The sequence below is a fragment of the Choloepus didactylus genome, chromosome 27, assembly GCF_015220235.1.
Source record: "Choloepus didactylus isolate mChoDid1 chromosome 27, mChoDid1.pri, whole genome shotgun sequence".
Classification (NCBI taxonomy): Eukaryota; Metazoa; Chordata; class Mammalia; order Pilosa; family Megalonychidae; genus Choloepus; species Choloepus didactylus.
The window spans coordinates 2,592,256-2,656,517 of record NC_051333.1 but is presented as its reverse complement, the minus strand read 5'-3'; the positions used below and the strand labels follow the sequence as shown (position 1 = coordinate 2,656,517).

The following is a 64,262-nucleotide window of genomic DNA, read 5'->3' as shown; positions in this document are numbered from 1 at the left end:
ACATCCTTGAGGGGGCCATACCACACTGGTTAATGTCACTGATCTAAACCAAAAATACATATTCTCTCTATATAAATGATAAATTCCTTTAAAGCTTTAGATTCTATATTTCAGCTCAATAAACATGGGTTTACTGTTTGCTTTTATAGAGAGATACGCTAGTAAGCACAAGAAAGATTTATTGAATAAAACAGAACAGGAGAAAACAATGTCTGTAGATTAGATTTTTTTAGTTTTTTTTAATAATTAAATTTGGTTTTATTGAGATATATTCACATACCACACAATCATCCATGGTGGACAATCAACTGTTCATAGTACCATCATATTGTGGATTAGATTTTAATGTAATGTTGAATAGCTTTTCAAAAGTGTAACCATATCTAATCTGCTCAGATAAGTCATTGCTAAAATATGCTCGTGATCATTGTATGTGCTAAACAGTTGACTATGCAGCATTTTGAAAGATGTTGGATAAATCCATAAAAATTGTCACACTTATTGAGGTGTAGTCTTTAAATAGGACTCTTTTTTTCATTGAGGCATTTTGTTCGCATGTATGTGTTGCACCCCAGAAAAAGAATCCCAGGATTCTCCCTCCTGTGGATTTTCGTCTTGCTCCCTCATGTCTCTGATGTCAGCTGAGGTCATCAGTGCAATGAAACCAAACCGATGGGACAGGAGCAGACTCTTCCTGCCACTTTTCTAGGTCTTTGAGTTGCACAGCGAGTCTGGAACTAATCCCTCCACCCATGTTTAACCTGCCTGTGAGGTTCACCCCAATTTCCGCAGCCTTTGTGACCCTCTGTCGCCGGCCTCACATCTCAGTTCAGAACTGGACGTGGGCTTCGGAGCTCAGCAGGATAAGAACCTCCTTCCCAGTGATGTTGATGCTCTTGAGAAACTTGGCCAGGACACTCATGTGCAGCGTCGCGGAGGCATAGAAAGATGGCCAAGGGCGCTAAAATAAGGGCTTCACAGAGTCTATTTATAATGACAAGGAGGGAAAGTTCCAGAATGTCTATTTTCATGTACAAATTGATATTTATACTCAGTTACATTTCAAAGCCTTAAGACCTGGTGCTCATACAGACATTTCAAATTGAATGGGAAACAAATGTTCCGTTAATAAAAAAAAGAAAGAAAGAAAGGTGGCACCCCGTCTCATTTCCATGAAAGTTTTACTTTGGCATCTGGCTCCAAATTGTAACTACCTGTCACAGATATATGAGAAGTTTTATTATTCCTTTGATGAGGGGCCATTAACAAACACACACAAAAAAGGCCACCCCGATTACCAGGTAATTGAAGTAAAATAATATACTTTTTTTCCTCATGCATGCCATTTTAATAATTTTAAACAAAATTATATTATAGCTCCTAATAGAATGTTCAAGTAGCTCATGTATTGTTAGGGAAAGTTGTTCTCGTGTTCACTGTGTCACTGATCCTTGCCCCTGGGAATTGTTTCTGAATTTATGTATTTACCTAAATACTTATGTACTTACGTATTTTGAGGTAAAAGTGAGCAATGGTTGGTTATTTTCACTTTGGTATTACCATGTGGCTTTTCTCACAAAACATTTAGCCAAATGTGTTTAATTTTGCCCCTAATAAGATCCTCCAGAGAGCCCTTGCCTGGATTAGTGTCTATGCTAGTGCCCTGGTTTAGGATTTCGTCCTTCAAAGGGAGGAGAACATGAGGTCTCCCAGCCAATTTGAGGGGTGACTTTGGCTCTAAATGCCTAACTTTTTTTTGGCTGTCCTCCAGGACACCATGTGTTGCTTGCCTCCTCCCCTTGCCCGCTCTCGTGAAGATCCTCGGGATCTCCTGTGAATGGAGGAATCCAGCTCACTTCCTCCTCTGACCTATAGACCCGTCTGAAACCCATGAGAGCGTCAACTTGAAAAATGAATTCCATTTTCCATGCTTTTGATATTTCCGAAAACAAAGGCTTGTGATAATTGGGGAAATGATTCTTAAATACTTGAGGGTTTACAGAACAGAGTGGTAGAAAACCCCTCATATTTCACCGTGGGGACAGCCAGGAGAGTGGCCAAAGCATCCTGTCCTCCAAGGTGACCACGATGGGCTGGTGCGTCCTGAGCTCTGCACCTCCCGGGGCCCCTTTCGCCCAGGGTGGACGCAGTGGGGAGCAGACAAGCAGTGTCCCACATACCTGCAGTGACTCCATGATTATCTTTATCATCAGAAACCACTACTGTCCCCCGTGGGAAAGGGCCTCTGCGGCAGCACTGCCGGAAAACGGCCCGTGCTGGACGTGTTTCGGGACTGTCTCAAGCAGGGTGCGGTGGCCTGGCTGCACTCAGAGGAGGCTCAGCTCAGCACACACAGCTCGCCGTGACCATCCTGCAGCATCCGGAAGGTCAGAGAAGTCGGAAAGAAGGCTTCGTCCCTGCCCGAGCAGCAGAGGCGCTAGTTTCCAGGCAGAGGCGGCCATTGGGTCCAGGGAATCGTGTTCCAATATTTGGGGAAGTGTTTGCTCCTGGGAGAAGCCACATTTGGCCACAGGTTATTCCTGGAGAACAGAGAGTCGGGTCTGAGCACATGGCCAGATGGGGTCACTCCTGGGAGGCTGGAATTGGAATGAGAGACGTCCACGGCTTGCTTGGTGCCAGGCACAGGACAGAGCCCTCCATGCACCTCAGGACTGGGGACGTGGGCAGTGCCCGCCATGAGCTCAGGGGCCAGCGCTGGGGCTGCAGCTCAAGTGTTTGGGAAAACAGACCATTCACACACCCAGTGCAACACGCACAGGTTATCACTGCTCTACAGGACGTCACGGGTGGGCATTTGTGGGTGTCACGTCTGCCTGGGTTGCCTGGGCTATGCTGCCTGTAGAGCATGTATTTACAGTTTATTATGAGATTCTTAACCATCAATGTCTTCTTTAAAATTTTTTCATAGCAACCTTTTTAAAAATTTTATCGTGGTAACATTTATCTAACACAAAATTCCTCATTTTAGCCACTTTTAAGCTCAGAGGTGTAAATCACATTCACAATGTCTCTGCCATCACCGCCATCCATTACCAAGACTGTTTCATGGCCCCAAACAGGAACTCCGCGCTCCATTCTCCTCCCCTCAGCCCCTGGTAGCCTCTGGTCTACCTTCTGTCTCTAGGAATTTGCTTATTCTAGATATTTCATGTGAGTGGAATCTTATAATATTCATCTTTTCGTGTCTGGCTTACTTCAGTCGGCACGATGTCTTCAAGGTTCACCCATGCCCTAGAGTCAGAACTTCGTTCCTCTGTGGGTGTAATGTATGTGCAGACCACGTTCTGTTCACCCATTCCTCTGATGACAAACATTTCCATGGCCCCCACCTTTTGGTTTTTGCAAATAATGCTGTGAACATTTGTGTCAAAAGCCTGTTTGAGTCCCTCTTTCCAGTTCTTTTGGGTGTACACCTAGGAGTGGGATTGCTGGATTCCGTGGTAATTCTAGGTTTAACTTTTGAGGAACAGCCCAGCTGTTTTCACAGTGGCTACACCATTTACAACCCGTCAATGTCTTTTGACTAATCTTCCACAGAACCAATGCAGTTGGTTTTTGCTGTGTTGGAGCCTATCCGGTTTTTATTACAACAATTTTTGAGAATGGCTTCAGTGTCTGTTATAAAATGTCTGTTAACATGTTCACTACCTGGGCTATGAGCCAATTGTTGACACTTCCCCAGCAAAGACGAACTAGTTTCATGCTTTGTACTTCTCAAGTAATATTTCACATTATTTAAATTATGTGTAGCACACTGTATATAAAGATTATGACTAAAACCTACCCTGACAATAGAGAAAATTACATTTCAGTGTGAGTCCACTAGTGTCTAAAGAGATTATAAGTAAGTATAATTCATGAACTATCTTTAGGTTACATCTGTCTGTATTGCTTTCAATAACTGTTTAATATATGTTTCCACATTCTTAGCTGATGTATTGATTTACATTTAAATTTACATTAATATTCCAAGAGCTCTCTTGACAATAAAACTGAAGAGGAAAATCTAGCTCTCAAAAATAGGCAATAGCGCATTTCCAAATTCAGTTTTATCCCCTCATTTTGGCCCACTGCTCACTATGATTGATCAACAGACATATTACCTGATGCTCTATTTGTCCCCACCTATTCAATTTAGACAATGGCAGCAAGAGGAGAGCACTGAGTGTGGATGGAATGACTGACCCTGTCAAATGCTATCGTGGGTAAAATGGTTAATGTCTGATACATAAACTATTGTTGAGCTAGATAAGAGGTCCGGTGAAATGTCAGGGCCATTTTCCATATTGTAGTGATGATAAAAAGTTGTCTTTCTGACTTCAGGAATTATCCATGCATGAAGAATTTCATCTCCACCAAGCACATGTGTGACAAATTTTATATTCCTCTATTGGACATAAAATGTGGTTTCTGTTTTGCTAGAGGTCTTCTAACATTTTGATTAATCACACAATTCGCTGGATAAAGTCAATGCATTTTTGTTTAGTTCAGGGATTCAGTAACACATGTGCCCTATAGGAAATAAAAAGAAAAAATGCTGTAAGTTGACTTGGAAATTCAGGAAAGAGGTCAAGGAAGGGGAATTTTAAGTCTCAAGGAAGTCTTTTGCACAAATATTTGATAGTCAACATGTAATATATATTTTTTAAAAGTGTTGATTATTTAAATTCATACTTCTGGTCTAAAAGAGCATCTCTTTTTTTTTCTCCTTTTACTTTTCATGATATGTGAACAAGAAAGGAATCTTATATTCTTAAGAACATTTTATTTCCACATAGATTCATATTTTGAGAACAACAATGTTTGCCTTCTCTAGGTTATTCTGGAGGAATTGCAGTGCCTGAATTTTTCACAGGACAGATACACAAGGAGCCTTGAGCACATTTTTCTGATTTTGATTTTGAAGGACCAAAGAATGGACGTAGCGGCTCAGAAGCAGGAATTTTGGTGAACGTGAATATATGGGATGCATCGCTCACGTTGTAAAAGGAAATGCTCCCGCGTCCACATCCAGGAAAATCCCCACTCGGGGGGCTCGGGTTCCAGCCAGAGGGCGGCCCGGGAGCAGCGCCGGCCGAGGAGCAGCGCGCATCGCTCGGACCGCGGCCCAGAGCTCCGCAGCCAGGCGGACCCTCCCCCGCGGCTGACAGACCCCTGCGGACGCCCGGAGCCCGCTCCCTGCTCGGCCCCGCGTCCCTCCCGCTGGTGGCGGCCGGAGGAGCCGCGCGAGGAGCCCGGGACGCACGGGGCGGGTGGAGCCCTGAGCGCGCCGCCGTGTCCGCGTGGGGAGCCCGCTGTGCACGCGCCTCGGGGCGGCGGGGACGGCGAGGAAGCCCTTGGCTGTGTCGGCATCCGCGGGCACGTCCACCGGGAGCGACACGAGCAATTCTTCAAATGCAAGGACCGGCCGTCGTGGCCTGCACTTCTGTGCGACGGACCCAGTATCTATTGCTTTCTCCTCGCTTTATAGGACTTTTCCAGTGAAGTCTCTCCTGTCTCCCTGACTGGGTCAAATTACCCAAATCTGATTTGTGGCAGTGCATGCATCTCATGGATCACATTTGTTTTCATTTTTCCTTTGGGTTGTGTCATTTTTTGATTAAACCTGTCCCTTTCCTTCGTCAGGCTGACTGTGTGGGGTCAGTGAAGGTGCCTGCATTTTTTTCTCAGTTTATTACCCATTTCAGTACAGGTCCCACCACAAGGCAAATAACTAGTAGTTTTTAACACATATGCATGAGGAAGGTATATGACACGTGGCAGTGAATTTTTTGAAATGTATGATTTTTTTTAACTGTGTGCCCATTTTTTCCTTCCAAAATTAACCATTTAGCCACACCTCTGCAATATAGACTTTTTACCTTGTCTCTGAGCAAATGACAAGATTTTGCCAGGTGTCTCGAGGGTCTAGAGAATGACTTGAAGGAAATTAAAATAGAGAGGGAGGCACCTCCCCCTGTCACAGGAGCAGTTCTTAGACCCGGGCTTGGGAAGGGAGAACTTTGGCTATGGCAGACATTTGGACCCACACCTGATCCACAGAGCCTGGGGCAGGTGGGAGGATGTTGCAGGTGCAGCTCCACGGGCCAGCAGTGCGGCCGAATGATGGGGGCCTGGGAGGAAGCCGGTCTGCTGGTGGCCGACTCTGCCAGGGGCTCCCTGATTCCCAGGGCGGAACGCAGACCTCGGTCATTGGACAGACCCCCGTGAGTCTCCTCAGCAGGCGGGAGGGGCACAGACGGGCACACGTCAACATTTGGGTAATTCCACCTTTGTGCAGAGCCAGTGCCAGCGACCCCTGGGTTCTTGTGGGGAAGGAAGCAGGGAAGATGGGTTCCTCACCTTGGAACCTCAGCATCCTCGGGTTTATCTGGAGGATCCCTCTCGTTTGGGGCTCCAGATCCTTGACCTTGGCAACCAGCCTCCTGAGGTTCCAATTGGACTTGACCTCATTCTCCCGAGAGATCACAGAGCGTTAGGGGCACATGACAATACCCTCATACAGGTTTTTCTGCAGCAAATGGACGCATCAGAAACATCACGTGTGTCCACATTGTAAGACTTTGGGTTTCTCAAGATAAGACAGGCAGATAAAACATCTGCTCACTATTCGAAATAGTTCAGCCATGGCCACTGTCTGGAGGAAAATATCATACAGGTAAAACAAATGCTGTTGTTCCCCGAGAGTCTTTCACCGTTACATGCAAATAAAATGCCGTCATTAGGTGTCATCCCTAGTTCTCAGCAAGGAGCCTGCAAATATGAAGGGCACACGATTCAACTCGAGAGACATTTGAAATGCAAGTTGGAATCATTATTTGGCTTTGAGCTGGAGCAGAAGCAGGATCCACACCAATCAGGGCCTCCAGCCCCCCTGCACGTCTTGCTTAAGAGCAGCCCAGAAGTTGAAAGAGTCAAGGGAGTTAATTCATTTGAACACCTCAAAAAATTAAAAAAAAAAAAGAGTTGAGGGAGGCTCACAGTACAAAAGCTTTCCAGTGGGAATGAAAAAGGCACATGTATAATTTTAAATTTTGATGTAGCTACACAAAAAAGTTTTAAACGGTGAAATTCATTTTAATTGTGTTTTTTAACCCAATATATCCCAATTATTATCATTTCTACATGTGGCACTTGCCACATTTTCAGTTCTCGATAGCCACATGTGGCTGCTGGATACTGTATTAGTTAGGGTTCGCTAGGGAAACCGAATCACTGAGAGGGATCTCTGACTATCAAACTGTAAAAGTGACTCACGCAACTGTGGGTATGCACGAGTCCAAATTCTGTAGAGCAGTCAGCCAACTGTCAACTCCAAGGAAGATGTCTGATGAACTCCTCAGGAAAGGCTTCACTGGGCAGCTGAAGAAGAAGTGAAGGTCCTCCATCTGTTTGGCTTAGAAGTCTTCAACTGATTAATTGGATTAAATCCAGCCAATTGCATTCTCTCATTGAGGAAGACACGCCCTTTGGTGAGTCATCAGTCACAGCTGCAGCCAACTGACTGATAATTTAATAAACCAGCCTGTTGGTTTATTAACCAGCCACAAATATCCTCACAGCAATTGCTAGGCCAGTGCTTGCTTGACCAGACTGCTGGGTACCATCACCTGGCCAAGTTGACACATGACCCTAACCATCACAGACACCATATTTGAAAGCACAGATACAGAACATTTCCATCGTAGATTTCTACTGGAAACCTTTCTTCTGGAGCAGGAGTTGGAAAACTGAGGCCAAAGGGCCAACTCTTGCCTGCTGCCTTTTTGATGAATGCAGTGTTATTGGAACACAGCCACAGCCACTCATTTTTGTACAGTCTACAGCTGCTTTTGAGTTATATAACTGCAGCATTTTATAACCCACAAAGCCAAAAACAGTTTCTATTTGGCCCTTACATTTATTGACCCCTATTCCAGAGTATCCCGGGACAATACTTTGATTTATAAAAATCATGAATTGATTCATTGCCTCAGCATGGGTATTGAAAATCAAATCTATGCCCACTCCTCCTAAAAGGGAGGGCCAACTTGTGAAAAACTTGTGTACATATTGCTTGGTGAAGTTCAACCAGTTTAAAGGAGGAATTTCTCCTCATCTAGCTGTCTCACAGCTGCCCTTTATCCCACTCTGAGAAATTCAAGATGTTATTTGATTTTTCACTTACCTTTCCTGCCCGTGGATTCTCCTCTGAGCTCCGACAGCTGCACAGGTCTCTGGTTCTGACGTGAAATGCGCAAACATCTGGGCCTTTATCGCAGTTCCTTTCCTCCCTCCTTGTTCACCCCCTGCCACACCTCTTCAATCCCAGGTGATTTTAATCTCATTCTGGCAGAGAAAGGAATTCCCCGCCCTGAGAGAATATTGGTTAGCCCATGCCTAGTAAGTCTATGGGGAAGAGCTGGAAATTATGTCCCATCCAACAGTGAATAAAATATGCAGTTATAGACCCTTTTGCTGGCCAAAGGGAAACAAGAATGTCTTCTAATATTTAGATAAAGAAAATTAATAAGACCTCCTCAGAAGTATTCCCTAAAAGTTCACTCACTGGACAAAATCATGTCATCAAATATATTTTTCTCCATTATTGCAGAGATGGATTTTCAGAACTTTGTTAAACAGACTAGAAACTCCTGAGATGACCTGTAGCCTCAAAAAAATAAAGCATTTCTTTAAAATTATTTTTTCCCAGAAATAGTAATGAAACAAAAGATATATAAATTTCTAATGAACACCATGTATGTTGTAACAAACCTAAAACTAATGGTGTATACAATTGTTCTTTCATAAATTACTTTGGAAATTATTTTCACCATTTGGTACTAAGAAATACAATACAGGAATATGGTGTTGCTTATGATCCTAAAACAGTACGTGACTTGATTCTTTTTTTTTTTTTTTTTGCTTTATAAAACTGTAAAACCCCCTTTCTATAATAGACTCAAATAATATACATCAAAGACAAATGTTTCTTGATTTCCTTTTTGCTTGATGATATTATGCATGTTTCATATTTTCTTTATTTATCTCTGGTTTGGAACTTTTTGCAAATGCACATATATAATTTATATAAAGAAAAAATATCCATTGAAAGATAAAATAATAAGAGCGTCTTTGTTTTCATGGAGTTTAGTTTCTCATTCAAAATTCATTGCATATCATCAACATTGTATTAACTGCAGCTTGTCGCATCCCTGAATCTGGTTTATTCAGAGCCCTTCCTCTTCCTTTAGATCTGAGAAGTAGCACAAATAATTTGCATGTGGTCCTGTCATTTCTTTTTTTAACATGGCTTGTCACAATTCAGAGAAATTTCCCTTGCTTTTATGTATGATTTAAAAAAACAATTTTTCCTCTAGTCCTTTATGGTATAAGTTTTGGTTCATATGTCCCCGGGTGATCAGGGATTGTTTCTGGAGAAGGAAATATCAGGAGAAAACATGCAAGAGATTAGATTAACTTTGAAATTAAATTTAGTCATTATTTAAACCCTAGGTGATTAAGATTAAATGATTAGACTGAAGTTAAATTAAATTTTACTTCATTTTCAATAATGTGATGTGCCAGATACTCTTTAGATTTAATGTCCGATATCAAGGACAGAGTTCAAGCTCTGAAGTAGAATACGTATGATTGATTCATTAAGGAAAATTTGAGCAACACAAAACTCTATAGCATCCAATTCTATTACAAGTGTTTACAAATGTCCCAGGATAAAGAGACGGAGAAATCATTTGCTTTGGGGATGAAAGGAAAGGATCCTACAGGAAGGAACAATTGAACGGAACCTTGAGCTTAGTGGAGTGATGCCGAGGAAGCGAGGTTTAAAGCTCTCCTGGTGGCAGGAAGGGCTGAGCTTTCACCTAGAATTTAAACTTCTGAAATAATTTCATGGGAAGCAGGGAGTTAAGAGGCCCCTAGTTTCCAGGAGACGGAAGAGTTCGTTCAATTGAGCATTAACGGGACAGGTGAGTCCAGACCCCCTGGTGGGCTTTTCAGGTGGAGAACGGAGGTGGGGAGCCCGGCTCAGGCCTGGAGGAGGGTCCCCTGCAAACGCCCACATGGCACCACTGGGTGGTTGCTGTGAGGTGAGCAGACGCATGCGTTATTGTTGCTCCATTAGACAAACGTTGTGAAAGTGCCTGCAATTGTCAGTCACAAACTCAATCCTGTCCATGCCTTTTATATTTGGAGAATAGGGGGAAAATATTTAACAAAACCAGAATTCTTCAAATTTCCTTGGAGGTTCGCTAGTATGTTGCCCCCGATATGTGTATGTATATTGCATATATATGAATATGTAACGACACAAATACAGTATTTTGATCACTTAAAATTAATCTGGCTTCTTCCACCCTGTCCTCTGAGTCTGCATTCTCCTTCCCCAAGCACAGAATCACTGGGCGTCATCTAATCCCATAGAAATATTTGAAGAGGAAAAATTCTTTTAAAAATTGTGCAAAGAAATGACAAACATTCATTTAATATGTGATAAGTTTGAGGTGGTGTGATAGCAAAATTATATTCAAATTATAGGACATTTGAAAACAAAGCTGTAAAGATACCAATTAATGAATAGAAGAGGGAGAAGCATGAAAGAGATATTATAACAAAAAAATGCAGGGATGAGACAAAAAGAAGAAAGTGCAACTTTCCTGCCCGTCACCATCTCTTTTGAGGACAGTCTCTATTCTTTCCCCCTGGCTGGTGTCCTGGTGCTAATGAAGGGTCTGTTGTGGATGAGGAGTTTAATGGCTCATTTCTCACTTTTACCAATTACTGCTAAGAATTATCATATTTTCCAAACCAAATATACATAAGTGAAGGTGAAGACGCTACCTGAAGTCTCATAAGTGGCCATAAGCACTGAGCCTTTGGTTCTAACGTATATAAAATGAGTTTGTACCATTGAGTAAAAAAGCAAATGCAATGATAGGGAATAATCCATTTTAGGAAAGTGTTAAGTGTATAAAACATAAAGAACCATCACAACTGTCAATTGATAGGCACAAAAATCTCTGAAATAAGCTTCTGAAAATAGTTAGGTCTAATCTAATTTTAACTGATAGCAATGTAATCTTATGTTTATATTAAAATAAATATATGCTCAAGATTAAAGGTTTCCTAAGTTATTATTAACTCTAAATATATCACTGGTGAAAATCTCCTTCTATGCTACTATTGATAATAGTCTGATTAGGTTAAGGAGGAGTAGCAGGTGTGAATAGGGAGGAAGGAGGAAACCTCCCCAATAAAGGGCTCTGGTATGTAAATTTCTCACAAATCCTAAACTACTCCTGGGAGCAGCTGGGGGCCAGAGGAGAGATTTAGAATGGGGGAAATAAGCCCAATGTTAAGTATTTTCTTCCTAGGTCTCAAGTGTCTAGAGATGACAGTTAAGAATGGGAAGATAAGAGGAATTAATTAATTTGACAAATGTTGTCCAAGTGTTGGTTCAGTCACACTGGCTCCTGCTACTCTAGGAGTCATAGGCACTGAATTTGGTCTCAGTTCCCAGGCTACACAAATGGCATATATCTAATCTTTGTAAATCCAATAGTTAGTTGCATGGGTTACTCTAGGATATAGTCAGTTGCAAGCCTCTTTAACTGTTTCTAGCAGAGATGGTGCCAGGTAACATATCCAGATGGACCCATTAGAAGGGCTGGGGGGGTCCCCATAAGCATGGACTCTTCCTCTACCTTAGCTCAAAGAATTATGGTTTCTGCTTTAATCCCAATTAGAACTTCAAACCTCTGAAGATATGGACCATGTGCTTTCATATTTGCACTTTCATTGCTTTGTTCTAAGGATGGAAAGAATTGGGACATAACTCTATGCAAGTCAGTGTTGTCAGATGTCAGAATTAATGGTCATTAAATTCTTGGAAATTCATTTTCAAGTATGTTTTCCTCCTTGTAGAAGACATGTCTGAACTCCTGCAAGAAGCACAGTAATGTGTGATCTGACCAGCCTATACTGAGAAACCCATGTATCTGAAATGTGAACATTTCTTCCATCTCCACTGCATTTCCAACTTGGAAATAAAGTTAAGGGAGCCCTTGACACATGTTCAAGTGGCCTTTCACACTCAATTACAATTTTGGTTCTGAACTTAGCTACAAAATAAAGTTTCTCTGTCAGTTTTTCAGTCGCTTATTAAGAACTTCTCATTAATTGCTAAAAGTTGTCATTAATCACAAGAATTAGTTGATGGTGTTTTGCACTGGAGGTAAAATTTGCTCCTCATTGGAGATTCCCCTATTCTCTGTGCAGACATAGTCACTGATAACAGCTGATATGCTATTAGGATCTCTCTCTCTCTCTCTCTCTCTCTCTTTGTATTATATATATATCTACAATTTTACAACAACAGGGTGAGCCCCTTGGATCTGGTCTGTGTCTACTGTATGGGTCCCTGGTCCTGTTTTGCCCAGGAAATACTGATAAACCAAGTGTCGAAGAGAAGCCTTAACACAAACACAATCGACAAAAAACCCTAGAGAAGACGGAGAAACCAACCTTCAGAATTAACCCATCAAGATAATCAGATGCCCAGATATCAGCAAAAAATCACAAGCCATGCAAAGACTCAGGAAGATATGGCCCAGTCAAACAAACAAATGAAAAAGCCATTGGAGATACAGGGTTTGGAACAACTAATCAAAGATGTTCAAACAAATCTCCTAAATCAGTTCAAGGGGATGGCTAAAGAGATAAAGGATGTTAAAAAGACACTGGTGAGCATAAAAAGAGGAATTTTAACACATATTAGGAAAACTAACAGATCTTACAGGAATAAAAGGCACAATGGATGAAATTAAAAATACAATAGAGGCATATAACAACAGAGTTGAAGAGGCAGAAGAAGGGATCAGTAAGCTAGAAGACAGAGAAACCAAATTTGAACACAATAAAGAACAGATAGAGAAAACAATGGGAAAAATTTGAGCAGGGTCTCTGGGAAATTATTGGAAACATGAAATGAACAAACATATGCACAGTGGGTGTCCCAGAAGGAGATGAGAATGAAAAGGGGGCAGAAAGAATATTTAAGGAAAGAATGGTTGAAAATTTCCCAAGTGTTATAAAAGAAGTAAATATGCATATCCAAGAAAGACAATATACTCCAAATGGAATATATTTGAATAGACCCACTCCACAACACATACAAATCAGAATACCAAAATGCCAAAGATAAACAGAGAACTCTGAAAGCAGCAAGAGAAAAGCAACTCACCACATAAAAGGGAAGCCAAATAAGACTAAGTTCCAATTTCTCATCAGAAACCACGGAGGCAAGAAGGCAGCGGTAAGATATATTGAAGACATGGAGAGAAAAATTTCCAGTCAAGAATTCTTTACCCAGCAAATCTGTCCTTCAAAAATGAGGGAGAGTTTAAAATATTCACAGATAAACAGAAGCTGAGAGAATTTGTTAACAAGGACCTGCTGTATAAGAAATACTAAAGTGAATTCTGCAGGCTGAAAAGAAAAGATAGGAGAGAAAGGTTTGGAGGAGAAGGTAGAAATGTAGATTATCAGTAAGGGTAACCAAAAGGATGAAAAAGAGACAGGAAAAAATAAGATAAGACAAATAAAAGCCAAAGGATAAAATGGTTGAAGTACATACTGCCTTTACAGTAATAATGTTGAATGTTAAGGGATTAAGCTCCCCAATTAAAAGACATAGATTGGCAGAATGGATGAAAAATAGGTTCCTCTATATACTGTTTGCAAGATAGGTTTTCAATTCAAACTACATTATTATAAACTTAGGATGTTAATAGTAATCATCATGGTAACCACTAAGAAAATAACTAAAAGGTGTACCGAAAAGAAAGTGAAGAAGGATTTAAAAACATACACTAGAAAAAACATCAATCAAAAATCAAAAGGCAGTATTGGAGGTAATGAAGACCATAAAAGATAGAAGTATAGAAAAAAAATGGCAAAATGGCAGAAATAAGTTCTTCCATATCAGTAATCAACTTAGATGTAAATGAATTAAACTCACTGTTTGGTTTGCTAATGCTGCCATAATGCAAAATACCAGAAATGGATTGGCTTTTATAAAGGGGGTTTATTTGGTTACAAATTCACAGTCGGTAGGCCATGAAAATGTCCAAATAAAGGCATCAACACAAGTATGCCTTCACTGAAGGAAGGCCATGGGCATCCAGAAAACCTCTGCTAGCTGGGAAGGCACATGGCTGGCATCTGCATGCTCCCAGATTGCATTTCAAAATGGCATTCTCCAAAATGTCAGCATCAGCTTTCAATGGCCTTCTTCAAAATGTCTCTGTAAGCTGCAGCACCAGGGTCTTTCTGTCTGAGCTCTTAAAGGGCTCCAGTGATTTAAGCAAGATGCACGAGGAATGAGCGGGGCCACACCTCCATGGAAATAATCCAATCAGAGTTATCAACTATAGTTGGGGGGGGTCACAATTTAATGGAAAAAACGTAATCCAAATATTCCAACCTAATGAAGACCAATACCTCTATTCCCACAAGACTGCATTAAAGAGCATGGCATTTTGGGGGACATAATACATCCAAACCGGCACATTCACCAATCAAAAGACAGAGGCTGAATATTAGTAACACTGAAAGTTTGGGATTTTTGAAAGTTATCACAGTTAAATTAAAATGGAGTTTTTATTATACATGATTGAATTGATTACAGATCAAGCATGAGTTGTATCAAATATATATATATATAATTAAGCAGAATATCCAGATTTAATGCTGTATATTAAATAAACCTCCTCCCACAGGTCAAAGCCAAATTGATAAGCAGTGGCCACAAGCAAGGCTTTGTGAGATTTGCAAATGCTTAGAACATGGAAAACTAGGGATAAATCCTCCATGAGCACGGGTCAATGAAACTACAAACATGAGAATAAGTATCCAAAAGTATGAAATATTGTAAAATGAGTTATAAAATAATTTAAACCTAATAAAATATTAGGATAAGAATTGAAGACTATATTTATAGAAGGGTGGACAGTGTGGTAGGTCGAAATTAATCGGTCACAATTTTAGTTGGAGTTATTTGATTTTCAGTTGCCTTAATCAGTTCTTGAGATAAGCCTTTGTTTTGCATTTGAAATATAAGATTATCCAGGAAAAATCAGTAATAAAGCACTATTTCATTTAATCATCTAAAAGTAATATATCCCACATGCTCACCCTTCTCCCATAATTCCCAGTTTTTCATTCTCACTCTTACACCCTGATCACTTATGAATCATCTAAAACCAAATATATTTGTTTTAACAAAGAAAATCTGCACGATTTTTAAAAATAACATTTGAGGTAAAGGAACTAGTAAGATTTTAAAACAGCAGCTCCTCTTGATTCTATAACTGAATACAAAAACAGGACCTTGGAGACTTCACACAAGATATCAAAGTAGGCAAATTCTTGGTGAATTTTACCAAATAGTTAAAGAAGAATTAACACCTATCTTTCACAGATTCTTCCAAAAAATTGAAGAGGAGGGATTACTACCTCACTCAGTTTATGAGGACAGCATTACTGTGACACCAAAGCCACAAAAGGACAGCACAGGAAAGAAAGAGAAAGAAATGGAGGAAGGAAGAAAGGAAGGAAGGAAGGAAGGAGGGAAGGAAAAGAGAAATGAGGCATCCAAATTGCAAAGAAAGAAATAAGACTATGTCTTATCACAGATGACGTAATCCTATATCCTGAAAACCTCCAAGAATTCATAAAAATGATACCAGAACTAATAAACCAATTTAGGAAAGCAGCAGGGTACAAAATCAACATGCAAAAATCCATTCTACACACCACCAATGGACAATCCTAAAAGAAAATTAAGAAAACAATTCTGTTTGCCACAGAATCTCAACAGATACAATGTAAGATACAAGATACAAGATATTGTACTTGGAATTAATTTCACTCAAAAGGTGAAAGTCTTGAACACTGAAGACTACAAAATGCTGCTGAAAGAAATTAAAGAAATTAAAAGTGACCTAAATAAATGACAAGACATCCCTTGTTCATGGTTGGGAATAATTAATATTGCTAAGATGTGAATACTACTTGCTCCGGTTTGAGAAAGCCCCTGGTATGCAAAATACCAGAAATGGATGGGCTTTTATGATAGGGATTTATTAGGTTACAAATTTTCACGACCTTGGATTTTGCAGATTGTTAGATATGACACCAAAAGCAAGAGCAACAAAAGAAAAAAAAAGATAAATCCAACATCATCAAAATTTTAAAATTCTATCCATTAAAGGACATTATCAAGAAAATGATAATTTACAGTTCTAAGGCCATAGGTGTCCAGAGTAAGGCATCAGCAAGAGGAAACCCTCACTGAAGAAAGGCTGATGGCATCCAGAACACCTCTTTTTGCTGGGAAAGCACATGGCTGTCATCTGCTGGTCCTTTGCTCCTGGGTTCTGGTTTCAAAATGGCGTTCTCCAAATTGTCTCTGGGTTTCTGTCTCTCTTAGCTTCTCTAAGCTCTCTGCTTAGTCTTCCTGAGGCATTTCTCTCTAAGCCTGTGGGAGACTTCTCTTAGCTTCATGGGGGCAAACTCTGGGCCTTATCTCTTAGCTAAGCATCTCCAAATGTCTTTCATTTTGCATCTCCAAGCATCTGGGTCTGTATCTGTCTTAGCTTCTCCCAGGGCCATATCTGGATGACATATCTTAGCTTCTGTCCAAAATGTCTCTCAGCTTCTAAGGATTCCAGTAATCTAATCAAGACACACCCTGAATGGGTGGGGCCACACCTCCATGGAAATAATCTAATCAAAAGGTCTCACCCACAGCTGGGTGGGTCACATCTCCTTGGAAACACCCTAATCAAAAGGTCACACCCATAATAAGCCTGCCCCCGCAAGACTGCATCAAGGAACATGGTCTTTTCTGGGGCACATAACAGCTTCAAACCTGCATGGATGTATTATATGGTTAATAAGTATATCTCAATAAAACTGCATAAAAAAAATTCCAGCAGTCTTTTTTTGCAGGAATGGGAAAGCTGTCTCCAAAGTTCTGTGGCATCACAAGGGGCCCCAAACAGCCAGAGCAATCATGAAAAAGAAGAACAAATTTGGAGGACACAATCTTCCTGATGTCAAAATTTACTACAAATAGAGAATATCAAAATAATGCACTACCATCAAAAGGATAGATATATAGACCAATGGAATAAAATTGAGACTCCAAAAAAAAGCACCCACATATCTATCGCCAGTTTGATTGTCCACAAGAGTGAAAAGTCTATTCAATGAGTAAAGAATAGTCACTTCAACAAATGGTGAAAGGAAAACTTGCCACCAACACAGAAAAGAATGAAGTTGGATGCCTACATCATAACATACACAAAAATTAATTCAAAATGTATCAGTGACCTAAATATAAGAGCTAAAACCATACAATTCTTAGAAGATAACAGAAGGTCAAATTTTCATGACCTTGGATTTAACAGATTGTTAGATATGACACCAAAAGCAAGAGTGACAAAAGAAAAAATAGATAAATCCAACTTCATCAAAATTTTAAAGTTCTATCCATTAAAGAACATTACCAAGGAAGTGAAAATTCTTTCTATATAGTGGGAGAAAATAGTTAACACATCATGTATCTGATAAGGGTTAAATATCCAGATTATAGGAAGAACTGCTACTACTCAACAATCAAAGACAAATAACCCTACTGTAAAATGGGCAAGGACTTGAATATTAATCCAAAGATGATATCCAAATAGCCAATAAGCACATGAAAAATTATACACCATTAGTCATCAAAGATACGCAAATCAAAACCACAATGAGATACCACTTCAATGCATTATGATGGCTGTTATTAAATACAGCAAAAAATGGAAAATAAGTGTTGATGAGGATGCAGAGACAATGGAAACTTAAGGCATTATTTGTGGGAATGTGGAAAACAATTTAGTAGTTCCTCAAAAAGTTAAACATAGAAGTACCATATGACACAGCAATTGCACTTCTTGGTATATATGCAAAGGAATTGAAAACAAGGACTCAAACAGATACTCTTATGCCAATTGTTACAGTAGCATTATTAACAAGAGCCAAAAGGTAGAAACATCTCAAGTTGCCATCAGCAGATGAATGGATAAATAGAATCCAGTATATCCATACGATGGAATGTTGTTCAGCAATAAAAAGAATGATATTCTGATGTGTTACAGCATGGATGAACCTTGAAGACATTATGCTGAGTGAAATTACCCAAACACATAAAGACAAATGTGGTAAGATTCCACTTACATAAAATACCTGAAATAAGCAAATTACTAGAGGCAAAAAGAAGACTGCAGGGTAGCAGGAGCTATGGAGGGTCAGGAGTGGGGAGTTATTGATTAATGGATACAGAGTTTCTGTTGGGGGAGAGAAAAGTTTTGGGAATGGATGGTGGTAATAGTACAACATTGTAAAGGTAATTAATTTCACAGAAATGCACACTTAAAAACGGGTAAAATGGCAACAATTATGTTTTGTTGACACATTTTTAAAAATAAGAATTATTTTTTAAATAAGAAGTAATAATGATGTCTAATATGTTGTTTAAAATTTTTCTGTAATAATTCCAAATGTTCTCATCAACAGAAATAAAAGTTAGATGTCATCTATAATGACAATATGATATTTTGTCCATATTAAGAAGAAAACATTCTCAGGATACAATGTTCTTTGTTTGTCCTAACCTTTGTAAGTCATTAGTAGAACATTCATTTCTGCCAAATTAAATAAAAATCTGATTGAATTAAAGAGGAGGGAGTGGCAGGATGTGATGAGGAGGGAGGAGGGGCCTCTGTATAAAAGCCCCTGATCTGTGGCTCTCACTCCAGAACTGAGCTGTCAGTGGAACCAGCTAGAGGCCAGAGGAGACTCTCGTGGAGGAGAGGTGAGTCCAGTCTTGTCACATATATTTCTTTAGTTATCAGATTTCTACAAATGGAAGATATGATCGAGCAAGGTCCAAATACCTGAGAAAAATATTAATGCTGCAAATACTTTCTGGGGCCAATTCAATGTCACACAATATGTCCATTTAGGGACTCTTGAGATCTCTGTTCTACAAGGAGTCAGAGAACCTGGATTTTCAAGATCCAGGCTGAAGAAACCACAGGATCTTTCATCATTAATCAAAGCATAGCTTGGCCAACTCTACCAGATGGTGAACTGAGGTTCTCCATTGACTTGTTCAACCTCACAGCTGCTCCAGAGGCTTTTCCCACACTCGGTTGGATTATCAGGGGGAGTTGGAAGATCTCTGCATCTAGACAAGCAATGTCCAAGAGAAACATCATAAGACTCACTTATATAATTATATTTATTCTAGTATCCACATTAAAGAAAATAAAAAGAAATAGGGCAAATTAGTTTTAATCAGCAAAATATTAGTATTTCAACATGTAATCAAATTTTAAAGTACTTAATGAAATAGTTCACATTCTCTTTCTCACTATGTCTTTAAAATTGGTGTGCATTTTGTACTCACACCACATCTCAGTTCAGAATTGCCCCATTTGGGTGCTCAAGAGCCACAGTGTCTCTTGACTACCCTATTGGACAGCCCAGGTAGAGACTTCTCAACACCTAAACTTTTATTTTCTAATTTTAGTTTCTTTTATTTATTTTTTATTTTAGTTTCAATTTTTTAAAAACTTTTTCTTCGCCACCTAAATTTATGGAGTGAATTTGAACCAGCGTTTCAAATTTCAGAAGTTCAGGACCATGACTCTTTCTATTTGTATTTATATATTATCTTCATTACCTAGTACTAGGGATTGCGCAGAGAAGGTAAAAAATTTCTCTAGGCATGTAGGAAGAATGATGTCCAAGGTATATTAGGCAAATTATCATTTAACTCTTGGAAACTCCATTATCATGCTTGTTTTCCTCCCCAGATAGTGGCCATGGCTGAATACTTTAAAGAAGCAAGTAGATGTCTCGTGTGTCTGGACTATCTTGAAAAACCAATGTATCTGAAGTGTGGATTTGTCTGCTGCTTCCGCTGCATCACCTCCCTGCACAGGGAGCCCCATGGGAAGGGCTTGCTCTGCTCCTTCTGCTCCGTGGTCTCTCAGAGGAATCACCTCAGGCCCAATCGGCGGTTGGGGGGGCTGGTTTCCAGGGTCAAGGACCTGGACCCCCACCTGAGAGCTGCTCTACAGATGAACCCGAGGATGCTGAAGTTCCAAGGTAAGGCCTCTGCACAACTTTTCCCCAACCCATAAAGGGCCCTTGAATGAGCAAATGTTCAAGACGATCTCTATTGAATATGGGCATGAGCTGAATTCTGGCACCTCAAATTTTTATTTCCTGCAATCAACAGTTGTTCTTACCTCTGAGAATACATTAGATCCACCTGGAGATATAGAAATAAATATAATATTTATTTCATGCCTAGACCTGTGCTGTCCAATATGGTTGTCACTGCTGGCTACTGAGTATTTTAAATGCAGCTAATGTGAGATACAGAAATTATAATCTTTTTCTATATATTTGGTTAAGTAAATTATGCTTTAAAATAATTTTCATATGCCTTCTGATTTTTTAACATCCCTAAAGAAATGTTAAACTTCCACATGTGGTTCACATTATGCTTTTATTGGGCAGCAAAAAGTCTTTTCCTGGTTTCTCAATTTGAAAATGCATTAAATCACCTGGGAGCCTTCTTAATATGTGGATACTGTTTATGTGGTGCTTGTCTGCCCTGAGAATCTGGATTTCTGCCCGAGCTGAGTTGTTGCTGAGGCTTCTGGTTCCCAGAGCACACTTACCTGCCCCCCTCCTTGGCTCCACGTCCCAGGAGTCTGCAATGTTCAAATCACCCAGGTGACTCTAATCCACAGTGAGCGAGGGTAACCGCTGTGATGAACGCATCTATCCCCGAGCTCAGGCTTCCTAGCACCACCTGGAAAAGTTCTACGTGGCTGTTGGTTCTGTAGACCTGGGTCCAGTTGCAGACAATAGACGGCAGCTCATCCTTCCTACACTGATCAGGAGCTGGAGAAAATAATCCTGAATTGGATGTCACGATTGTGAGTTGTGGTAGAACCTGGAGGAAGTTATGCAGTTACACGGAATAATCACAGCTCAGCTGCATGTGTATTGGTTCTAACGTCAGGGTCCCAGGCCAGACCTACCACATTCCCAAAACCAGGCTCCTCTGAATGTGCCAGGTACTTGCTCATTCTCTCTCTCTATGAACAATATCTGTTAAACTGTGTCATATAATAACAGTGTCTTGGGTGTCCACAGGATGAGTATATTTTGGTAGATATCCCAGCCCACAGAATCAATTGGGAAAATGAATTACTTGTGTTTTCTGAGTTACTGTGCTTTTGGGTCCATGCAAACCTGCATTTGTAATGGGCAGAAATAACCCAGTTATACTACATCCTTGAGAACACCTCTGCAGGTGCCAGAAATGTCCCAGTGCCCTCCACCAAGCCAAGTCATGAGGGAGCCACATGAAATAATTGGTCATGGTCCAAAAGGCTCACTTCTGATTCTCATATTGGCTCTGTCCACACTGTTGCATCAGTACAAGCAGTTCTGCACCCAGATCCTATGAATTTGAGCTGGTTTAGATCCTGGAAATCCACAGAGCCACTCCTCTCCAAGATTACCAGCCCCTCTGAGCACTGCACCCTGCAGGTTCTGGGTCTAAGTTGCTGCATAGACCCAAAGCCAACTCTCCTCACACCCAGGGAATCCCTTCCTCTGTCTTCACTCCCACAGAGATGACCTTTCTTGTCTCAGGACTCCTCGCATTACCTCTTCATTTCTGTTATAACTCTGGGAAAACAAAAGCCTGGAATGCAATCACATAGTCAACAAGATTCAACAGGGGAGCCTAATTGCAAAGAAAAACAATTTTTAATATTTGAACATTATTCTACAATAATTCAAATTTTTTCCATTATTCCAAATAACTATTAAATACCTATATTTTCATAGGATGTGTGAAAATTTGTATAAAATTTTAGAACAGACAAGCATCTCTACTTTCATGTATCTCACACATTAAGGTAAGAAAAATATTGAAACAAATAATGTATAAACAATACCTACCATGACTTAGAGGACTGGTTACAATTATATCCCTCCATTCTAGATATAAAATTTGATTAAGGAGGACAGGGAAGTTTCCCAAGGAAAATTTTGACTTAGTGATATAGACATAAAGAAGTGAAATTGAAGTGGACATTTGGGCTGTGGCAGTAGAAGTAAAGAGGGGGGACTCTATTTGCTGAGCTCCTTATATTTTTTCCACAGTGGCTATGACCTTGGATGTTGACACGGCAAACAACTTCCTCATCATTTCTGATGACCTGAGGACTGTCCGATGTGGGAATTTCAATCAGAATCGGAGAAGACGTGCTGGGAGATTCAAGTCTTCAATCTGTGTCTTGGGCTCCCATCAGTTCACCTCTGGCCGCCATTACTGGGAGGTGGATGTTGGCGCAAGCAAAGAGTGGGACCTGGGTGTTTGCACAGAATCTGTTAATCGAAAAGGGAAAATCCATCTGTCTTCAGAACTTGGATTCTGGACTGTCGGTTTGAGAAACGGAGAGTCCTACTCAGCCAGCACGACTCCCGTGACAACCCTGGGTGTGAACCTCCGGTTACACCGAGTAGGGATTTTCCTGGATATGGATATTGGCAACATTTCCTTTTGTGATGTCAGTGATGGATCCCATATATTTACATTCACCAAGATTTCTGCTATGGAGCCACTGCGTGCATTTTTCGCTCCTTCAATCCCAAGTAATGACGAGCAAGGCGTCTTGCGTGTCCTGTGACAAGTCTAAGCACTGCTATGCCTCCACTTTATCCTGGGAAAGACAAATGAACTTTTGACCACAAAAAACATACATGGAAAATTACTTTGTATTCAGAGCTAAAACATTTTCTGTTGGGTACACATGGTATAAATTTACAGCAGATATGGAATATTGTATGAATTGTGAACATAAGTAAATGAATTCGGGGAAATTACATTTCAAATGTTTAGTTTCTGTATGGTTTTCTTCTTGGAGTTTTATATTTATATATCATATAAACATACATTGAATTTCAGATCTATTTCCAAATATGTTCCTTTTTATTTTCTATAAGATCAACTGTGTTATAGTTTTAAACTATGTAAACATTTGGGTGTGAACCAACAGATTACATAATTTTCTAAATGATAAGGAAACAAAGCCTGATGTAAACTAAAAAAATGTGTGTGTTTCAAGTTGAGAAATGGATCAATGCCTCTACAATATCCAGAATTGAGAAGACAGATTTTCCACCTCACAGCAAAGCTCATCTAAAGTGTTTTTTTTATATCTGTGCATGTCTAAGCCTGTACTTGTGGTTGTATAAAGATGGAATGGTTTAGTTTCCAATTTAGGCTCTACTCCTAGTACCATCTGACCTGCACACTCATCATTTCCTCCTACGGTACCATTTAAATTCATGGAGGAACAAGGCACGGGTAATTCTTTCCATTATTAACCTTTTCAAAAGATAAATTAGAGTGACATGTTCAACTTGACAAAGGGTAACTAAAAAGGCTCTACACCAATCATACTAAATCATGATAGCCTGGATGATTTTTCCCCAAGTGTGGAACAAAACAAGGATATCTCTCTTATTCAACATTGTACCCGTGATTTCAGCCAGTGCAATCAGGCAGGAAAATGCATAATGGGTGTATGGTTTCTGACTTTGGAGATAGAAAGGTTTTAATATTGGAAGATGGTGAGAGTACTAGAACATTGTGAATGTCATTAATCACAATGAATGGTGTACTTGTGAGTGGTTGAGATGAGAAAGTTTATGTTGGATATAAGTTTCCACAACTTAAAAAACAGAGCAACTAAAGAGACAATGACAATTGAATGCAATACCTGATCCTGAATGGAATCTAATAAAGGAAGAGAAAAGGTTCAAATGGACATTACTGTGACATGTAAAAAATTGGAATGTAAACTATAATCTTTTTATAAATGTTAAATTTCTTGAGTTTGACAGCTGCATTTAGGTTGATTGTGTATGAATATTCTTGTTCTTAGGAAACATACATGGTTGTACCAAGAAGCATGATGTATACAGCTACATTCAAATGTTCAGAAAATAGATTGCTAGGTAGAGAAGGAAGGAAGGATGGAAGGAAAAGAGGGAGGGAAGGAGGGAGGAAAGAAGGAACAAATGAAGGAAGGATGGAACGAAAGAAAAACAATACATGTGCAAAAATGCTAAAATTGGTGGACTGGGTACCTAGGGAATGGGGATATGTTGGAGTTCTCAGTATGGAATTTGTATTATTTTTTCCATGTCCTGGAAGTTTGAAATTACTACTTAAAAAATGTTTTTAACCCTCTAAACTGCCCCCAGGAATGTAAACACATGTTGATGTCAAATGATTGGCTCTATCTCCCCTCCTATCCGTTGAGCCCACTTCTTTCACCAGGTGCTTCTCAAGCTCAGAAACGTGCTCATTCAATGGCCGTTCGTGAAAGGTCCTTGTGCGTGGCTGGATGCAGGTCCAGGGGACTCAGCCTCAGGCAGAATGAAAGTTTTTCTCTCATGGAGGCTACGTTCAGGTGGGAACACACATCATCAGCTCAAAGCACATTTCAGCCAGCTACAGAGGTGCATAGAGGACAGGGGCGATCGTTCTGAAGGGGAGGGGTAAGGACGGTTGGTAGATTTCCCAGAAGATGCTGTTTGAGTAGAGGCATCTTGTACCATGGATGAGCTGGCCAGCTGGGCATTTAGACGTCTCAGAAGAGGGCACCAAATACTGCCAACATTCCTAGTTTTGTTTAGGATGAGCTTTCAGGAGGGACTTGCATTTTTATCTGTTTAATAGGGTTCCACAGAATGTACAGTAGGCAATTCTGGTGAGCCGTGGTCCAAGTGGAACTCTATCAGCTTAGAAAACCCAGTGCATTATGAACACTACTGAACTGTATACCTGAAAGTGGCTAAATGGGAAATTTTGTGTGGTCTATATGTTACCACAATAAAAAAAATTTAAATTCCTGCCCAGAATTTTTGTTTTAAAAAGGTAGGAAAAGAAAAGCAAAGGTATGCAGATTGGAAAGAAAGATAAAAAAAACTTTCTCCATTTTCAGATGGCAGGGCTGAAAACCCCATAAAATCAATTTTATAAACCACTAGAACATATTCTAGATTTTTCATGTAAGTGTATTCATACAGTGTTTGTCAATTTGTGTCTGGCATATTTCATTCAACACAATGTTTTCAAGGATCATCAGTGTGGTAGCATGTATCAGAAATTCATTCCTTTTTAGGCCTGAATAATGCTCTATTGTATGTATATGCCATGGAGACAGAAATCAGACAGTTGGCCATTTCTTCAAAAAGCTAAGTATAGAACTATCATATGAGCTTGCAATCACACTGCAAGGTATATACCAAAAAAATATTTTTTTGAAAGTAAGGATTCAAGCAGATATTTGCACACCAATGTTCATAGCGGTGTTATTCAGAGTTGCCAAAAGATGGAAGCAACCCAAGTGTCCACTAACAAATGAATGGATAAATAAAATGTGGTATATTCATACAATGGAAGGTTATTCAGCCATAAAAATGAATGAAGTCCTGATACTTGCAACAACATGAATTCATTTTGAGTGAAATAAACCAGACACAAAAGGAAAATATTGTAGGATCTCACTGATTTGAAACAATTAGAATAAGCACACTCATAGAGTCAGAATATAGAATATAGGTTACCAGAGGATAGGGAATGGGACATTAAGGCTTAAAATGTACATGGTTCTTATTTGGACTGGTGGAAATATTTTGGTAATGGTTGACAGTAGCACAACAGTGTGAACACAATTATGCACACTGAAATATATATCTGAATATGATTAAAAGGGGAAATGTAGGTAGTATATATGGTAGCAATAAAAAAAATTTTAAATCCATGCACTACACAGTGAACTCCAGGTTAAAAACCATGGCCTGTAATTTATAATACAATTATAAAGATGTGCTATTATCAATTTTAACAAATGCTCAACACCAATGCAATGTGTTGGTGATGGGTTGTATATAGGAATCCTGTATTTTATGCATGATTGTTCTGTAAACCCACAACTTCTCTAAGAAAACTGGAAAAACCCAAAACAAAACAAAACGTGAGGGCTCTCATGGTCTCTTCTCATATCATAGAAACCCATGAAGAAGATATTACTCTGCTAGAGACAGCTGTAAATGGATCATGGAAAATACCACTAGCCCAAGCCAAAATTATGGGTGTTCTGTTCTGGGACCTTAACAAGGGGTAGACAAAACAGCCTTATTTTGGAAGAAGTTGCCATCTAGGACTTTCACAGCTAAAGAGAGGAAGTCAATGTCTGGCTTGAAAACATTGGCCCCCTGTCTTGTTTGGGGTACTGCAGCTCATGAGTTTAAGTTGAAGCTGGTGCTCATTTTCCATTCTGAAAATCCTAGAAATTAAGAATCCTTAAGAATTATGCTAAATCTACGCTGACTGTGCTCTATAAATGGAACAGCAAAGCCTGGATGATGGTTTGTCGGTTTACAACATGATTTACTGAATATTTTCAGCCCATTTGTTGAGACCTACTGCTCAGGAAGAAAAAGATTCCATTAAGAATATTACTGTTCATTAACGATTCACCTGGACACCCAAGAGCTCTGATGGAGCTGTAAATGAGAATAACGTTTTCATGCTGCTAACACAACATCCGTTCTGCAGCCCATGGATCAAGGAGTAATTTCAACTTTCAAGTCTTATTTAAGGAAAACATTTTGTAAGGCTCTATGGTCTAGCTGCCATGGATAGTGATTCCTCTGATGGATCTGGGCAAAGTAAACTGAAAACCTTCTGGAAAGGATTTGCCATTCTAGAGGCCATTAAGAACATTCATGATTCATGGGAGGAGGTCAAAATATCAACAGTAATAGGAGTTTGGGAGATGATTCCAACCCTCATGGATGACTTCGAGAGTCTCAATACTTCAGTGCAGGAACGTGCTGCAGAAGTCGTGGAAAAAGCAAGAGAACTAGAATTGAAGTGGAGCCTGTAGATGTGACTGAATTGCTACAATCTCATGATAAAACTCCAGTGAATTAGGAATTGATTCTTATGGATAAGTGCATTAGGGTTCTCTAGGGAAACAGAATCAACAAGAGATATCTGTAAATATAAGATTCTATAAAAGTGTCTCACGCAACTGTGGGGATGCACGAGTCCAAATTCCATAGGGCAGGCAATGAACTGGCAACTCTGATGAAGGTGTTCAATGAACTCCTCAGGAAACGCTTTGCTGACTAGCAGAAAAAGAAGTGAAGGTTCTTTCTCTCTCTCTCCCTTAGAAGTCTTTAACTGATTGTATTAAATCCAGCTGATTGAATTCTCTCATTGTGGAAGACATACCCTTTGTTGATGTAATCAGTCAGTTGCAGTCAGTTGACTGATGATTTAATAAACCAGAAGGCTGATGATTTAATTAACCAGACACAAATGTCCTTGCAGTAATGGTTAGGCCAGTGCTTGCTTGACCAGACACCTGGACACCATCACCTGGCCAAGTTGACACCTGAACACAACCATCACACATAAGCAAAGAATGTGGTCTCTTGAGATAGAATCTACTCCTGGTGAAGATGCTGTGAACATTCTCAAAATGACAACAAATGATTTAGAATATTACGTCAACTTCATCGATAAAGCAGCAGCAGGGTTAGAGAGGACCGACTCCAATTTTGAAAGTAGTTCTACTGTAGGTAAAATGCAATCAAACAGCATCACATGCTACAGAGAAATCTATTGTTAAAGGAAGTGTCAGTCAAATCAGGACTTCTTGTCTTTTTTTTTCAAGAAATTGCCACAGGCACCCCAACCTTCAGCAACCACCACCCTGATCAGTCAGCACACATCAAGATGGGGACAAGACCCTCCATCAGTAAAAAGATTACAACTTGCTGAAGGCTCAGATGAGCGTCAGCAATTTTTAGCAATAAAGTATTTTTAATTAAGGCATATACATTGTTTTTAAGAAATAAATAATGTTTATTTGTTTTTGTATACTTCATAGTGTTTTATACACTTCATAGAATACTTAGTGTGGTCATAACTTACATAGGTACCAGGATATAAAAAAAATTCATGTGATTCACTTCACTGTGATTTTCACTTTATTGCAGTGATCTGTAACTGAATCTGCACTATCTCCAAACATGACTTTTTTGATGGCTGACAAGCCCACTGGATTTTTAATTAGTTTCTAATAAACAGGCATAGTTAGAGGAACTGTGTCTTGAGGAGCCAGGCTCATTTCATGGCCATAGAGAAATAAAGGTGGGGCCGTTCACACTTCTTTTATCTATTGGTGTTGATTTAACTGGGTGTTCACTTTTGTTTTCTTCTGAGTTATGGTTTGGAATATGGCAATCGTATTCAACTTCTGGTTTAGATAAGTCTCAGCAGAAATACAAATCCACTCTTTGCTTGGAAAATTTGTCAATGTGGGCACCTGACAAGAAAAATGGGATGCTCTGAGAAACTTTTCAAAGCACCAGAGTTCCCTCCATTCTGACAAACTGCACACCACTCCTCGTTGGGGTCACCCTCTTTCCTCATTGCTCCAACGTGAAGCAGAGATTCCTGGGAGGCATCAGTCACTCAGCCTTTCTGTTTGAGGAATTTTCCTGGTGAAGTCCTGACTGATCTGTGCTATCGAAGCCTCTAGGTTAGCACAGACTCCTCGGAGGAGCCCTGACTGCTATTTAAGAGTAGGGATGAGAGTGCACTCCTTGAATAGTCGGTATTTTGATGTCTAGAGTCTTCATCTGTTTATTGTTTCTCTATAACAGGAAAATCATAATTTTTGGTGGTGCCCTGTCCACTTCTTTTATTCCGATCAGCTCTACCATGACCACTGGGACTTTGCGTGTAGGATCAGCTCCTGTTGGTTTCCTAGAAGAGCCCGAGCATCCTCAACTCCCAGAGCTGGAGGCACTGGTGCACATCTCAGCATATACACTAGTCACAGCAACAGGTCCTGCACGGCCTGGAGATGGCACTGGATAATCTGGAGACTGGACGGTTCTGCTTGAGGGAGGTCTTGGCTGGCCATGATCTATGCTAGTATCTTCCATCCTGATATCATCCAGAATAATAGATCTTGAACAGTCAGTATCTGGAAGAGAAGGAAGATTACAAGCACCTCCCACTGGTGAGCTCAAACTGATCCTAGGGGAACCCAAAGCCTGTCCACGGTATCCTGCAGTATTGGTAGTGGTGGCACTGGAAGTTGTACGGGATGTGCCGTTGGCAGTCGATGGGGCAGCCGTCCACCGCTGATCTGCAACTCTTTATGGCTCACTGAGTCAAGAAAGGGGTCGGGAGCTATTGCTTGCCGTGGTATATTCTGGTACAGTAACTTTAATATCCTGTTCCACCAGCGTTTGATTTTTATTTACTTCAATTATTGTGTTTTGGATCCGATTTCCTCTGAACTGTATGTATTTTGTCTTTCCATCCGTTTTATGATCAGTGTATCCATGATCAATTTCTGACTCTGAAAAGCTTCTTCTATAAATTGATGTCTTTGTTTTTATCGTCTAATAATTGGCAGTCCCGATTGGTGAGTTTGTCACATGTCTCACGGTAAAGCTTCCGCTGTTCCTTTTCACGAAAAGGACAATACACTGGTCGCTGATGCTCACAGCAGCTGCCCCTGGAGACACTACCCTCTGCTGAGCTCTCAGGCAAGTCTCCCACTCGCTCTGCCCTGTCCTCACAGCGTGTCCACAGCTGCCGAGACTTCTCTGCTGTATGCTGGAACCTCATAGTGTCCTTCACAAAGAAACCGTCTATGAAGGGGCTTTCTGCGGCGAATGACTCCAACCCGGGTGGGGAACCGTGAGGAGCTGCCCCTGGAGAGCCGGGCGCGGGGACCCGCGGGGGGACTGTGGGGAACCAGCATCCAGGCGGAGCAGACGCGGCGCTGGGGCTGGGGCTGGGGGTGCGCCGGGAGGTGCCGGGGGGCCAGGGAGCTCCAGGGGCGCGGGCAGCTCGAGGGCGCTGGGGCGCGCGCGGGCAGGCAGCGGCCTGGGCGCGGGCTCTGGAAGTCTGGGGGCCCCTCGCAAGGCTCCCACAGGCCGAGCCGGCCGCCTCGCACTCGCGCTCCGCGTGGGGACCTGCGGGGTCTCGGCCTGGTTCTCCCCGCTCAGCGCTGCGGAGCCCCCGACCCCTTCTCCAAAACCACCTCCCCGTGCTGCCCCCGATGGCCCCTCCTGCTCCTCCTCGGGCCGCGCTGCTGACCCCGGTGGGGGGGGACGAGGGAGCCTCCAGGCCCCGGGGATCTGCGTCCCCGATGGCGCGCGCGGAGGAGGGGCTGTGTCCAACTTTCCAGCGCACTGCCAGACTCCCTCCATCCTAGACATTTCTTTTGACAGCGCTTTTCAGCAAACCCGAGGCGATAATGTGATTCATGACAATCGTAAAATAAACCCTTCAGCTTGGTTATTGAAAATCAAATCTACACCCACAGCTCCTGAAGGGCAGAGTCAACGGGCGACAAATTGCACACACAGTAGTTTCTCGGCAGAAATAGCTTCACTGAGGATGCAGAAAATGTCCATTTGCTGTCTCCTGCCACGGTTTTCAGGTCTCTGATTAAATTTATTAAATAAAGTCATTTAGGACCCACCGCTCCTGAATCCTCCTCTGACTCCAACGTGCTTATTCACCGAGCTCAGTTCTGCTGTGAAACGGACCCATGTGCGTTGTTCTTTATTGGAAAGTTCTCTCCTCTCATCTTACTCACACTCTGCCAAGCTTCCCTAAGTCCATCTCATTTTGATTTAAAGAAGTCACCAATCGAACGTTATGTCCTAAAAAGAACATTATCTAGTTAAATGGGAAACATTATCTTGACTTCCAGTGGTTCTCCCCTAGGGATGATTTTGCCGCTTAGGGGACTTTGAGAAATGTCTGGTGAGATCGTTGGTTTCCACAACTGCGGGAGGGGGCACTGCTGGCATCTGGTGGATAGAGGCCAGGGGGCTGCAGAACATCCGGCAGTGCCCGCCCCCCACCACCACCAAGAAATCATCCAGCCTTAGGTGCCAACACCCCAGGTGGGGAGACCCTGGCTCAGGCTGTGCCCAGTGAGGGTGTCCAGGACAACAGGATTCCTGCTGGGTTCTTTTCACAGGTAGTAAGGAGGTAATATCCATCCACATAGAATGAGGTCGCTTATCCAGCTGCTGAGAAAGGAATAACACTATTCTCATATTTAGATGAAGAGAAGTCATGAAACCTTGTCAGAAGTGTGCTCTAAAATCTCACTCAGTGGCCACAATCATTTCTACCAAATGTTTCTCTCATTGATTGCAAAAATGTATTATCAGAAGTTTTTTAAGAAAAAAGACTAGAAATTGCCCCAAGACTCTGTGTAGCTGGACAATCACCTACCTTTAAAACAAAAATATGCCAGGAAGTATAACGCAAATAAAAGACATCATCTAAAGACCAACAAATCATATAATCTGTGTTTTAACCAAGCCTAAAACTCAGATCCACATAAAAAATTGTGACCCATCAGCTTATTCCAAAGATATTTTCATCCCTGGTTAACCCTAATTGTACATGCATTTCAATTCTGTTAGTGGCTTGAGAAAAGCACAAACCTTTACATTTGTAGTAGTTTGGAGTGACATACCTCAATCTCACGTGTAACCATAGTTTCTCCTTTCTGGTATTAAATAATTATCATATGTTTTCATTTGTTTATCAGAGATTTGGAAATGTTTGATAATGCACAAGTATTTACAAAAAAAATCATAATCTGAGATATTAAATTGCAAAAAAATTTAATATAATGAAATATTTTCCCTTCTGAATTCTATATTAAAGTTCAGAAGAACTCCATTTTTTTTTCTTTTTGATGTATAATCAATTTTGTGCTCTTCAATTATAGTATATTAGTGTTTTACCTGACCCACAGAGGATCCAGGATTATGTAGAAAGGATGAAATATCACAGAAAATTATCAAGAAGCCAGCTGATTTCAAATCATAGGATGGAGGTAGGAAGCCTGGCTCAGAGCGGGGAAGGAGGACGCTGTGCAAACATCGACACAGCGCCTGGGAGGTTGCTGGAGACACCAGATGTGTGTGTTATTATAACTTCATGGACCAAATGCTGTTAAAAATGACTACATTGTCACACAGGAAAAAAATCTGTGTGGGATCATTATACTGAAATAATAAAGGCCAAAAAAATGTTTAACATCAAAATTTCAAACTGCATTGAGGGTTCTGTAATATGGATATTTAAAATATGTACAATTTGTGAAGGGTCATTTTGACCTTCTCATCTTTTGAATGTGAAAAAAAAAGTTTTAATGGCATCATGATTTTTGGCTCAATTTTATTTTTACGTCTAAATGAGCTGTAAAACAAGAGGACACTAAGGTTTCTGCTCTCTAGGCATTGGTTGGAAGTAAAATCAAAATCAGAAATGCCTATCCTGTAGAATGATTATAGCATGGCCAAATTCCATCCCACTATGCCTTCATACAGCATGGTGACTGTGATGGTTAGGTTCATGTGTCAACCTGGCCGGCTGATGGTACCTAGCTGTCTGGTCAAGCAAGCACTGGCCTAAGCATTGCTGTGAGGACATTTGTTGCTGGTTAATAAACCAACAGGCTGGTTTATCAAATCATCAGTCAATTGGCTGCAGCTGTGACTGATGACTCAAGGAAGGGCGTGTCTTCCTCAGTGAGAGAATGCAATTGGCTGGATTTAATGCAATCAGTTTAAGTGAGACAGATAGAGGACCTTCACTTCTTCCGCTAACCAGCGAAGCGTTTCCTGAGGAGTTCGTTGAAGTTGCCAGTTCATTTCATCGAACATCTTCATTGGAGTTGCCAGTTTGCTGACTGCCCTACGGAATTTGGACTCGTGCATACCCACAGTTGTGTGAGTTACTTTTATAAATCTTATATTCATAGATATCTCTCATTGATTCTGTTTCCCTAGAGAACCCTAACTAATACAGTTACTTAGAAAGATGCTTAGAAATAAGGGGAATGAGACTATATATCATGCATTAATGTATGGTGAATGTTAACAAGACAAGGCTGAAAGTTTTAGATCTTAACAAGGTAAAAGGCAAAAATAAATGTACAGATCTAATTTTTTCTTCAAGTCAGGAAAAAAAATTGTGAATATTTACCAAGAAAATCCTCTTGAGACTTATAAACACTCAATATGAAATTTCTGAACATGCAATTCATTTTGAAATTTAATTACAATGTGGTATGAAACAATTTATGGTTTTCTTTGTCATTGGTAAAGATCCTATGACTGCCACAATTAAATCAACATAGGATTGGATTAAAGACGCGTGGTCTGATGTCAATGAGAAGAGAGGAAGGGACCTCAGTACAAAAGGCCCTTGACAGCTGATTTCACTCAAGAACCTTGGGAAGCAGCTGGAGGCCAGAGGAGAATCTCCTGGAGAACAGTGAGTCCAATTTTATGTGATTTCTTTTTCACTTCTCAGATTCCTATGAAGGGCAGGTGTGAGTGAGCAAGGTCTGGGGAATTAATACTCCATGAATGGAGCAAGGGTTGTGTGAAGCCAACTCAGTGCCACACACGGTGTGAGCTCCCAGGGCCACTCGGGCCCCAACTCCAGGAGCAGTAGGCAGAGCCTGGGGTTTCCATATCAGCCAGAAGAAATGAATATTCCTCATTTTCCTTAGTCCAGTAATAGCTTGGGCTAGCCTAACAGAGATGAATTGACTTTCCACAGAAACTTCAATCTCTCAGAGGCTGTTGTGGGTTCTTTCCTAGTCAGGTCACACCAGCTGGAAGGATTGGAGGGTCCACCAGCACAGACCAGTGTTGTCCAGTAGAAAGATGATGTGGCCACACATGGGATTCTACATTTTCTAGGAGCCATGTTAAAGAAAGTAAAAGAAACAAATATAGTTTTAATAGTCTAAATATTATCACTTCAACATATAATCAATTTGAAACAGTTGTCAACTGAGAAATAACAAATGAAGCTTCAAGGCAACAAAGGCATTTAATTGGGGTCTTAGAACAACAATTTGGGGGCCCAGATTCAGGTAGCAACCCAAATTGTGCTCCATCTTGGCATTTCCAGACAAGGTTTTTTAAAGGAGAAGATTAGACAAGTTGTTTGTGGTTGGTAGATATTTGGGGTACTCTCGTTATCCTTCAGGTTATACAGTTAACTGGGTTCTTCATCTTGTGGTTTGTTTTATGGTTTGGATGTCCTTGGGGTTTTGAGGAACTTGTTCCTTGAGGCTTTGCATGCTGTGGCAGCCTGTGATCCATGGTTGAGCCCTGCACAAGAGTCACCTCCAGAATGACCTCCTGCTCCATGTTAAATCTTTTAGACATAGTGTGCCAGTTGGAATGTATTATGTCCCCCAAAACACCATTATCTTTGATGTGATCTTTTGTGGGCAGACGTATCAGTGTTGATTAGATTGTAATTCTTTGAGTGTTTCTGTGGAGATGTGTCCCACCCAACTGCAGGTGATGACTCTGATTGGATAATTTCCATGGAGCTGTTATCCCACCCATTCGGGGTGGGTCTGAATTAAATCACTGGAGCCATATAAATGAGCTGACAAACAGAAGGAACTCAGTGCAGCTGACAGTGACATTTTGAAGAGGAGCTACACCCAAGAGGGACACTTTGAAGAACGCACAGGAGCTGAGAGAGGAACTACAGCTTACAGACATTTTGGAGACGGCCATTGAAAGCAGACTTTTGCTCCTGAGAATCTAAGGGAGGACAAACACCCCAAGAGCAACTGAGAGTGACATTTTGAAGAGAAGCTGCTTCCTAGAGAGGAACGTTCTGGTAGAAAGCCATTTTGAAACCAGAACTTGGGAGCAGACGCCAGCCATGTGCCTTCCCGGCTAATAGGTTTTCCAGATGCCATTGGCCATCCTCCAGTGAAGGTACCCGATTGTTGATGCCTTACCTTTGACACTTTATGGCCTTTAGACTATAACTCTGTAACCTAATAAACCCCCTTTATAAAAGCCAATCCATTTCTGGTGTTTTGCATTCCAGCTGCATAGCAAACTAGAACACAGAGTAACACCAGTTTGTTTTATTTCTTTTAACACAGTAATCAGTGAGACAGCTTACATTCCCTTTTTCTCAGGATGTCTTTGAACTCAGTGTGTACTTGATGCTCACAGCACATCTCAATTCAGACAAGTCCCATTGCAGGGGATCAGTAGCCCCCATGGAGAGTTCAGCTCTAGACCCTTTCACCACTTCAAATCAAGCTTGAATGGTAAATTGTGTTCCTCGTTCCACCTGGCATTTCAGGGCCATGAGTCTTCATATTTGCAAGCTTACTGCCTAGTACCAGGGACAATAGCTTTATGCACGTAGATGTGAAAGAGCCCTAGTTCATTCATCTCATGGAATCTCCATTCTATAAATCATGACATTATATGACACAATTAATATCCTCATTCTTTCTCCTGCAGGAGACATGGCAGAGCACTTTCGAGAAGCCAGCAGATGTCCTGTGTGTGAGGCCTATTTTGAGAAACCCATGTACTTAAAGTGTAGATACATCTGCTGCCACCACTGCATCACTTCCCTGCAGGTGGACGCCCATGGGGAGAGTTTTTTGTGTCCTTTTTGCTCTTTGGTCTCTCAGAAGGATGAGGTTAGGACAAATTGTCAGCTGGGGAAGCTGGTTTCCAAAATCAAGGACCAAGAACCTCACCTGAGAGCTGCTCTGCAGATGACCCCGAGGATGCTGAAGTTCCAAGGTAAGGCCTCTGCACAGCCTACTCCCTTCCCATCAAGTGTGCTGGAATAAGCAACCAGGCAAACCATCTCCATTAAATATCAGCAGAATTCAGGCACCTAAAATGTCCATGGTCCCTGAGCACATCCGAGTATTGATTAGAATCACTGAGAGATTCTTAAGGAACTAAAATGTCAGTGTGCCTAATTTCAGCTGTGAAAATAAAGGGTTTATTTATTTCCAAGAGTTTTTCTTTTTACTCCATACAAACTGATGCTTCAGTTGGTGAAAACTCTCTCAGATGTTTTTCTTTTCACGGGAAATTTTTATTTAGGGGAAAAGCAAAATTAAGAAAATAAGATGGGTGATTAAATTGGACCCTTGCACTAAAAGTGAACTGTGGGTGTGATTCATTGTTTTGCTGAGCTCCGTATTTTTCCTCCACAGTGGATATGACCTTCGATGTTGACACAGCCCACAACCGCCTTCTCATTTCCGAAGACGGGAGGCAGGTCCGATGTGGACACAGCATCCAGAATCGGGAAGAGCGTGCTGAGAGATTCAGCTATGGCATCTGCGTCCTGGGCTCCTCTCGGTTCACCTCTGGCCGCCATTACTGGGAGGTGGACGTGGGAACGAGCGAAGAGTGGGATCTGGGCGTCTGCAGGGAATCTGTTCCACGAGAAGGGAAGGCCATGTTGTCTTCAGAACTCGGATTCTGGACACTGAATTTGAGAAAAGGAAAACACTTCTCTGCCAGCACTAATCCAAAGACTGCTCTTTGGGTGAACCCCCGGTTACACAGAGTGGGAATTTTCCTGGACATGGATATTGGAAACATTACTTTTTGTGACATTAGCGATGGATCCCATATCTATACATTTACGAAAATTTCTGCTTCTGAGCCACTGCGGCCATTCTTTTCTCCTGCAAACCCGAGAAATGATGATCCAGACATCTTGAGCATCTGTTTGCCAGTGATTCCAAGTATCCCATTCCTCCAGCACAAGCCAGAATAGACAAATAAAGCCAAGACAACAAACACTTTTATTGAAATTCACTTTGTGCTTTTTGTTAGGTTTAGGCCCTGGCCCTCATCCCATCCCCGTCCTTAGGAATTCTGTGACAGAGCCAGGGCCCCTCCTCATCCTAGGAGCCCTGCAGACCTGCAATAAGCCGACACCCCCACCCTTAGGAATCCTGAATGTTGAAATTTAAAATTTTCCTGTGCCCCAGCCCCGCTTTCAAACCGGCCAATGGAAACTTGCCAGCTATCCCCTTTCTCCAAAGTAGCCGACGAGAAACTGCCCTACAAGGACCCACCAGCCTCCCTGTCCCGGGACAGAGAACTTCCCGCCAACTGTCCTGCGTGAGCCCCACTATTCCGAGGCTCGGGGCCGGCACCCTCATCTCAGGCTTCAGCCACCTGCGCGTGGCTGGACAAAAGACTCCTTTTGATTGAGTTTTCGTCTCTTCTCTTCTCAATTGAAAAACCCAACACTTATAGCTATACCTGGCCCACACAGAGTACTAGAAAAATGTGGAACATTTTATGAATCACAAACACCAGAATTTAATAAGAATATAATTTGCATTATAAATATTAAATGTTGTCATGGTCAAACTCATTGGATTTCATATTTATATTTCTGTTCCTTTATTATGTCCTGAACTCTCAGATAAATTTGACATGTTTTCCTTTTTCTGTAAGAACGACTTCACTAGTTATGTAAGTTATGAATTAACACTTGGATGTGACCAAATGGATTATGTAATTTTCTAAATGTTGGGAAACACTACTACTCTTTATTCACAGTAAGCAGAGAGAGCTGGATAAATGCTTGAATGATATCCAGAAGTGACACGCTTATCTAACACTTGCTTGGACTTGTGCTCTGCTAGGTCAGCAGGGGCCGCACGTGCTTTAGAAGTTGAGCTCTGTGGTCTCCTGTGTGCTCTGGAAACATCCCACATGCTCAGCCTTTCCCTCCTCCTTCTCCGCTCCCACGTCCTCAGCGCTGCCCTCACCTCCTTCTCCTGGAATAGACCAGGTCATTGTGAAGACTGAACCCTGTGTGCCAGGTATGGATGTTCTTATCCCAATTTGTTTCTTCCCCCATGGCTACATTTCACCATCTGTTAGAATTTCTAAGGGCTTCCTTGAAGTTTGAGACTTGAAGAATATTCCTAATGAAAATTTAGAAGGATTACTGAAGAAAATTTTCAAGAGTCTTGTCAATTGTGAGTTCACATGAGAGAGATCCAGCCTCACAGTTGCATACACGTGCTGGCAATATGTAAAAGCATTATTTAATAATTTAAAGGTGCCCCATCCATAGAGACAGGGAAGTCCCAGGACACAGATTTGAGGAGTGGACTGGAAGTCGGATGATTAACTCTGCAAATTGTTTGGGGATTGGGTGGCCTAACACTCATAAGTGACTGGAGGCAGAGAAACTGGCACTGGCAAAGTAGGGTTTTCCACAACTGGATCTTTTCTAAAGAATAACAATTTTGAAGCAGTGATCTGCTCATGTACATGGCAGAAAACTCATTATCTATATCCATGGAAGAAGGCAACGAAGTTGATCTCAAGCTAGAGATTTCCCTGGAAAAAGAACTGTCAGAACTAAAAGCCAACGTCAGAGATTCAACCTGCTGGGAGCAAACTGTCTCTTTCTTGGATTAGGGCTCCCTGGGCTAAGGATCTATCGTAAACCCTTCTCCTGGGTAAGAGTGAATCATTCTTTCACCATGTCATGAGGGTGGGGAACACATTTTGTCCCCGGCTGTGCCCTGGTGAACACAACAGAAAACTCAACCTCAGTCACCTGCTGATCACCCCAGAGCCCACCTTTAGGGTAAAGGCTAGAAATGCCACAGAAGCCCCTCAGAGCCCTCTGTGCCTGCAGGCTGTTATGCTGTTCCAGCCAATAAGATACAGGTAGTTCTGGGGGTGCCGTGTGGGGTGGTTTCCTGTCAGGAAGGAGCTGGTGGAGAAACACTCCTTCCCCACCCCTGCCCTTCCTGCCTTTAGAGGCCTGGGGGGCTGCAGCTGTCTTGCCACCATGAGGGAACGATGGTGAGTCCTAAATCCAACCACTTGGGAGAGTGGACCAGAAGGAATGCAGAGACCAGTCACCGGCCATCAACAGCATCTTCACTGATTTGTTGTCCCTTCCGAACCCTTATCATATAGATATTTAGTCTGCAATGCACACATAATAGGAGCTCAGTGATAGGTATATACATGATTATATTCCTTATCAGAAATAGGAAGTGCAAATATCTTCTCCTTTTTGGTGTGTTATCTTTTCACTCTCTTAGCAGAGAGATACACAAAGCGGGTGCTCAATCTTTTGAGTAATGTCTACTCTCTTGTTAATTTACAATGTCCAGAGCCTGAGAGTAATGGTAACTCATGCCTGATTAATGGTTTTGGCTCTCAGAGCATCTCCTGGACTGCTCCACTGTTGTGTTTCTGGGCCTCTTGGTCTGGGCCAGCGGCTCCATTCGGTAAGCAGCTCTGCTCTCCCTGCTTTCCCTGCAGATCCACACCTGAGCCCTCAGCCACACTCTTTCCTTGTGCTCTTACATCTTCATCTCCTCTTACTTGCTGGACTCTGTCTTCACCTTTTCACGCCTATTGCCATAGACACAACCTCTGGTTTTGAACGTGCGAGCCCCTGGTGCTGATCCCCCAGACAAACAAGCACTGGTTCTGTTCTCTGATGAAGAGTCACCATTCACGCAGGGAATCTGGAGATGGCCCCTTCTACACCGACCCCAAAGTCTCCTCTCTGTTAAGAGAGGAAACATTTACTGCGGGCAATCATGTCTCAGAAACTCTGCTAGATTCAGGAAGGGAGGTTCCTAAGCCAGGGATGCTCCTGGATGAGGTCACCATGTGTTTGGGGAAAGATTCCAAATAAAGACCCCGATGCTCAGGGAAATGACAGTCTCTGCCCCACAATGTCCCCACAAAATGGAATTAAACATTTCCAAGTTTTGGGAATAGAGGCACAAAATTTGTAAGATCTAAAAAGGAATATCGAAAATCTTATTTTTAATGATAGGCTTGTAAATGTATGTTGTCCTGTTGAATTGACATAGATTATTAAGCTCATGACAGAATGTACCAAGGTTTGGAGAAAATTCTAATACATAAAATGAAATGCATTACTTTGGATACTAAAGAACACCTGGGAATGTTACAGAATTTCGTAAGTCGGCATCAAATGTATGAACTTCTGTCATCAAGTGGAATTTATGAAATTAATATTTGCTTCTTGAATTGGAGCATTATTTCTTCTACATGCTATCCACATTAAAGTCCTTGAAATATCTATATACATATATATGTTCATATACTTACATATATGTTTCTCACATTACTATTTTTTCGTTATTAGAGAAATTGTAGGTTTACAGAACAATCATGCATAAAATACAGGATTCCTATACACCACCGCACCCTCAACTTGCATTGAGGTGTATCATTTGTTACAAATGATGATAGCACATTTTTATAATTGTACTGTTAATTAAAGTCTGTGGTTTAACTTAGGGTTCACTGTTTGTGTACTGTAGTTCCATGGCTTTTTTAAAAAAAATTTATTCTGTTACTGTATCCAAGAAGTTAGGATTTAAGGGCTGATTATGATTACTAAATTATTATACAGATTTTGCTTTTCAATTTCTGATTTATTAGAGTAGACACAGGGACATACCTGAAACCTGAAATGTAATCCAGCTGCCTTGATCTCTGATAATGATTGTGTAACCTTTATCTTGTGCCCACGTGTTTGTAAAAACCTTGTGACTAACCCTCAACTAAATCCATTTATCCAATTTTCTGACTTTAGTCTTAAGATCACTAAAGACAGCCCCTAATGTTTATTAATAAAGGGCCTTGGGTCAGCCCAGAACTAACCCACAACAAATCCAAAGTTATTTTGAAAACCAAAGCTGGATCTAACCAGAATGGGCCCACCTGACATGTGCAGCAGCTTAGACTTTAATCTACAAGTCACCTATAACTCATTATAATTCTAGAAATCACGCCCATCATCATATTAAGGCCAACATTTTCTTACATACCTTCTATTACTAAGCTTGTAATCAATCTGTGCATGCTCAATAATTAGATCACCTCTAATTACATCATCTGGGGCCATTGTGCTCATTATCCTAAAACCTGCCCATCTGTTGATACCATAAAACTATCAGAATTACTGCAGTTGGAGGACACAGATTTTGGGCCGGCAGACCATCTGCTCTCCTGTTACCCACCAAGCAATAGAACTCTTTCTCTCTTTGAAACCCGTGTGTCTCAGGAATTGGTCATTTGAGCGCATCAAGCAAAGAATCCACCACTTTTGGTCCAGTAATATTACCATATACACAACATAACAGTTCCCCATTCAATGATATTCAGATTACATATATTTCAGTGCTGTTAACTGCATTCACAATGTTGTGTTACCATCACCACCATCCATTACCAAAATGTCCATCATTCCAAATGGGAACCCTGTACATTTTAAGACTTAACTTCCCATTCCCTGCCCCTACTTCGTCCCCTGGGAATCTTCATTCTAGATCCTGACTCTATGAGTTTGCTTATTTTGATTGTTTCAAATCAGTCTCACCTTACCCATTTTAATAACTTTAAATAGAATCATTTTATGTCTGCTTTGGCATGGTCTAATATCTCATGTGACTTATTTTGACCTTGGTAAAATCATCTGCGAAAGGGTCCCCATCAAATATGGGAACTAGATGAATTCTGGTACCTAAAATTATTACGTCTCTGAACAACAAATGGTTGCTAACCCTGAAAATAGATTAGAGAGACATGGAGAATTTTAATGAGATATAATATTTAGTTCTTCATGTCTTAAATTTTGAGGCCCAATATGGTAGCCAACAGTGGATACTGAGCTCTTAAAGGTGGCTATTGCCATGTGGAAACGATAATATTTTTTCTATACTGGGCTAAATAGAAGAGGATAAGATTAATTACTAGAACATTTAAAATGACACATGGGGCTTGCTGCAGCCTCTGCTGGCAGCACTGGCCTGGACCCTGCTCTGTCTGGAACAGATCTGATAACTGTGAACTCCAGATGCTGTGGGCCAGTTCCTGATGCTCACATCAAGGACGTATTGAAACAGTTAGAATTTTCAAGAGCTCCCTTTGCAATTTAGAACATTAGGAACATTCTCATATGAATGTGCAAGAATTACTGAAGATGTTCAAGAGTCAAGCTCATCAACTGTGTGAGCTGAGTTAGGGAGACTCCCGTGGATGTGCTGGGGATTGTGAAATATCAAATGACACAAAGGTCCTGCTGAGTAGAGACAGGGAGATCCCAGGACACCAGTGACAGTTGCAGGTATCAGAGTGAGGCTCCCGGGAGCAGGGAAGGAAGAGGAAGAGGCCAATAAGAGGACAATTTTAGGTAAAATCTAAGTGTGCTTTATCCAGTGAAAATATACCTCAAATGTGGGCAAGAAAGAGGCTCTTTAAGATAAAATGAAACTCAGAGAATTGGTTGCCTCAAACCCTTTAGTACAAAAAACCCAACATGAAGTTTCTCAAGTTGAAGAAAAAAGATACCAGGTGGAAACTCAATAGTGACTAAAGATTACCAGAAATGAAACAAATACCTGGGATAAGAGAAAATTTATTTTTACTGAATTATTTAAATTACATAAGATAGTATAATGCAGAAATGATAATGTCTCATAAATTTAAGAAAGAAGAAATGAATTTAACAAATATCTCAAAGCATAAGCATAATGGACTTATATAGTTCTGAGGTTTTTATTTTTTACATGAAATGGTGCAGAATTAATCCTAAGTAGACCATGAAATGTAAAGAATAAATTTTTAAGTCCCTAAAGAAATGACTTAAAAAAGAAAAGATAGACCTGAAAAATCCAAGAGATGAATTAAAAAGGAGTTTTTAAAATATATAAACAACCCCAAATAAGGCAGGAAGAGAAAAACAGAGTAACATGAAACAACTATATTTTGTTTACACGGGACACAATTTAAATATAAACATGCAAGTTTGCAAGGATATATGTTGAAAAATATTTATGTTGCATACTCAACAAAAGATACTGGAGTGGCAATAATTAAGATCAGATTTTTAAAAAGGTTTTCAAAACCAAGATTTTTTCAAAATGAAGGAGAGCATTTCATTACAAAAAAGGGTCACATCATCAGACAGACAAAAAGTTCTTAAATATTCATGTGACAAACAAGAAAATTTCAGAATCCATGTAACAAACCCAGTCAGAATTAAAGGATTAAATAGACAGGATAATAAAAAATTAAATATATTTACCCACTCTCAGCAATTAATAGAATAAGTAGATACAGCAACTATATACATAGCTGACCTTAAGTCATCAACAGCTGTCACATAATTAATATTTAGAGAATTTCCCTTTCCAAAACTACAAAACACAAATTCTTCTAAAGGGCATAAAAGTTTTCAAAACAGAGAACATCCTTTGCCCATAAGGAATCTCATACGATTAAGGAGATTCAAACATATAATACAAGATATGCTAACTAATCACAGAAAAAGTAAATTAGAATGAAATAAATACAAAATATAAAGGAAAACCTCCAAGATTTGGCAATTAAACTATGCACTTCTATATAATCCATGAGTCAAATATGATCTCAAAAGAGAAATTAGAAAACATACAAACAGAATGATAATCAATACACAAAATTTACAAATTTTTAGGAGGCAGCTAAAGCAGTGCATAGAGAAAGTTTTACAGATTAAAATATTTAGATTATAGAGAATAAAAGTATAAAGTAAATGACTTAAAGTTCAGTTTATTAAGCTAGATAAATAAGAACAAAGAAAACCCAATGTAAGTGGATGTGCCGGTTTGAAACTGTTCTGGACCCCAGGAAAGACTGTGTTCTATAATGCAATGTTGTGGGGACAGATTTATTGTGGGTGGGAGCTTTTGATTAGGTTGTTTCCATGTAAGCGGGACCCACCCAACTGTGGATGAGACCTTAAGATTAGATTATTTCCAGGAGGTGTGACCCTGCCCATTCAAGGTGAGTCTTGATTAGTTTACTGGAGTCCCTAAGGGAGCTCAGGGGACAACTCACACCCAGATGCTTGGAGATGCAGACAGAAAGACATTTGGAGGTGCTAAGCTAAGAGATGAAGCCTAGAGTTTGCTCCAGAGAAGCAAAGAGAGGACCCCCCCAGATGTTTAGAGAGAAATTCCCTGGGAGAACAAGCAAGGATGCACAGGAGCTGAGAGAGAGAGGCTAAGAGAGACAGAAGCTGAAGGACATTTTGGAGAAAGCCATTCTGATTACCTGGGAGCAAAGGACCAGCAGACGCCAGCCACATGCCTTCCCAACTGACTAAATTTTAGATGCTAAGAAATGAACAATTTGGTCTCTGTTTTAGGTTTTCCCATAGTAATATTTGATGTGCTCCTTTGTTCCTCCTAGACTGCCATTTACATCAATGTGGAAACAAGACCTGGCCACCACTACTGTCACTTATCCTTCCAAAAGATCAATAAAATTGATGAACCTCTCGTCAGACTGAACAAAAAATAGAGAGAAGACACAAGTCACTAATATCAAGAACCAACAAGGGATCTTCACACCAGATCTACAGAGAGTGAAGGATTCTACAAGAATATTATGAAGAATTCTATGTCTGTAAACTCAACAACCCTAATAGGAAAAACAACCACATTAAAGAAAAGCAAATTTGCAAAAAACCTCAATAGACATGTTTCCAAAGAGGATATTTAAATGCCTGAAAAGGACAGGAAAACATGTTCAATATCATAGCTATTAGGGAAATGAATATTAAAACTACAGTGAGATATTATTTCACACCTACTAGAATGGCACTATTAGAAACACAGAAAGCTGCAAGTGTTGGAGAGGATGTGGAGAAATAGGGACACTCGTTCACTGCTGGTGGGAGGGCAGAATGCACAGCTGCTGTGGCAGAGAGTTTGGTGGTTCCTCAGGAAGCTGAGTCTAGAACTGCCGTATGATCTGGCCATCCTGCTGCTAGTTATGGACTCAGAAGAGCTGAAAGCAGGGACGCAAACAGATATTTGCACACCACTGTTCATAACAGCATTATTAACAACTGCCAAAAGATGGAAGTAATCCAAGTGTCTATCAACTGATGAATGGATAAAGAAAATGTATATGCATTTGATAGAATATTATTCGGCAGTAAGACGTAATGAAGTACTGGTGCATACAACAACATGGATAGACATTGAGGACCTTATGTTGAGTAGAATAAGCCAGACACAAAAGGACAAATATTGTATGATTGTACTAATATAAACTAATTATATAAGTAAACTCCTGGAGTTAAAGTCTAGAGTAGAGGTTACCAGGAGATAGAATGAGGGTAGAGAATGTGAAGCTGATGCTTAATATGTACAGAATTTCTAATTAGGTTGATTGTAAGTGTTGGAAATGGATAGAGGTGATGGCAGCACATTATTATTGTTAATATAATTAACAGTGCTGAATTGTGTGGAATGTCATTGAAAAGCAAAGTGTAGTGTCATGTACGTCACTAGAAGGAAAGCCAGAGTATGAACATGGGACTGTACAACACAGTGAACCCTGTTGTGGATGACAACTGTGGTTAATAGTACAAATATAAGAATGTTGTTTCATGAACTAGAAAAAATGTATGTCCCTATTACAAAGTGTAACAAAATGTTGGTAAATGGCAAAAATACACCTAATATAAACTTTGGACAGTAACATTTAAATATCCTTTCATCAGTTGTAACAAGGGTACCACACCAATGCTAAGTGTTGATAGTGGGGGTTGTAATGCTTAGGTTTATGTTTCAGCTTGGCAGGTGATGGTGCCCAGGAGTCTGGTCAAGCAAACACTGGCCTAACCGTTACTGCAAGGACACTTGTGGCTGGTTAATAAAGCAGAAGGCTGGTTAATTGAATCATCAGTCAGTTGATCGCATCCTTGACTGATAACATCAACAAAGGGTGTGTCGTCTGCAATGTGAGAACTCAATCACCTGGATTTAATCTAATTAGTTGAAGACTTTTAAGGGAGAAGAGAGCAAACCTTCATTTCTTCTATTTTGGCTATTTTGGAGAGTTCACTGAACACCTTCATCGGAGTTGCCAGCCCACTTCCTGCCCTACAGAATTTGGACACATGCATCCCCAGAGTTGTCAGAGACAGTTTTATAAAGTCTCATATTTACAGTTATCTTCTGTTGGCTCTGTTACCCTAGAGAACCCTAAGTAGTACAGGAGGGTAGATGGGGGGTGGGTTTTTTCTTTTTAGAGTAATGAAAATACTCTCAGGTTGATTGTGGTGATAAATGTACAACTCTGTGATTACACTGAGAGGCACTGATTGTAACTTTGGATGGATTGTATGGAGTATGAATATATCTCAAAAATGCTTAAAAAAGAGACATTGATATATCATGTATAAGTACAGTGTGAATATTAATAAACATGAAAGTTTTAGATCTTAGGAAGAAATCCCAGTCAAATAAAATGGAAGTTCTACCTACCTTTATATTGTTACAGACAAAGGTAAAAGCATGTATGATTATATATGATGTAATAATAGTGAAATTAAAGGTACAGATCTAATTTTTTCTAAAAGCCAAGAGTAAACAATCTTTATAAAGATTAACCACAAGCAATGCTGTTGATATTTGTAAACAATCAAGTCAGAAGTTTCAGAAAATGCAATTCATATTCAATTTGGATTTCTGCATTGAGTAAAATCTTTGTAGTAACCTATTGACGCCATCTGTAAAACTCCTATTTCTGCCATATTAAAGCTCAGGATCTGATTGGGTTAAAGAGGCGTGGCCTGGTGTGAATAAGGAGGAAGTGTCCTCCCTATAAAAACCCCTTCCCAATCAATCTCACTCCAGAACTCAGCTACCTTTGGAAGCACCTGGAGGTCAGAGGGGACTCTCCTGGAGTACAGGTGAGTCCATTATTGTGTAATTTCTCTTCTACATCTTGTGTTTCTACAAAGGGCAGGTTTGATAGAACAAGGTTCAGGGAATGGAGAAATTTATCAATTCATCAATTGTTCCTCAGGCCATCTCATTTCTAGGCAGAATGTTTGTACTTAGGAACACTGGACCCGTGGTGTAGATGCAGTACATGGAACTTAGATTTTCAATACCCAGACTGAAGCAATGGCTTATTTCTTCCTTTCCATAATCAAATCCTAGCTTGGCCAACTCCACAAGATGGTGAGTTGAAAATTTCCCATTGACTTATTCAACTGCTGGGCTGCTGCTATGGATTTGACCTCAGACAGGTTGGACCAGCTGGGAAAGCTGGAGGGTCCCTGAGTCCAGAGCAGTGATAACCAACAGAAACACAATGTGACCCACACATGTAATTACAAATGTTCTAGTAGCCACATTAAAATAAAAAGAAACAAGACAAAATAATTTTAATATAAAAAAATTTTATTTCATCAATTTTTTAAAATTGCTTAACAAAGTACCTTATATACTTTTTTCTCCAATGAGGTCACTGAAATCCACTGCGCATTTTGTACCCACAGCACAACTCAATTCAGATAAGCTCCATTTCAGGTGATCAGTTCATATGTGGCTGGTGGCTACCACACTGGACAGCCCAGGTCTAGTCTCTTTCAAATTTCTTTCATTGCAAGGTCCTTCATTCCAACTAGATTCCAAATGTCAGCGTGTTAGGGCCATGACTCGTATATTTGTATTTATATTGTGTCTTCATTACCTAGTGCTAGTGGCTGCACACAGAAGGTAGATGACAACTCTATGCATGGAAATTTGAAAGAGTCCCAAGTCAGTCCATTCATGGAAACTCATTTCATGCTCATTTTCCCCTGACAGTGGCCATGGCTGAGCACTTTAAGGAAGTGAGTAGATGTCCCATCTGCCTGGAGCATCTTGAAAAACCAGTGTACCTGAAGTGTGGGTACGTCTGCTGCCTGCACTGCACCACGTCACTGCAGAAGGAGCCCCGCGGGGAGGGCTTGCTGTGCCCCTCCTGCCCCGTGGTCTCTCAGAAGAACGACGTCAGGCCCAATCGGCAGCTGGGGGGGCTGGTTTCCAGGGTCAGGGACCTGGAGCCCCACCTGAGAGCCGCTCTCCAGATGAACCCGAGGATGCTGAAGTTCCAAGGTAAGGCCTCTGTATCACCTCACTCCAACCTATAAAGGGCCCTTGAAAAGCAACTGTTCCAAAGGATCTCTCTAAAATATCAGTTGCATTCTGGCACCTAAAATGTCTCTGCTCCAAGCTCAGCTGTTTCTCATTTCTGAATATAGTGTAGAACCACCTGGGTTTCAGCAGGGTTTTATCATTTAGGTCATGCCACAGACTTCTGTGTCTAATATCACAGCCACCGGTGGCTCTGGAGCACTTGAATGTGGCTAATGCCACACATGAAGGGTTAATATTTCAATATATTGAGGTTAAATAGAAGTTACTAAAATTATGCTTTACCTGTTTCCTATTTTTGTAATGTGTTCACAAGACATTCACAATTGTACTTGTGGCTTGCATTGTATTTCTACTGGGCAGCACTGGCCTAACTAAGGCTTCTCAAACTTGAATATGGACTAAATTACCTGAGGACCTTGTTAAAATGCAGATTCCCATTCTACAGGGCTGGGCTGGCCTGGGGATCTGGATTTGGGTCATGAGCCCAGGAGTCACTGATGCTTCTGGACCCTGGACCACACTTTGAGTAGCAAGACCCTGCACCAACTGAATCTGACCCCTCAGGGGTGTGGTCGGTCCAGGAATCTGCAGTGTTTAAAATCCCAGGTGCCTCTAATCTACAGGGAGTGAAGGTTCCCACTATGGGGAATGGATTTGCCCCTGTGCTCACGCCCCAGGCAAAGGCTGGTGATACTGGAACTGCTGATTGTTGCCGTAGACTTAGGTCCGGGTGAGACTGGATCCGCGCCCTGCAGGGTGGGCCTCCCCCACTGACACTGTGCGATGGAAATAAGACCTGATTCCATCTCAGAGCTTAACTCTGAGTGTTCCTGTGATCCAATTTGGAAAAAACGTTCATGTGCGAAGTGAATTATCTGAGCTCAGCTACATATATAATGGCTCCACAGGCACAAAGCCTGATTAGACTACAACCAGCTCATCTAAGTTGCCAAATCCTTCGTTGCTCTCTGTCTGTTCCCTGTGTTGTTACAATGTGTGTTACAATCAGTGGTGACGGTGTTGGGTTTGAATATGAGGAGTCTGCTATGGTGGGTATTCCTGTCTTCCATATCAACTGAGTGAATTTTCTGCAATATGTAAACTTGATTTGGATGCCAAAACCAGTCCTAGATTTTTCCTTTCCTTAGTAACCCCTCTCCCGGTGTCACAAGTCTCGGCATCTTCCACAGGGTCAAGTCAGAAGGGACCCGTGTGAAATAATTAGCTGTTTGTCCAGGATGTTCACTTCTGAGATTCCCATTGGCTCAATTCACCTATCACATTAGGACCCACAGCTCTGTGCTGTGACCCTGATATTTAGGGCTCATTGGAGACACTGGCCGTCCACAAGGCTGTTCCTCTCCAAGTGTCCTCACTCTCTGGGCACAACACCAGGCATGCTCTGGGGAGAAGTTTCTGCAGAGATTAGAAAGACATCCTTACTCAAGCCCAAGCAATCCCTTCCTTTATCTTGGCCTCTGACATTGTAACCCAGCTAGTCTCCAGACTCCTAGTATTATCTCTTCATTTTGTTCTAAGATTAGGAAAACAAAAACCTGGAATGCAGCTGCTGAGCCAAAAACAAGAAATGGGGAAGAGTACTGCAAAAAAAAAAGAGTGTAGTCTTTCATAATTATTGTTTTAAATATAAGTATTTTTCTTCGTTCAAAATATCTATATGATTTTATATTTGATAGGATACATACTAATATATATTAAAATTTAGAACAGGTTCCAGTCCGAGTCTGTGCATTAATGGGTCTTACACTTCAGTGAGAAGAAAAATTTTTAATCAGATAACCACTTTACTCACTATAAATGGAATTCCCAGTATGAATAAGAGGCCCATGTTGCTATGAACATAATAGGATTATTTTCCCTAGTCAGGAAACCAGGGCTGTTTCCCCAGGATAGAGCAGAATTAAAGGAGCTAAAGTGAATGAGGTCCATGGTCCTTTGCAGTCGATAACGAGTGAGCTATACTCTGTCCATCTGTTGAGCTACTTATTTCTCTCTCCACAGTGGATATGACCTTGGACGTTGACACAGCCAATGAATTCCTCATCATTTCTGATGACCTGAGGAGTGTTCGGTGTGGGACTATCAAACAGAAGCTGAAAGACTCTGCTGAGAGATTCAGCTACTCAATTTGCGTCCTGGGCTCCCTTCAATTCACCTCTGGCCGCCATTACTGGGAGGTTGATGTGGGAACCAACAAAGACTGGGATCTGGGCGTTTGCAAAGAATCTGTTCTCCGACTAGGGGAGATCCGACTCTCTCCGAATGCTGGATTCTGGACACTGAGCTTGAGAAACGGAAGCTACCTTTGGGCCTGCACCACACCTCCGACTGCCGTCTGGGTCACTCCTCGTTTACACCACGTGGGGATTTTCCTGGACATGGATATTGGAAGCATTTCCTTTTTCAATATTAGCGATGGATCCCATATCTTTACATTTACCAGAATTTCAACTGCTGTGCCCCTGCGCCCTTTCTTTTCTCCTTCAAGTGCAAGAAATGGTGATAAAGACACCCTGAGAATCTGCTCCTTAATGAATCCGAGAATCCCATTCTTCACCACAACTCAAGATAGACCAGTAAACCCAAGATAATGAAAATCATTTATTAGGATGGAACATGGGACTGTATAACATAGTGTACCCTCTTCAGGGTGAAAATGTTCTAGAATTGATTATGGTGATGAATGCACAACTCTGAATTTACTAGAAGACATTGCACACTTTAGATGGATTGTATGGTATGTGGATCTATCACAATAAAACTGCTTTTGAAAATATTTACTGATAATTAATTTGTGCTCCAAGCTATGGTCTTCCCTAAGTGGTACACACATTGCAAAAATAATAGAGAAATATGGAATATTGTCTGATTCACAAATCCAAAAATTAGATTAGTCAGAATTTGAATTGCATTTTAAAATTTTAAATATTCAAGCAGTCAAAATCTTTGGGTTTCATGTCTGTGTGTCTCTACCTATACCTATATCCAAAACTCCCTGAACAGTTACCAAATATTTTTCTTTTTTAAGATCAAGTCCACCTGTTATAGAAGTTATGAATTAGATAAACATTGCAATTTGACTCAGAGGATTATGTGATTTTACAAAGGATAGGAAAATATTACCTTTTATTCACAGTAAAATGTATATGCCTTTTGAATACAGAGCCCTGGGTAAATGCCTGTATAATATCCAGAATTGAGAAGACACCTTTTCACCATCATGGCACAGTTTAGCTAACCTGTGTGTGGACCTGTGCTTGGAAAGGTCAACCACAGAATTCACATGTGGAGAAACTGAACAGCTGGTCCCAGGAGCTCTCCTGGTGACACTGGCTGCTCACTGTCCCTCCCTCCTTCGCTTTTCCCATCCGACATCCTCAGTGCTGTGCTCACCGCCCTCTCCTGCCACCTGGTCACTGCCCTGAGCCGGTTGTGGACGCTCTTATCACAAGTCATTCCCTCACATCAAGGATATATTGAACCCATTCTTGGATTTTTCAAGAGCATCTCTGCAGTTTAAAAGTTTAAGAACATTTATATAATAAATTTTTAAAAGTTAGTGAAGAAAAATTTAAGAGTTTGGGTTGTCAAACAATGTGAGATGACCTAACAGTGACCCAGTCTCTAAGTCAGAATTTAAATGTGCTCTTTCCTTAAAGATAGGGAAATCCCCAAACTTTGAATTTACTGTAATTTAGAAGGGCACACAATCTCAAATGTAACCACAGTTTCTCTTTATTGGCTTGTTACACATGTCACATTTACTACTATTTGGCTTATCTCAATTTTGGAAAAATCTGGAAGTGCTCAAGAAAAATTTAACTAGCAAGAGTTTTGATCTTTACATCTGAGATAATATTATATAAAATTATCCATGATTTCCTAATCTTTCGCCTTCTAGATGGCATCTCACAACTCAGAAACATTGTTTTCTTCTTTGATATATCATCAATTTTGTTCTCTTCAATTATAATACATTGTTTTTTTCAGATGATCCCCAGAAGATCCGGGATTACGTACAAAGCACAAACAATCAGGATGAAAACATGAAAAAAACCCGACTGTTGTCATATTTATAAATTAAATTGTAATCACTCACTGTCCACTCTTTGCTAGAGCCTCTTGGTATTTCATATCTAAAATCAAGGCCTCAGTTCCACCTGTCAGGTAAGTTACTCTCATTAAGTGAAATTTGAAGAACACAGAAACCTACGTTAAAATGATAATGAGTCCCTTAGAAGTGGTTGCAAATTGCCCTAGGACAACACCATGGATAAAGGATATCTCTTGCAAACAAAGAAAGGTTCCTGTAGGGAGAAACCTCTGGGGGGTCCTTGGCTTAGTGGACTCTTGTGAAGTCAATTAGGCTTCAAGTTTTCTGGGAAGAGGGAAGTACTGAACATTTACCTATAAACCTAAACGACCATAATCTTAAATAATCCCATAAGGAGCACATGGTCAAGAGGTCCCTGGGTGTGAAGAGACACAAATGATTACTCTAATGAACAGTGCTGGGGTCGGGTGAGTCCGGGAACACTGGTGGGTATGTCAAAAGTTAGGATGGAGGCTGGAAGCTTGGATCAGATCTGGGAAGCAGGAAGTCTTAGTAAACGTCGCCATGGCACCCCCTGGGGTGTCGCTGTGAGATGAGCAGAGGAACGTATTATTATTACTTCTTTAATAAATGTCTGTAAGTGTCCACAATCGTCACTCGTAAGGTAAAATCCGACCACATGGTTTATAGATGGAGAATAAAGATCAAAATAATTTTAAAAACAAAAGTCTCCGAACCTCAAATGCTGGCGACAGTGTGGACCAGTGGGAACTATCATTGTTTGCTGGTGAGAATGCAAAATGCTACAGCCTCTTTGGAAGACAGTTTGGCAGTTCCTTGCAAATCTGAGCATAGTCTGACCATATGATATAGAAATCATGCTCCTGGGTATTTACCTGAATGAGATGAATACATGTGTCCTCACAACCGCCTGCACACATGTGTGTATAGAATTTTTATCCATAATTGCTAAAAATGGGAAGCAAGTAAAATGTTCTTGAAATGGTGAATGGATAAAAAAAATCCTGTATTATATCCATACAACAACTATTATTCAACAGTAAAAGAAATGAGATGTAGAAGTTTTATACATAATTGCTAAAAATAAAAAATCAAGCCACAATCTCAGTTCTCAATACGGTTGCTCACTGCCACAAACGGAACCCACAGAGCCGGTACCAGCAGTAACTGGCTGCATCAGAGGTGGTTCCATCGTCCTGGGAGAACAAGGGGGGAATGATCTGTCCTGGGACGTCAGGAAAGGTTCCTGAGGGGACACCGCTGAGGGCCTCGGGTTCAGGGGCGTTTCCCGAGGTCCGTCCATCAGGCTTCAAGGTTTCCAGGCAGAGAAGGAAGGTCCCAACATGTCGCTGTGACTTTAAACTGCTGTAGTTATGAATAATCTCGTGAGGCTCAGGCGGCCATGATGTCCTTAGGTATCAAGAGACACAAATGTTTCAGGACTGAGCAGTGACGGGACTCGGTGAGTCTCCCGCCTCTCTCTGGGGGGCGTTTCAGGAAGCAGCATGGAGGCCGGAAGCCCGGGCAGAGCCGGAAGCAGGAAGTCTCCTTGTGAGCGCGGACACAGCGCCACCTAGGGGCTCGCTGCGCGGGGACCCGGAGCTCATTTTATTATTTAATCAGCCAAATGTTATAGAAATTGTCTGCAGTTGTCACTCACAAACTCAAACCCGTACAGGCTTATTATATCTGGAGAATAAAGGCCAAAATAAATGGAACATTATTTAACAAAAAACAATAAAAATCTGAAGTTTCACCAGGGTTTTAAAAAGATGGATGCATAGATTTATGTACAATTTGTGGGCTGTCTAAATAGTTAAGCTAAAGTGAGAAGTTTTTATATCATAAATTAGTGGAGAGTGACTATTAATAACACTGAAACTACATATTTAGGAATCTATCACAGTAAATGAACATGAGGTTTTTAACACACCATTGGATTTATTAAAGGTTAAGCATGAATGGTAAACAAACATATAAAAAGTAACATTAATGAAATAGAATTTCCAGATTTAAATTTGCATTCCAAATAAATTTCCTCCCAAAGGTCAAAGCAACATGAATAAGCAGTGGCCACAAGCAATGCTTTGTGAGATTTGCAAACAATCAAAAAAGAAATTTCTGAAAAAGCAATATATTTTTACTAGATATCAAATGAATAAATTATAAGAGTTTTATATGATTACTTTTAAATTATATTAAAATAATATATAAAATATTGAAAGTTGGCAGATTTGGGTATCGGGGGGGAGGTACATATCTTCGAGTTCTCTGTATGAGTTTGTATTATTTTTGCAACTGTCCTGTAAGTTTGAAATTATTTATAAAAAAAGTGTTTTTGAATAACATAATAGTACACAATAAAAGACTAAAAAAGGTCAATTTTGAGCTATAGTGATTCTTTCATGATGATGTCAACAATATTTCCATAATTCAAAAAGTTAGGCAACTTAATAACACAAATCCATGAGGTGGACACAACCAACCAGGCCTGCCGTCCCCCTTGCCCACCCCAGCCCCTCCATTGCTGGAGGCAGCTGGCTCTGTGCACTGGGGTCTTTGGTGACCCCACCCTAAATGACTTTACCCCAAGTATTGGAAGAGAAGTGCATGGCATATTCCTGGGTTGCACGACCAGTTGCAGACTCTGGCTGTCTCATCCGTACAGCAAGTACTTCCCAAACAGCTGCCCAGGGCTACAGAAAACAGGACCTGACCATGAAACATTATTGTCAAACTGATCACAATTTTTAGAGTTGGGTGGCTTTCAGTTTGCCATTATGACCTGAGATGTACCTTTGCTTTGGATTTGAAAAGATGAGAGTATTCAGCAAAAAACAGCAAATGATGACCCTGGGGAAATGTAAGACAGATTAATTTAATCACCTAAATGTAGCCTAATCCCTCCCATCACCCCCCCCCCACACTCATCTCCTAATTTTTCATCTCCCCCGACAAGTTCTGATCACCTGTGTGTGTGTCATCTAAAACCATGTCTAAACCTTTTTGAAGAGAACAAAAATGTGTAAATAAAGGAAACATATCATTTTTTAATAACATGTCAGATAAAAGAAATGGCTAGATTATATGAAATACCTTTAACTTTTGATTCCTAACTAATAAAAATTGGACCTTTTCTAGCTGTCCAGCTACAGGGTGACCACACAAGAATAATTCACCAAACTTCTAAACCTGACCTTGGCCATTGAGGGAAAAAGGCCTTTTGAAGATGTGACTGTGGATTCGTGAGTGTGATTTTAGGAAAGATTTCTGAGTACGTTTAATTTATTTCCTTAATCTAAATTTCAGGTTTTACTTTTTGAAACAAAAAGTATTTGAAAGTACTTCCATTCATTTCTTAAAGGTTAATATTGATGGCAAATATTTAGCATTACACATTTCTGACCTAATTCTAAATCTTATCAACAGACATAATATTCCATGTGTAACCACAGAGTGATAACATGGCAATATTTGGTTTATATTAATAGGGAAAAAACACTCAGGATTTAATGATTGCTTTGATTGTGGAAACTTCTCTATATTTTCAGAAAAACGTCATTTCTGCCAGAATTAACTCACAGCCTGATTGAGTTAAAGAGCAGCAGCAGGATGTGAAGGAGGTGGGGGAGGGGCCCTCTGCATAAAAGCCCCGGGTGGGTCCATCTCTTCCCAGAACTGAGCTGTCCCTGGAAGCAGCTGGAGGCCAGAGGAGAACCAAGTCCACAAAAGGTGAGTCCAGACCTAGGGAACTTATTTTTTTTACTTCTTGGATTTCAATGAAGCTCAGATATGAGAAAGCAAGTTCTGGGAATGGAGAAAATTATTAATTCTGCTAACTCCGTGCCAGGTTCAGGGCGTGACCTTAGGGATGCTTGGCCTCTACCCAGGAGCAGTAAGTAGAACCTAGATTTCAATTCCCGGATAGAAGAAATGAATATTTCTCATTTTCCTTAACAGATCACAGTTTGGCCACTTTACCAGAGGTGACTTGAGTTTCCACCATCGACTCCTTCAGCCTCTTGGGTGCCACTGTGGGTTTTTCCCACAGTCCGGTTGGACCCACTGGGGAGGTGGAGAATCTCTAATTCTAGACCAACGATATCCAAGAGAATATAGTGTGAACTACACTTGTAATTATAAATTTTCAAGAAACACATAATGAAAGTTAAAAAAAGGAGATATTATTTTTAATACTGAAGTGTGATCATGTCAACATGTTATCAATTTTTGGAGTTTACAATGAAATAGTTTGCATTCTACTTTTCTAATAAGATCTTCAAAATCCAGGGGTATTTTACACTTTCAGCACATTTTAATTCAGAGAAGCCCCATCTCAGGTGTTCAATGCCCCACGTGTCCGTTTCTGTGGCCACACTACTGGGCAGCCCAGTCTAGAATCTTCCATCACTTCAACCTAGAGCTGAATGATGGATCCTGTCCTTCAATCCAACTAGCATTTCAAATATCAGTAGTTCAGGGCCATGAGTCTTTCACATTTGTATCTGTGTTTGTATTTTATCTTCATTACCTGGTACTAGGGATGGCATCATTTCTCTAGGCCTGTATCGATGAAAGAGTCCCAAGGACTATTGTCAAATTGAACTCACGGGAACTCTATTAATAATCCAGCACATTTCCCCCAGCAGCGGCCATGGCTGAGCACTTTAAGGAAGTGAGCAGCTGTCCTGTCTGCCTGGCTTACCTTGAAAAACCCATGATCTTGAAGTGTGGCTACGTCTGCTGCTCCGGCTGCATCACCTCCCTGCACAGGGGGCCCCGCGGGGAGGGCTTGCTGTGCCCCTCCTGCTCCGTGGTCTCTCGGAGGAACCACCTCAGGCCCAACTGCCAGCTGGGGGGCTGGTTTCCAGGGTCAGGGACCTGGAGCCCCGCATGAGAGCCGCTCTCCAGATGAACCCGAGGATGCTGCGGTTCCAAGGTAAGGCCTCTGGGCAGCCTCTGCCTCCCACGAGGCTCTCTTCTAACCTCGGGCCCCTCCTGTGCCCCAAGGGGCAGCTGATCCCACCTGGGTGCAGGTTAGACCCACCTGGGGATTGCAAAGGTAGGAGAATTTATGTCAGGACCAGACTCGCGCTAGCTATGGATCCCACATCTTTACATTTACCAAAATTTTGGCTGTGGAGCCACTGCGCCTATTTTTTGCTCCTTCAAACCCAATGACTGATGGCCAAGGCTTCCTGAGGATCTGCCCTGTGATGAGTCTGGGCACTGCCTCTCCTCCAGTTTATCCTGAGCAAGATGAGTAAGAGTCGGTGCACAACACATTTATAAAAAATGACATGCTCATAGCTGAAAACTTTTGTGCTTGTTTCATACCATAGCAGAAAAATATGGAACATTCATGAATTGTGAACATAAATGAAGTAGTTAAAATAGGAAAAATTACATTTCACATACTGATGTGGTTGTCTTCTTTGGGTCTTATGTTTTCATTTCTTTTCCAATAAATGTCATGAACTTTCAGATCAATTTCCAAGTGTTTTCTTTTTAATTTTCTGTACGGTAAGCTACTGTGTTTGGGAGGTGATTAATTAAGGATTTGCATGTAACCCACCAGATTATCTCATTCTCTAAATAAGAAAACAAGACCTAATATAAACAGTAACGATAAATATATATATATAACTAGTCTAGAAATGGATCATTGCCACTATAGTAGCCAGAACTGTGAACACAGATTTTCACCACCACCACCACGTTTATTGAACATTTTCTGGGGCCTCTGCTTGTGGAGGTCTATGTTTTAGGTGTTATAAAAACTGGACTATTTACTCTCCACTTTAGGCTATACTCACGGTAGCATCTGACACACTCCCTCATTCCTTCCTTTTTCAATGCCATTTACATTAATGAGGAACAAGACATGGATACCCACTCTCATCCTACTCCTTTCAAAATTGATGAACCTCTTCCCAGAATGACCAAGAAAAGGAGAGAAGACACAAATCACCCACATCGGGAATGAATAAAAGAACTTGACACCAGATCTACAGATCCTGAAGGGTACTATGAGAATATTATAAACATGTGAACAGATTAAACATGCGATAAAGTTGAACATGCATTCAAGATAAAATCAATCAAGCCCCGCCTCCCCACCGCCCGCCCCACCCACTCCCCACCGCCCTCCCCGCCTCTTCCTGCCTGCGCGCGCATCTCCCTCCTGTCCCCGCCCCCTGCCCCAGCGCTCTCGCGAGAACCCCCGGCTCGCGGGTTCCTTCCGCTTGGGCTGCGGGGCGGGCGGGATCCTGTCCCGCGGGCGGGAGCAGCGGAGCCCGGGTGGGCTATGGCGGCAGCAGCGGCGCGGAGCCGAGGGCGGACCGTCCCACTGCCCGGCAGCACGCGGGGGAGCCGCCCGTCCCGCCGCACCCTGCCCGCCGCCGGCCCCCCGCTCCGGGCCGAGGAGGACGGAGCCTGGACGACTCCTTCCCTGAGAGGGACAAGAAGACAGAGGAGGAGGAGGAGCAGCCGGGCGACGGCGGGACCGCGGGTGCGGGGACCTCGCTCCCCGGGCTCCAGGGCCCTGAAGAGGGGTGAAGTTGAGTGGAAAGAGTTTGAGCAGAAAGAGGGTGAACACAGCGGCCTCCGAGTCCGGGCAGCGGAAATAAGTGCAAAGGAAGGAGATGACGATGGAAGGAGAGAAGATCCAGGCGACAGCTGGGAAGAAGGTGGAGGTGCTGGTGGTGAAGAATCTTCAGGTCCCTGGAATAAAACAGCTCTGGTGCAGGCTCCTCCTGCTCTCGGAATTGTTACAGAAACCCAGAACCACTGATGACCAGGGGTGTGTGTAGGCCTCCCGGTGCCGGGTTAACCTCAACAGGGAAAACACGAGAACCGGCAGGAACAGACAGCGGCCTGCAGTCCCCTCCCTGCTGCCCCTGCCAGCCTGTAGAAAGCCAGAGGGACAAAGAAGTGAAGAGCTTTGAAGTAGTAAGTCACAAACATAGGGGAATGGAGGAGGTTTCAAAAAGCAGGCCCTTAAACTTTAGCTAGACAACGCGTATGCTGGGCTTGAAAATCAGAAAAGCAGCCACACACAGACATTGAGGAACGGTCGTTGCTAACCCTTCTAAGGTAACTAGACCACAGCCAACCACCATGAACAGTCATCGATTATCTGATCTCTGCTGTATCTACAGCAACTGATGCAGATCCCTCGGTATAAGTGATCGGCCCTGTTGTGGATGTTTAAACTGTCACAACTGCTCTTTATGTCTATTGGATTTAGGGGAATTTTCATTGTTATATAAATGTGTGAAATAGATTCAGCACTGTCTTTCATGAGTATCCTGGAAATATAAAAACCAAAAGACAACTCCAGCCAATGGACAGTTCAAAATCTTTTTGAGCCTTTGTAAGGGTTGACTACCTCAGATTTGCTGCACTACTTGTGTTCAGTCTTGATGAAAGTGGCAATACAGAAATTGGACTCCTAAGAAGGTTCCTGTGTCCCCTGACAGGATCTGTCAACCACTTCTGGGCAATCATGTTGGCATTATTTGAGGTGGCAGGAAGGATACCTGCCTTCTGATCTGTTTGGGCAAGTAGCTGAGCCAAGGAAAGGTTGAATGATTCAAAGAGACACAGGAATTCTTGGTTAAACTGAAGATTTCATTTGGGAACCAAAACCTTAACAAATAATCTCTTGGGCATCGAGCAACATAGTTTCCCTGAAAAGAATGTATCTTTTCCAGCAAAATCTTGTTGGGTGCTATGTATTTGAGGAATGAACTTAGATGAATACGTGGAGATGTTATTTAATGGCATTCTGTACTAGAAATCTGGACACCTGCTGCAGATTTAAAATTCCAACTCTTGTTATCACTTTTTAAAATATTGTGAAATTATGAAAATGGACATGAATCAAGTTTTTATATACTGTGTGATGGGTAGATGAGGCTGTCCATTGTACCATTTCTTGGAAGTCTCAGGCATGGTTTTGGCAGTGCAGGAACTCCACAACATTAACAGATTCAACACGAAGTAAATATACGGAAAAAAACAACTGTCAGCAAACTGGCAGTACAAGGGAACTTCCTCGACCTCACCAGGGGTATCTACAAAGATACTACATCTATAATTATGCTTAATCTTGAAAGACTAACTTATTTCCCCCTAAGATCTGGAAAGCGACAAAGATATATGCACTTATTTAACACTGTACTAAGAATTTTAGCCAGTTCAATAAGGAAGAGATAAAAGAAAGATAAAATAATTGGAAAGAATAAACAAAACTCAATTTTTATATGACATGATTGAAAATCCCATAAAATCAATTTTAAAAGCTCCTAGAACTAATAAGTGAGTTGAATAAGGTCATAGGAAACAGGATCAGTATACAAAGATTAACTGTGTCTTTGTCCTGACAATGAACAATTGGAAACTGAGATTTGAAAACACTTATAGTAGCTCTAAAATGCACCCTCAGTGCATAGCACAGGGACTAGCACACAGTGTATGTCAGGAAAATGTTTGCTGACTGACTGAGTGAGACCGAGAGAGGGAAATGAGGACCAGGTCAAAGAAGTTCTTGGATATGATGAGTTGAGGTTTCAGCCTGAAAGTAATGGGAAGTGAAGGACTTTTTAAACTGAATAAAATGGTGCCCCTTGCTACAATATTGAACATTATTCACTATAGTTTTGCCTTTTCTAGAATTTGATATAAATGCAAAAATAGAATATGTAATGTTTTCTGACAGATTAATGTCCCACAGTATGGTATTTATAAGATTCATCCATGTCATTGCTGGTATCCATATTTAATTCCATTTTATTGCCAAGGATTCCATTATACGTTGATATCACTTTTCATTTTCCATTCACAAGCTGATGGACATTTAGGTGTTTTTCCTCCTTAGGGCTATTTTTGAGAAGCATGGCTTTGAAGATTGATTGGCAAATTTTCACCTGTAAACATGCTTTTATATCTTCTTGGTAAATAAGTAGGAATGGAATTGCTGGGTCATAGAGTAAATGAATATTTAACTCTCTAAGTAACTGTAAATCTCCTTTCCAAACTAGTTGAGGAAAGCTAAGTATAGAACTACTATATGACCCAGCAATCCCTCTACTAGGGATATACCCAAAAGAATTGAAAGCAGGGACTTGAATACATATTTGCTTGCCAGTGTCCATAGCAGTATTATTCACAGTTGCCAAAAGATGGAAGCAACCCAAGTGTCCATGAACCAAAGAATGGATAAATAAAATTCAGCTCTAAAAAGGAATGAAATCCTAATTCATGTGATAGAGATGAATCTTGAAGCCATGATGTTGAGTGAAATATGCCAGACACAAAAGGACAAACAGTGCATACTCTCACTGATTTGAAACAATGAGAATGAGCAAAGTCATAGAGTCAGAACCTAGAATACTGTCACCAGGGGACATGGTGGGGACAGGAAGTGGGGAGTTGGGGCTTGAAACAAACAGGGCTCCTTTTTGGAATGATGGACATTTTTTGGTGATTGGATGGTGGTGATGATGGGACAACGCTGTGAACACAATTAACAGCACTGAAATATATATATCTGAATATGATTTAAAAGACTGTAAATGGTAACAAAAAATTAAAAATCCATGAAAGTTCACTACACAGGAACTATGTAGTGGACTATGGTTAATAGTACAGTTATAAAAACATGCCTTCACCATTTTAATGAATGTTCCACACAATGCAGGGTGTAAATAATAGGGTAGTATATGGGAATCCTGTATTTTATGCAGGATTGTTTTGTAAACTCACAACTGTAATAAAGGAAAAAAAAGAAGGAAAGGAGAGCTGGCTGAATGGGACCTGCAGTCCCCCAGGTTGAAATAAAGGGACAGTAGACAGTAACTAGAAGCCATACGATAAAAACTCAGGTAATAACTACAGAGAGAAATTTGAAACCCAGTATTGTATTTCTGGTTTGTAACTTCTCTTTTTGTTTCCTATGTGATTCAAAAGACAAATCCATAAAACAATTATAAAACGATGGCAATGGACACACATTGTGCGGAGATGTAATCTGTGACGGCAGCGACACGAAGGGGTGTTACATCAGGGAGGGAAGACGTCTCTGTGCCGTGCTCCTCTGTGCCCTCTACCTCTTCACGGCAGCCTGGGCCCATTAGGAAAACCCGCAGGTGCCAAACTCAAATTCTTACACATCAAATTGTTTTAAAAACAGCCCCCAAAAGCAGTTTTTAGCCATTAGAGTTAACGTGCTCTGCGTACCTGCCACACTTGCCGGACGTCTGTGGGCAAACCCCACTCCAACTCAGCCCCTGGAGCTCAAGGTCAGAGGTTCCCCTCATGCTCTGAGCTATCACCCAGACACACAAGCACCCTTACTCCCTTTCTTTCCTCCTCTTCCTCAGGAATTTCAGGGTTTCCCCCTTGCCCTGCTTCCCCTCTGGTGGCTCCCTCAAACTGCTGGCCTCTGAAAAGTTTCCAGCTGTGAGGGACTTCCCTCTCCTGCAGCCTGTCAGGTGATTTATTGTTCCCAAATAAATAGCTTGTGTGTTCATTCCACTTAGTGGCAAAATCTTTACCTTGGCCAACTCCAAAATACAAGAATTCAGACTCACTACAGGGTGGTACGGAGTGGTGTAGGCGCAGAGAGTTTGTGTGTCATTGAAGGCCAATGGGTATCACTTACACCAGATGGTTATATATTTAGGAGGTTGTGCATGAGCTCCATGGAAACCAAACTGGGAATATCTACAAACTGTGCACAAAAGGATATGAGAAAGGAAACAGTAAGGTAGTATGGAGGGAGTGATGGATGAAAAAGGTTTAAGACATATCAAAAACAAATAGCAAAATGTCAGATATAAGTCCTGGCTTATAAGCAATTCCTTTAACTGGAAATTGATTAAATTTTCCCATCAGACATTGGCAGGATTCATAAAGAAACATGATCCAATTGCACGCTGACTACAAGAGACTCACTTTAGATCCAAAGACACAAACACTTTAGAAGTGAAAGAATGGAAATAAAATTCATACAAACAGTAACTAAAAGAGATCTGGGGAGGCCAAACCAGTATCTCAAGAAAATCTGAGGAAGTGTGGTACAGGGTTTACTCTAGAATCTTTAACAAATAAAATGATGACAAGTGCCAGGGAGAGAGGGAGAGAGAACATCAGCATTGCTGGAGGCTCAGGACAGATGGAAACTCTGGTTTGTTGAAGACCCATTTAGGAAGGGAGAGAGCAGGAGCAGAGGAGAAAAAGCAACAGTTGTTACTGGGATGCAGCTCTTCAAAGGAACGTGATGACGATGTTTGAAACCAACTTTGACTAAAGCTCAGTTTTTAAATTACTAATTATATTAAAATGGATGAATTTAAGATTAAAATGCAGATGGTACAATGATTGCCTTTGGACCCCCCAAATGACTGCTTTTGGATGCCCTACCTGGCACGTCCTCAGCCCAGTTTCATTCCAGGATGGACCCTGAAACATCCCCATTCACCTGTAGGTGCAAGGAACTGCTCAACTTGCTTGGAAGCCCAGGGAAGGCGTCGCTGTCTCCTCCAGGGACCCTGTGGTTGTCCTGAGCTTGTGTGAATGACTGACATAATTTCCAAGTCCCCAGAGGGTGTTGGCTCTTTGCCACAGTTCCCCCCACCCCACATGGGAGTCAGAACCCGGGACCTGATCATGTACCTCTCGAAGGGAGCCCCGACATAGCTGGGTGGAGGTGACCCTCAGGATAATTTTCACTGGCCACCCCTAAGGCCTGGACCCCACCCAGGTGGCAGGGAAGTCCCTGGAGTTCGTTTCTGGCCCACTTCAGCCAGTGGATAATCACCCAAGCCCCCTGCACAGACTGAATGTCACAATGAGGGCTCCTCCTCGGGCATGGGCACTGCTTTGCTTTGCAGGGGGCAGGCTTGGATCCACAGTTCTGCTGGGCAGGGCTCCCAGGAAGGCCTGTTCCCCCCGAGAGCATGGCCAGGCCTGCAACCCTGGGCCTTGGATGGGAGTCTGGGGGTCCGGGCAGGTAGGATCTACTCGGGGTCCCT

General features: G+C 41.2%; 3 protein-coding genes and 2 pseudogenes across 3 annotated transcripts; 4 read left to right on the top strand and 1 right to left on the bottom strand.

Annotated features, from left to right (window-relative positions):
- Positions 1 to 19,955: 19,955 nt before the first annotated feature.
- Positions 19,956 to 22,941, top strand: LOC119521753 (ret finger protein-like 3). The gene is made up of 2 exons (XM_037820378.1): positions 19,956 to 20,241; positions 22,324 to 22,941. The coding sequence occupies exons 1-2, from the start codon at positions 19,956 to 19,958 to the stop codon at positions 22,848 to 22,850; spliced, it is 813 nt and encodes a 270-aa protein (XP_037676306.1). The 3' UTR covers positions 22,851 to 22,941.
- A 5,384-nt stretch (positions 22,942 to 28,325) lies between these two features.
- On the bottom strand, positions 28,326 to 29,893 carry LOC119521840 (annotated as a pseudogene).
- A 5,713-nt stretch (positions 29,894 to 35,606) lies between these two features.
- Positions 35,607 to 36,889, top strand: LOC119521839 (ret finger protein-like 4A). The gene is made up of 2 exons (XM_037820516.1): positions 35,607 to 35,892; positions 36,318 to 36,889. Exons 1-2 carry the CDS (start codon positions 35,607 to 35,609, stop codon positions 36,887 to 36,889), a joined length of 858 nt encoding a protein of 285 aa, XP_037676444.1.
- A 10,911-nt stretch (positions 36,890 to 47,800) lies between these two features.
- LOC119521838 (ret finger protein-like 4A) lies at positions 47,801 to 50,882 on the top strand. Its single transcript, XM_037820514.1, has 2 exons — positions 47,801 to 48,086; positions 50,151 to 50,882. Exons 1-2 carry the CDS (start codon positions 47,801 to 47,803, stop codon positions 50,738 to 50,740), a joined length of 876 nt encoding a protein of 291 aa, XP_037676442.1. The 3' UTR covers positions 50,741 to 50,882.
- A 7,609-nt stretch (positions 50,883 to 58,491) lies between these two features.
- LOC119521550 lies at positions 58,492 to 61,298 on the top strand (annotated as a pseudogene).
- The last annotated feature ends 2,964 nt before the right edge of the window (positions 61,299 to 64,262 follow it).

Coding starts and splice junctions, on each gene's coding strand:
- LOC119521753 (XM_037820378.1), top strand. CDS start 19,956: ATGGCTGAATACTTTAAAGAAGCAAGTAGATGTCTCGTGTGTCTGGAC. Junction 20,242..22,323: donor GAGGATGCTGAAGTTCCAAG/GTAAGGCCTCTG, acceptor TTTTTTCCACAG/TGGCTATGACCTTGGATGTT.
- LOC119521839 (XM_037820516.1), top strand. CDS start 35,607: ATGGCAGAGCACTTTCGAGAAGCCAGCAGATGTCCTGTGTGTGAGGCC. Junction 35,893..36,317: donor GAGGATGCTGAAGTTCCAAG/GTAAGGCCTCTG, acceptor TTTCCTCCACAG/TGGATATGACCTTCGATGTT.
- LOC119521838 (XM_037820514.1), top strand. CDS start 47,801: ATGGCTGAGCACTTTAAGGAAGTGAGTAGATGTCCCATCTGCCTGGAG. Junction 48,087..50,150: donor GAGGATGCTGAAGTTCCAAG/GTAAGGCCTCTG, acceptor CTCTCTCCACAG/TGGATATGACCTTGGACGTT.